Raw genomic sequence first — 60,948 nt, 5'->3', positions numbered from 1 at the left:
ATAAAACTGAAAAATCAAAAAATTAAAAAAATCAGACGGAAACGGGACAGCTATTTTTTCGCACTTTCGGGGTCATGAAACTTCGAAAAAACATGAAAGTAGCCAGTCGCCCGATGGACTCAATTACGAGGATTTCCTACTCGGGAAGCAAAAATTTCTCTCTGAGTTTGTCACCCAATCTTTCCTTTTGACAATAATTTTAAAATGTGCTTTAAATGTTCTCTAAAGGCCAATCATTGTTGAATGAGGTCGATTAGCATTTGTGCCCCCTTTTGGGTTTTTCTTGCGATAGCGCTAAGACAGAAATCTATTCAGTCTTTGTTAGTGCTTCCATCAATCAAGTGCAGCCTTTCTCTACCAGATGGCACCACCATACACCTTCCAATCATAATTAAACTTGAACCAAATCCCAAATTACTTCACTCCAACTAATTAATTAATCGCAATATTGTTTTTAACGTAATACCAACTTTCACTAAATATCCCCAAACCCCCTCGAAAAATCTCTTGACCGCAGCAAGTCCTCGGCTGCAATTTATCCGCGTAGGCAGAGTGCCTCGGCTAAAACAAAAGGCGGCACAACAGCCCATGCTACCACCCACCGAGCCCGGGACCGCTAACAAATGAATCTGGCCATGTTACCGCCACAATGGCACCTATGATCTCTACTTTCATAAGTTTAAAACGCATCATCATGACGTCGTCGTCGTTTCTACAAAGGTAATCACCACCTAATTATTAATAGTCGTCCGTAAAGACGTATTTTAATTAAGGCGCCACGCTGGGCCCATACTTTACCATGCCGGTATTGTTTATGGCGATGTCATCGATATCTGGATGAAAAAATCCCAATTCGCCGTGATTTATTCGGACGCGTCGGGCGCGCTGCGCTGATGACGCGAAACCGGTCGACGGTCCGGCGAGCAGCTCGCCGGAGGAGACTCGCTAATTGCGTTCCTGCGAAATAGGCGCTCCGAGAAGGATGATCGAGAAAATTGAAAAAATTACGATTACTCAGTATATCTATGCTTAACTTCGACTGTTTATATTTATACTTCAACCGCTATCAATTCTTCAATCTTAAAATATTTGCATGATTTTACTTCAAAGTTAAATTATAAAATATTGTTATACAATGTTGATTTTTTTTAATCTGGTTGCTAAGGGTGAAAACTCAACACGGATTCATAAATCACATATACGGGAATATGTTATTTTATAAAATTTTGGGAAGACTTTAAACAAACAAATTTTGATTAACGATTTATCATGTTTCCTATAACCTTAAAACGTTTGCAATTTTTCAGTACATTCGCTTTTCCAATTTTAAAGTTAAATTGTAAAATACAATTTTGAATTTTTTCAAATTACTTCAGAAACAAGACCCACAAGGAGTCCCCAAGATTCCTTCAAAAACTACTTTAAAAACAAGACCCATATGGAGTCCCCGAGATTATTTTAAACTACTTCAAAAACAAAACACAAGTATTCCCCGAGATTCTAATAAATCACTTCAAAAACAATACACTGAAGAATTCCCGAGATTCTTTCAAATTAGTTCAGAGACAAAATTAGGGATTCTTCCAAACTTCTTCAAAAACAAAGGGCAAAGTGTCATTGACATTCTTTAAAACTACTTCAAAAACAAGCTGCAAAAGTCGCCGAGACCCTTTCCGAAACGAAACACAAGGGCCCATAAAAAGTCTTCAAAATCCATGCAAACTACTTCAAAAACAAAATTCAAGGGAGCCTCGAGATTCTTTTAACCTACTTCAAATATAAAACTCCACTGGCCTCCGTGACTCTTTCAAGTTACTTCAGAAACAAAATCCACTGGGAATTTCCGAGATTCTTTTTAACCACATCAAGAACAAAAGTCAATGGGTCCCCGAGATTGTTTCAAATTACTTCAAAAACAAACCTCGCAAGGGAGCCCCGAAATTCTTTTAAACAACTTCAGATATAAAACTCAAGGGACCTCCGTGACTCTTTTAAATTACTTCAAAAACAAGACCCACAAGGATCCCCAAGAACCTTTCAAACTACTTCAAAAACAAAACTCACGGGAGCTTCGAGATTCTTTTAAACCATTTCAAATATAAAACTCAAGGGGCCTCCGTGACTCTTTCAAGTTACTTCAAAAAGACGATCCACAAGGAGTCCCTTAAATGATTTCAAACTACTTCAAAAACAATACAATTCCTTCGAATTATTTTAAAGACAAGACCTACAGGGAGTCGCCGAGATTCGTTCAAACTACTTCAAAAACAGAACAGAAGGGATTTCCGAGATTATTTTAAACCACTTCAAAACAATATACAGAAAAATCCCTGAGATTCTTTCCAATTAGTTCAAGACAAGACAAGGGATTCTTTCAAACTTCTTGAGAAACAAAACACAAAGAGTCCTCGACATTCTTTCAAACTACTTCAAAAATCAGACGCAAAATGTCGCTGAGATTCTTTCAGACTTTCAGAAAGAGCCCCCCGGATTCTTTCAAACTTTCTCAAAAAACAAAAAACACAAATAATTGTCGAGATTCTTTTAAACGACTTCAAAAATAAAACTCAGGAGGCCTCTGAGGTTCTTTCAAATTATTTAAAAAATAAGATCCATAGGGGGTTCCGGGATTCTTTAAAACTACTTCAAAAACCAGACGTAAAATGTCGCCGAAATTCTTTAAAACTACTCCAAAACAAAATACAAGACACCCTCGAGATTCTTTCAAATTACTTCAAAAACAAAAATCAAAGAGTTCTTGACATTCATAAAAACTACTTAAAAAATCAGACGAAAAATGTCGCTGGGATTCTTTAAAACTACTCCAAAACAAAATACAAGAAACCCCCGGGTTTTTTTCAACCTACTTCAAACACAAAGCACAAGTGATATTAGAGATTCTAATAAATTATTTAAAAAAAGTACGGGAAGATCTCCGAGATTCTTTCCAATTAGCTGAAAGAGAAGACAGGGGATTCTTCCAAACTTTTTCAAAAACAAAAGAAAAAGGGTCGTTTACATTCTTTAAAACTAAGTACTTCAAAAACCAAACGCAAAATGTTGCCGAGATTCTTAAAAACTACTGCAAAACAAAACACAAGAGACTCCCGAGATTCTTTCAAACTTCTCCAAAAACAAAAATCAAAGAGCCCTTGATATTCTTTAAAACTACTTCAAAAATCAGACGAAAAATATCGCTGAGATTCTTTAAAACTACTCCAAAACAAAACACAAGAAACCCTCGGAATTCTTTCAAACTACTTCAAACACAAAACACAAGTGATCTCAGAGATTTAAATAAATTACTTAAAAAAAGTTCGAGATTCTTTCCAATTAGCTCAAAGAGAAGACAGGGGATTCTTTCAAACTTTTTCAAAAACAAAAGACAAAGGGTCCTTGACATTCTTTAAAACTAATTACTTCAAAAACTAAACGCAAAATGTAGCCGGGATTCTTAAAAACTACTGCAAAACAAAACACAAGAGACTTCCGAGATTATTTCAAACTTCTCTAAATACAAAAATCAAAGACTCCTTGACATTCTTTAAAAGTACTTCAAAAATCAAACGAAAAATGTCGCTGAGATTCTTTAAAACTACTCCAAAACAAAACACAAGAGACTCCCGAGATTCTTTCAAATTACTTCAAAAACAAAACCCACAGGAGGTCGATGAGATCCTTTCAAACAACTTCAAAAACAAAACACAAGAGATCCTCGAGATTCTTTTAAACCACTTCAAAAATAGAGCTCAGGGGAACACCGAGATTCTTTCAAATTACTTGAAAAACAGGATTCTTTCAAACTACTTCAAAAATAAAACACATATAATCCCCAAGATTCTAATAAACCACTTCAAAAAAATACCCGAAAGATCCAGAGATTCTTTCAAATTAGTTCAAAGAGATGACAATGGATTTTTTCAAACTACTTCAAAAACAAAACACAAGAGATCCTGGAGGTTCTTTTAAACCACTTAAAAAATAAAATTTAGGATCTCCGAGATTCTTTCAAATTACTTCAAAAACCAGACACAAAATGTAGCCGAGATTCTTTAAAACTACTCCAAAACAAACCAGAAAAGACCGCGAGATTATTTCAAATTGGTTTAAAAACTAGACCTACAGGACGTCTTCGGGATTTTTTCAAACTACTTCAAAAATTAAACACAAGATATTCTCGAGATTCTTTGAAATCACTTCAAAAATAAAGGTCAGGGGAATTCCGAGATTGTTTCAAATTACTTGAAAAACAAGATTCTTTCAAACTACTTCAAAAACAAAACACATATAATCCCCAAGGTTCTAATAAATCACTTCAAAAAAATACCCGAGAGGTCCCCGAGATTCTTTCAAATTAGTTCAAAGAGATGACAATGGATTTTTTCAAACTACTTCAAAAACAAAACACAAGAGATCCTCGGGGTTCTTTTAAACGACTTCAAAATTAAAACTTAGGGGACCTCCGAGATTCTTTCAAGTTACTTCAAAAATCAGACGCAAAATGTCGCCGAGATTCTTTAAAACTACTCCAAAACAAATCAGAAAAGACCCCGACATTATTTCAAATTGCTTCAAAAACTAGACCTACAGGAGGTTTTTGAGATATTTTCAAACTACTTCAAAAACAAAACACAAGATATCCTCGAGATTCTTTTAAACCACTTCAAAAATAAAGCTCGCGGGAACTCCGAGATTCTTTCAAATTACTTGAAAAACAAGATTTTTTCAAAATACTTCAAAAACAAAAAACAAATAATCCCCAAGATTCTAATAAATCACTTCAAAAAAATACCCGAAAGATCCCGAGATTCTTTCAAATCAGTTCAAAGAGATGACAATGAATTTTTTCAAACTACTTCAAAAACAAAACACAAGAGATCCTTGAGGTTCTTTTAAACCACTTCAAAAATAAAACTCAGGGGACCTCCGAGATTCTTTCAATTTACTTCGAAAACCAGACGCAAAATGTTGCCGAGATTCTTTAAAACTACTCCAAAACAAATCAGAAAAAACCCCGAGATTCTTCCAAATTGCTTCAAAAACTAGACCTACAGGAGGTGTTCGAGATTCTTTTCAACCTACTTCAAAAACAAAACACAAGATATCCTCGAGATTCTTTAAAACCACTTCAAAAATAAAGCTCCGGGGAACTCCGAGATTCTTTCAAACTACTTGAAAAACAAAATTCTTTCAAACTACTTCAAAAACAAAACACATATAATCCCCAAGATTCTAATAAATCACTTCAAAAAAATACCCGAAAGATCCCCGAGATTCTTTCAAATTGGTTCAAAGAGATGACAAGGAATTTTTTCAAACTACTTCAAAAACAAAACACAAGAGATCGTCGGGGTTCTTTTAAATCACTTCAAAAATAAAACTCGGGGGACCTCCGAGATTCTTTCAAATTACTTCAAAAACCAGACGCAAAATGTAGCCGAGATTCTTTAAAACTACTCCAAAACAAATCAGAAAAGACCCCGAGATTCTTCCAAATTGCTTCAAAAACTAGACCTAGAGGAGGTCTTCGAGATATTTTCAAATTACTTCAAAAACAAAACACAAGATATCCTCGAGATTCTTTTAAACCACTTCAAAAATAAAGCTCAGGGGAACCCCGAGATTGTTTCAAATTACTCGAAAAATAAGATTCTTTCAAACTACTTCAAAAACAAAACACATATAATCCTCAAGGATCTAATAAATCACTTCAAAAAATACCCGAAAGATCCCCGAGATTCTTTCAAATTAGTTCAAAGAGATGACAAGGGATTTTTTCAAACTACTTCAAAAACAAAACACAAGAGATCCTCGAGGTTCTTTTAAACCACTTCAAAATTAAAACTTAGGGGACCTCCGAGATTCTTTCAAGTTACTTCAAAAACCAGACGCAAAATGTCGCCGAGATTATTTAAAACTACTCCAAAACAAAACAAAAAAAACCCGAGATTCTTTCAAATTGCTTCAAAAACTAGACCTACAGGAGGTCTTCGAGATCTTTTCAAACCACTTCAAAAACAAAACACAAGAAATACTCGAGATTCTTTTAAACCACTTCAAAAATAGAGCTCGGGGGGACTCCGAGATTCTTTCAAATTACTTTAAAAACAAGGTTCTTTCAAACTACTTCAAAAACAAGACACAATTGATCCCCGAGATTCTAATATATTACTTAAAAAAAAATACACAGAAGGATCTTCGGGATTTTTTCAAATTAGTTCAAAGAGAAGATAAGGGATTCTTTAAAACTACTTCAAAAACCAGACGCAAAATGTCTCCGAGATTTTTTAAAACTACTTCAAAACAAAACAGAAAACACCCGAGATTCTTTCATTTCAAAATATAATTAAAGAAAATCTGTAACGATTTTTCTTTGACATCCAAATCTTATGATTTTTATTCGTAGTATACTGCACGTGTCGAAACTGACATACGTGTGCTTAGAAATACAGGCAAAACGTTGCGTTTTATTAATGCATTCATATTTTTGAAGAAATTGTTCATTCGTTTCAAGGGGTTATTATTATTTTTGGCTTATACATTTCTGGCCAATATTTTTTTTTATATTTTAAAAATAAATGTGAAGAATTATTGTTAATCTTCTTGGTAGGTGGGTACTTATTACGCTGTTTCCATAATTAAACAGTGCACCATTTAATATCTAGACTGTTCGTACCGCACCCATAACCGGTTCTGTTGAAAAAAAAGACATTTTATTCTTACATTTTTATTTTTAATATTCAAATAGTGTCACAAAAAAATACAGGTTTCATTTACCATAGTTTACGTCGCTTGTGTTTCCGACGCCACGTCGATTCGCCCATCCACCTCGCGATTTTTGATCGGCGAATGCCAATCCGGTCATCGTTCCCTGATCGTTTTCGGGCAGCGTCGACTCGTTAGCGCTTTTAATCCGGCGCGTAATCGCTTTCCGCAGAAACCTCTGACAAGTGTTGAAACGTCGACGATAAATGATCGGCGGTCGACCAATGAGGTATGAAGCAGGTGATTTGCTTATTCACGGCTCTTTTTTTCTTTTCGGTTCGTTAATTGATTTTCGTCTGTGCCGACTCTTGTTCACATGCACGATGGTCGGACGATGGAATGTTAAACATCTGTATGGTGGCGCCAAGATTTTGAGATTCTACGGTGACTGGAAGGATGGGATCGAAGGCGGCTGGACGGACGGCGGAGGGATGGCCATTTAATTTAATCGAAGCATGTGTAATTACACGCTTTAATTGGCGCTGGAAAATTCCTGAGGTGGTGTTCCGGTCGTCGAAAAAAAAATTGTTACAGTTGTCATGGTTGTAGGGGTGTGCTGGGACCGCTGCTATTTTCGCTTTTCGTCAGTGACATTGTCGAGCATCAAAACTGCTTTCTTGCGTTTTTCTCGGATTTTTTTTCTAAACTCATCCAATTAAAATGATGTAATCGTGGCGATTGGCGGCTTCGGCCACAGTCGCAATTGTCGTCTATTAGAGGGTACCGATGGACCCACCGCGTCGCTCCGTGGACCCCGTTTCGGGGTCAAAGGTGGCCGCGTTGTTTCAAGACATCATCATTGATGAGGTTAATGCGTAATATGTATGCAAAGCGACTGCTTGATTGGGAGCGCAATTTATCCGCGTAATTGGCGCCCCCTTTTCGTCCAAGATGGCGAATATTAGGCGGCGAGACAATTGGAGCGATTAATAAACGCGGACGGAAGCGGCGGCGGCGGTGGGAAAATTCTTGGCAGGACCGGATTGAGAGAGTCTTGGGGATTTTAGTAACTATAGAGCGTTTGACAGAGGTGTTTTAAAATCAAACAAAATTAACTTGTTTTTGTTGTTTATACCTCAGGGATGCGTATTAGCACCTTGATGTTTTTCAGTTTTCGTTGGTGATTATTAAGTAATTTTCAACAAGTTATAGCAAAATATTTACAACTATTGCCAATCGAAAGATTCTTTCAACCACTTTTAAAAACTAAAACACTAATGACTTCCGAAATTCTTTTTTAATATTATTATTATTATTATTTCAATAAAACGCCAAGAGTTTCCGAGATTTTTCGTATTCTTTCCTAAATAAAACACCAGTAGTCCACCTAGATTTTTTCATATTTATTTTAAAATGAAACACCAAGGATTTAAAATTAAACACTAGAAGCTTGATATTCTTCCAATCATTTTTAAATAATAAAACACTAATGGTTATCTAGGTTCTTTCAGACTGTTTCGAAAATAAAACATCAGGAGTCGTTGAAATTCTTTCAAATTGTTTTAAGTATAAAACACCAAGGAATTCAGAGATTCTTTATTATCTGTTAAAAACAAATCACAAAGGGTTCTTGGGATTCTTTCAAACTCTTTGACAAATAAGATTCTAGTTGTCTCTGAGTTCTTTCAGATTCTTTCAAAAATAATAAAACACTCAAAGCCCTCAAGATTATTTCCAACACTTTGAGAAATAAAACAAAAAGGGCCTTTAGATTCTTTAAAATTCTTTTGAAAATAAAACACCAAGGGCCCTCGAAAAAATTCAACATTCTTTTAAAAATTAAACTCTTGGAGTTTTCAAGATTCTTTCAGATTATTTCAAAAATAAAGCACCAGGAGTTGCGGAAATTCGTTTAAAAATAAAACACCAAGGATCCACCGAGGTTCTTTCAGTCACTGGTAAATAATAAAACACTAATGACCCCCGAGATTCTTTCAAATTCTTTTAAAAATAAAACACCAGCAGCATAATAAAACACTATGAGCTTCTGAAATTCTTTCAGACACTTTTAAAAATAAAACACCAAAGGCTCTTTAGAAATTTCAAGATTGTTTTAAAAATTAAACAGTAGATACGGTCGAGATTTTTTCATATTCCTTTAAAAATAAAAAAAAGGATTTTTTCAAATTCTTTCAAAAATAAATCACCAGAAGTGGCTGACATTCTTTTCAATTCTTTTAAACATAAAACACTAAGGTTCCATAAAGGTTCTTTCAATCACTGTTAAATATAAAACAATAACGGCACCCGAGATTATTTCAAATTCATTTAGAAATAAAACAACAAGGATTCCTGAGATTCTTTCAAACTCTTTAAAAATTAAAACACCAGTAGTATAATAAAACACTAGGAGCTGTTGAAATTCTTTCAGATTCTTTTAAACATAAAACACCAAGAGCTCTCCAGAAATTTCAAGATTGTTTTAGAAATTAGATACTAGATGCCCTCGTGATTTTTTCATATACCCTTAAAAATAAAAACGAAGGATCTCCGAGATTCTTTCAATTACTATTAAATAATAAAACATTAATGTCCCCCGAGATTCTTTCAAATTCTTTTAAAAATAAAACACTAGAAGCTAATGAAATTTTTTCAGATTCTTTTAAAAATAAAACATCAGGAGTTGCTGAGATTCTTTCAAATTTTTTTAAAAATAAAAATCCAAGGACCCTCCAAAGTTCTTTCAGTCACTATTAAATAATAAAACACCAAGAGTTGCCGAGATTCTTTCAAATTCTTTGAAAAATAAAACACCAGTAGTATAATAAAACACTAGGAGTTTCCGAAATTCTTTCAGATTCTATTCAAAATAAAACACCAAGGGATCTCCAGAAATTTGAAGATTGTTTTAAAAATTAAACACTGCCCTAGAGATTCTTTCATATCCCCTTAAAAATAAAAAACAAAAAATCTCCGAAATTCTTTCCGATTCTTTCAAAAATAAAATACCAGAAGTCGCTGAAATTCTTTCAATTTTTTTTTTTAATAAAACACCAGGGATCCACCAAGGTTCTTTCAATCACTGTTAAATAATAATACACTAATGCCCTCCGAGATTCTTACAAATTCTTTTAAAAATAAAACACCAAGGATCCATAAAGGTTCTTTTCAGAAATAAAACACCAAAGGATCTCCAGAAATTTCAAAATCGTTTTAAAAACTAAACACTAGAATCCCTCGAGATTTTTCATAATCCCTCAAAAATAAAAAACAACGGATCTCAGAGATTCTTTCAGATTCTTTTAAAAATAAAACACCAAGGATCCACCAAGGTTCTTTCAATCACTGTTAAATAATAAAATTAATAAAACACTAACGGCCTCCGAGATCCTTTCAAATTGTTTTAAAAACAAACCATCAAAGATTTCCGAGATTCTTTCAAACTCTTTGAAAAATAAAACACCAGTAGCATAATAAAACACTAGGAGTTTCCGAAATTCTTTCAGATTCTATTAAAAATAAAACACCAAGGGCTCTCCAGAAATTTGAAGATTGTTTTAAAAATTAAACACTAGATGCACTAGAGTTTCTTTCATATCCCCTTAAAAATAAAAAACAAAAGATCTCCGAAATTCTTTTCGATTCTTTCGAAAATAAAATACCAGGAGTCGCTGAAATTCTTTCCATTTTTTTTTTAAATAAGACATGAGGGATCCACCAAGGTTCTTTCAATCACTGTTAAATAATAATACACTAATGCCCTCCCAGATTGTTACAAATTCTTTTAAAAATAAAACACCAAAGATCCATAAAGGTTCTTTTTAGAAATAAAACACCAAGGAATCTCCAGAAATTTCAAAATCGTTTTAAAAATTAGATACTAGAAGCCCTCGAGATTTTTCATAATCCCTCAAAAATAAAAAACAACGGATCTCCAAGATTCTTTCAGATTTTTTTAAAAATAAAACACCAAGGATCCACCAAGGTTCTTTCAATCACTGTTAAATAATAAAATTAATAAAACACTAACGGCCTCCGAGATCTTTTCAAATTGTTTTAAAAACAAACCATCAAAGGTCCCCGACATTCTTTCAAACTCTTTGAAAAATAAAACACCAGTAGCATAATAAAACACCAGGAGTTTCCGAAATTCTTTCAGATTCTATTAAAAAGAAAACACCAAGGGCTCTCCAGAAATTTGAAGATTGTTTTAAAAATTAAACACTAGATGCACTAGAGTTTGTTTCATATCCCCTTAAAAATAAAAAACAAAGGATCTCCGAAAGTCTTTCCCATTCTTTCAAAAATAAGATACCAGGAGTCGGTGAACTTCTTTCAATTTTTTTTTAAATAAAACATCAGGGATCCAACAAGGTTCTTTCAATCACTGTTAAATAATAATACACTAATGCCCTCCGAGATTCTTACAAATTCTTTTAAAAATAAAACACCAAGGATCCATAAAGGTTCTTTTCAGAAATAAAACACCAAGGGATCTCCAGAAATTTCAAAATCGTTTTAAAAATTAAACACTAGAAGCCCTCGAGATTTTTCATAACCCCTTAAAATTAAAAAAACAACGGATCTCCGAGATTCTTTCAGATTCTTTTAAAAATAAAACACCAAGGATCCACCAAGGTTCTTTCAATCACTGTTAAATAATAAAATTAATAAAACACTAACGGCCTCCGAGATCTTTTCAAATTGTTTTAAAAACAAACCATCAAAGGTCCCCGACATTCTTTCAAACTCTTTGAAAAATAAAACACCAGCAGCATAATAAAACAGCAGGAGTTTCCGAAATTCTTTCAGATTCTATTAAAAATAAAACACCAAGGGATCTCCAGAAATTTCAAAATCGTTTTAAAAATTAAACACTAGAAGCCCTCGAGATTTTTCATAATCCCTTAAAATTAAAAAAACAACGGATCTCCGAGATTCTTTCAGATTCTTTTAAAAATAAAACACCAAGGATCCACCAAGGTTCTTTCAATCACTGTTAAATAATAAAATTAATAAAACACTAACGGCCTCCGAGATCTTTTCAAATTGTTTTAAAAACAAACCATCAAAGGTCCCCGACATTCTTTCAAACTCTTTGAAAAATAAAACACCAGCAGCATAATAAAACACCAGGAGTTTCCGAAATTCTTTCAGATTCTATTAAAAATAAAACACCAAGGGCTCTCCAGAAATTTGAAGATTGTTTTAAAAATTAAACACTAGATGCACTAGAGTTTGTTTCATATCCCCTTAAAAATAAAAAACAAAGGATCTCCGAAAGTCTTTCCCATTCTTTCAAAAATAAGATACCAGGAGTCGGTGAACTCCTTTCAATTTTTTTTTAAATAAAACATCAGGGATCCAACAAGGTTCTTTCAATCACTGTTAAATAATAATACACTAATGCCCTTTGAGATTCTTACAAATTCTTTTAAAAATAAAACACCAAGGGATCTCCAGAAATTTCAAAATCGTTTTAAAAATTAAACACTAGAAGCTCTCGAGATTTTTCATAATCCCTCAAACGGATCTCCGAGATTCTTTCAAATTGTTTTAAAAACAAACTATCAAAGGTCCCCGAGATTCTTTCAAACTCTTTGAAAAATAAAACACTAGCAGCATAATAAAACACTAGGAGCTTCCGAAATTCTTTCAGATTCTTTTAAAATTAAAACTCCAAGGGTTCTTCAGAAATTTCAAGATTTTTAAAAAATTAAACACTAGATGTCCTAGAGATTCTTTCATATCCCCTTAAAAATAAAAAACAAAAGATCTCCGAAATTCTTTCCGATTCTTTCAAAAATAAAATACCAGGAGTCGCTGAAATTCTTTCAAATTTTTTTTTAAATAAAACATCAGGGATCCAACAAGGTTCTTTCAATCACTGTTAAATAATAATACACTAATGTCCTCCGAGATTCTTACAAATTCTTTTAAAAATAAAACACCAAGGACTCATAAAGGTTCTTTTTAGAAATAAAACACCAAGGGATCCCCAGAAATTTCAAAATCGTTTTAAAAATTAAATACTAGAAGCCCTCGAGATGTTTCATAATCCCTCAAAAATAAAAACAACGGATCTCCGAGATTCTATCAGATTTTTTAAAAAATAAAACTCCAAGGATCCACCAAGGTTTTTTCAATCACTGTTAAATAATAAAATTAATAAAACACCAACGGCCTCCGAGATTCTTTCAAATTGTTTTAAAAACATATCATCAAAGGTCCCCGAGATTCTCTCAAACTCTTTGAAAAATAAAACACTAGCAGCATAATAAAACACTAGGAGCGTCCGAAATTCTTCCAGATTCTATTAAAAATAAAACACCAAGGGCTCTTCAGAAATTTGAAGATTGTTTTAAAAATTAAACACTAGATGCACTAGAGTTTGTTTCATATCCCCTTAAAAATAAAAAACAAAGGATCTCCGAAAGTCTTTCCCATTCTTTCAAAAATAAGATACCAGGAGTCGGTGAACTTCTTTCAATTTTTTTTTAAATAAAACATCAGGGATCCAACAAGGTTCTTTCAATCACTGTTAAATAATAATACACTAATGCCCTCCGAGATTCTTACAAATTCTTTTAAAAATAAAACACCAAGGATCCATAAAGGTTCTTTTCAGAAATAAAACACCAAGGGATCTCCAGAAATTTCAAAATCGTTTTAAAAATTAAACACTAGAAGCCCTCGAGATTTTTCATAATCCTTTAAAAATGAAAAACAACGGATCTCCGAGATTCTTTCAGATTCTTTTAAAAATAAAACACCAAGGATCCACCAAGGTTCTTTCAATCACTGTTAAATAATAAAATTAATAAAACACTAACGGCCTCCGAGATCCTTTCAAATTGTTTTAAAGATAAAACACCAAAAGTTGCCAATATTCTTTCAAACTCTTTGAAAAATAGAACACCAGCAGCATAATAAAACACTAGGAGCTTCTGAAATTCTTTCAGATTCTTTTAAAAATAAAACACCAAGGGCTTTCAAGAAATTTCAAGATTGTTTTAAAAATGAAACACTAGAAATTCTTTTATACTGCCTTAAAAATAAAAAAACATCACGGACCCCCCGAAATTCTTTCAGATTTTTAAAAAAATAAAATATCGGGAACCCTCAAGAGTCCTCGAGATTTATTCAGTTTTTTTCAAGAACAAAATCACCACAAGTCTTCAAAGTGGTTTCAAATTCTTTTAAAAACAAAACATGGGGCTCGTTGGAGATCAGTTATTTTTTTTTTTTAAGTAGAACAAGATACAAAGGACCTCGGAAAATTTTGTAAAAAAAAATGTTGACGATAAATGATGGAAACCGATATACAGGGTGATTTTTAATATATGCGAAAAAGTTGACGAGTTGTTCAAAAATCCATAAATTTAAAGTTATAGGGTGCGATAAATTAAAACTTTATAAAAAACTCTATTTCAAACAGCCATGGATTTTTAGAGATTTGTCTTTGTTAAAATTTTTGAAAGCTTGCTCTAGTTGAAATGCAACGACCAAAGACAAGTTTATTTAATTTTAAATTGTTACTTCTGTAAAAAAATGAGTCTGCGAATTTTATTTTTTCTTAGTATAAGTTTATGTTTAAGTAGTACCAGTTTAGGTAGGTGGTACTAAGGTAATTAAAATGCGAATAAATCAGCAGGCACTGTATTTCCACAATTTCAAGAAAATGAAGTTAAAATTTTAAAATAACGTCCCAAAAGAGAAATATTTTCAGTTAATTAAGCCTCCACATCTAGATATAGACATAGCCTCCGAACTAATTTAAAAAACGACGACCACCACCAACAGCAATAAAATCCGCACAAAGTGGCTCGACTTCACCTAAAAACTGTCCCATTTTTTGCCACCGACCCACCACAAAAAATCGTGGCCCATTGTGCTGTGATAAAAAAAGCGATCGCTTAAATAAAGCACGAAATATTTGCGCGAATAGTGGTCGCAAGCAGACCTCCCAGTATGAAATATGGTCAGGATGTAACCTGTGATTATGACGGGGGGGTTCGGCCTCCTCGGATATCTGTGAGCACCTTGTTAGCGAAATCATCACTTAGCGTGACGTAGTACCAACCTTATTATACCAAATATCCCGAGGCGAGCTAACGCTGGATTACCAACGTTTCTTCCGTTGCTGGTCTCTTCGGTGCGCACTCGGAAATTATCAGATTGTTATGGTCTGATCGTGATGTGGCCGTAATGGCCTTTCAAATAATTTCACTAATGTCTGATTTTACTAGGGATTTGCTCACTCGGGCCATGTGAAAGGTACTGCTGCTCGGACGTTACGTAAAACGAGAGTTTCTAAGCGAAATCGAGGCGATTTTTGAACTTTGTTGCGGTTTTGGAAAATTCCGAACGAAATGATAATTTAATAATGTAACAGAATTGAATTTTTCATTTTTCAAAGAATATTGCAAGCTTTTGGGGGGGGGCCTTAGTGTTTTATCTGTAAAAGAATTTGGAAGAACCTGAAGGTCATTTTTGTTTCACTTTTCGAAGTTTTGGAAGTAATCGTAAATGCTCTTATAGTGTTTTTTTTTTAATGCAAGAATCTGAAAGAATCTCGGGGTTTATTAGTGTTTTATTATTTAAAAAAGTTTGAATTAATGTCGAAGGATCCTAGTGTTTAATTTTAAAAGAATATTGGACATTCTCGGGAGCCTTTGGTATTTTATTTTTAAAAGATTGATTATGAAAGAATTTCAGTAACCCGGGATGTTTTATTCTTGAAACGGTTTGACAGAATTTCGAGGGCCCTGGGTGTTTTAATGTTTAAAAAGATATTGAAGATTCTCGGCGACCTTTGGTGTTTTATTTTTAAAAGAATTTTAAAGAATTCCAAAAATTCCAAGTGTTTTATTTTTTAAAGAGACTGAGCGAATCTTGAGGGTGCTGGGTGTTTTATTTTTGAAAGAATTTGAAAGTACCTCGGGGGTCTTTGTTTTTAATTTTTAAGAAAATATGAAAGAATCTCGAAGGTCCCTAGTCTTTAATTTTTAAAAGAATCTTGAAGGTTCTCGTGGGCACTTAATGTTTTATTTTTCAAAGTGTTGAAAGAAATCTCGAGAGCTCTTTGCGTTTTTTTTTTTGAAAGAATCTGAAAGAACTCGGGGTTAACTGGTGTCTTAGTTTTCAAAGAATTGTAATGAATCCTTGGGGCCTTTCATATTTTCGTTTATAAGATAATTAAAAAATCTCGACAATTCTTGGTGTGTTACTTTTTTAAAAATTTGAAAGAATCTCAACAACTCCTCGTGTTTTATTTTTTAAAGAATCTGGAAAAATCTCGCGGTTCCCTTGTTTTCATTTTTAAGAGAGTATAAAAGAATCTCGAGGGTCTCTAGCATTTAATGTTTAAAAAGATATTGAAGATTCTCGGCGACCTTTGGCGTTTTATTTTTGAAAGAATTTTAAAGAATTCCAGAAACTCCAAGTGTTTTATTTTTGAAAGAGACTGGGCGAATCTTGAGGGTGCTTGGTGTTTTATTTTTGAAAGAATTTGAAAGAACCTCGGGGGTCTTTGTTTTTAATTTTTAAGAAAATATGAAAGAATCTCGAAGGTCCCTAGTCTTTAATTTTTAAAAGAATCTTGAAGGTTCTCGTGGGCACTTAATGTTTTATTTTTCAAAGTGTTGAAAGAAATCTCGAGAGCTCTTTGCGTTTTTTTTTTTGAAAGAATCTGAAAGAACTCGGGGTTAACTGGTGTCTTAGTTTTCAAAGAATTGTAATGAATCCTTGGGGCCTTTCATATTTTCGTTTATAAGATAATTAAAAAATCTCGACAATTCTTGGTGTGTTACTTTTTTAAAAATTTGAAAGAATCTCAACAACTCCTCGTGTTTTATTTTTTAAAGAATCTGGAAAAATCTCGCGGTTCCCTTGTTTTCATTTTTAAGAGAGTATAAAAGAATCTCGAGGGTCTCTAGCATTTAATGTTTAAAAAGATATTGAAGATTCTCGGCGACCTTTGGCGTTTTATTTTTGAAAGAATTTTAAAGAATTCCAGAAACTCCAAGTGTTTTATTTTTGAAAGAGACTGGGCGAATCTTGAGGGTGCTTGGTGTTTTATTTTTGAAAGAATTTGAAAGAACCTCGGGGGTCTTTGTTTTTAATTTTTAAGAAAATATGAAAGAATCTCGAAGGTCCCTAGTCTTTAATTTTTAAAAGAATCTTGAAGGTTCTCGTTGGCACTTAATGTTTTATTTTTCAAAGTGTTGGAAGAAATCTCGAGAGTTCTTTGCGTTTTTTTTTTGAAAGAATCTGAAACAACTCGGGGTTAACTGGTGTCTTAGTTTTCAAAGAATTGTAATGAATCCTTGGGGCCTTTCATATTTTCGTTTATAAGATAATTAAAAAATCTCGACAATTCTTGGTGTGTTACTTTTTTAAGAATTTGAAAGAATCTCAACAACTCCTCGTGTTTTATTTTTTAAAGAATCTGGAAAAATCTCGCGGTTCCCTTGTTTTCATTTTTAAGAGAGTATAAAAGAATCTCGAGGGTCTCTAGCATTTAATGTTTAAAAAGATATTGAATATTCTCAGCGACCTTTGGTGTTTTATTTTTGAAAGAATTTTAAAGAATTCCAGAAACTCCAAGTGTTTTATTTTTGAAAGAGACTGAGCGAATCTTGAGGGTGCTTGGTGTTTTATTTTTGAAAGAATTTGAAAGAACCTCGGGGGTCTTTGTTTTTAATTTTTAAGAAAATATGAAAGAATCTCGAAGGTCCCTAGTCTTTAATTTTTAAAAGAATATTGAAGGTTCGCGTGGGCCCTTAGTGTTTTATTTTTCAAAGTGTTGGAAGAAATCTCGAGGTTTCTTTGTGTTTTATTTTTGAAAGAATCTGAAAGAACTCGGGGTTAACTGGTGTCTTAGTTTTCAAAGAATTGTAATGAATCTTCGGGGCCTTTCATATTTTCGTTTATAAGATAATTAAAAATTCTCGAGAATTCTTGGTGTGTTATTTTTTTAAAAATTTGAAAGAATCTCAACAACTCCTCGTGTTTTATTTTTTAAAGAATCTGGAAGAATCTCGCGGTTCCTTGTTTTCATTTTTAAGAGAATATAAAAGAATCTCAAGGGTCTCTAGCATTTAATGTTTAAAAAGATATTGAAGATTCTCAGCGACTTTTGGTGTTTTATTTTTAAAAGAATTTTAAACAATCCCAGAAACTCCAAGTGTTTTATTTTTGAAAGAGACTGAGCGAATCTTGAGGGTGCTTGGTGTTTTATTTTTGAAAGAATTTGAAAGAACCTCGGGGGTCTTTGTTTTTAATTTTTAAGAAAATATGAAAGAATCTCGAAGGTCCCTAGTCTTTAATTTTTAAAAGAATCTTGAAGGTTCTCGTGGGCACTTAATGTTTTATTTTTCAAAGTGTTGGAAGAAATCTCGAGAGCTGTTTGCGTTTTTTTTTTTTTGAAAGAATCTGAAAGGACTCGGGGTTAACTGGTGTCTTAGTTTTCAAAGAATTGTAATGAATCTTCGGGGCCTTTCATATTTTCGTTTATAAGATAATTAAAAAATCTCGAGAATTCTTGGTGTGTTATTTTTTTAAGAATTTGAAAGAATCTCAACAACTCCTCGTGTTTTAATTTTTAAAGAATCTGGAAGAATCTCGGGGTTCCTTGTTTTCATTTTTAAGAGAGTATAAAAGAATCTCGAGGGTCTCTAGCATTTAATGTTTAAAAAGATATTGAATATTCTCAGCGACTTTTGGTGTTTTATTTTTGAAAGAATTTTAAAGAATTCCAGAAACTCCAAGTGTTTTATTTTTGAAAGAGATTAAGAGAATCTTGGGGGCCTTTGGTGTTTTATTTTTAAAAGAATTTGAAAAAATTTCGCGGACCTTCTGTGCTTTATTTTAAATAGAATTTGAAAACATCTCAGCGACTTCTGATGTGTTATTTTTGAAAAAAAATTGATAGAATCTAGGGGACCATTAGTTCTCTATTATTTAAAAGTGACTGAAAGAATCTTGAGGACTCTTAGTGTTTAATTTTTAAAAGATTTTGGAATAATCTCGGGGGTCATTAGTGTTTTATTATTTAAAAGTAATTAAAAGAATCTCGGGAAGCCTTTTGTACTCTATTTTTAAAAGAATACGAAAAAATCGAAAACCCTTGGTGTTTTATTTTTAAAACAATTTGACTCAGTGACTCCTGGTGTTTTGTTTATTTTTTTAATAATATTTAAGCACCTCGGAAGCTTCGAGTTTTTAATTTTTAGAAGAATATGAAAAATTCTTGGGGGGGCTTGGTGTTTTATTTTGAAAAGATTTCTAAATAATCTCGGGAGCCATCAGTGTTTTATTATTTAAAAGTAATTAAAAGAATCTCGGGAGACTCTTGTGCTCTATTAAAAAAAAAAACACACGAAAAAATCGAAAACCCTTGGTGTTTTATTTTTAAAACAATTTGACTCAGTGACTCCTGGTGTTTAGTTTATTTTTTTAATAATATCTAAGCACCTCGAAAGCCTCGAGTTTTTAATTTTTAGAAGAATATGAAAAATTCTTGGGGGGCTTGGTGTTTTATTTTGAAAAGATTTCTAAATAATCTTGGGGGCCATCAGTGTTTTATTATTTAAAAGTAATTAAAAGAATCTCGGGAACCTCTTGTGCTCTATTTAAAAAAAAATACAAAAGAAAATCGAAAACCCTTGGTGTTTTATTTTTAAAGCAATTTTACTCAGTGACTCCTGGTGTTTTGTTTATTTTTTTAATAATATTTAAGCACCTCGAAAGCCTCGAGTTTTTAATTTTTAGAAGAATATGAAAAATTCTTGGGGGGGGGCTTGGTGTTTTATTTTGAAAAGATTTCTAAATAATCTTGGGGACCATCAGTGTTTTATTATTTAAAAGTAATTAAAAGAATCTCGGGAGCCTTTTGTGCTCTATTAAAAAAGAAATACAAAAAAAAAATCGAAAACCCTTGGTGTTTTATTTTTAAAACAATTTGACTCAGTGACTCCTGGTGTTTTGTTTATTTTTTTAATAATATTTAAGCACCTCGAAAGCCTCGAGTTTTCAATTTTTAGAAGAATATGAAAAATTCTTGGGGGGGCTTGGTGTTTTATTTTTAAAAGAGTTTGAAATAATCCGAAGGCCATTAGTGTTTTATTATTTAAAAGTGATTAAAAGAATCTTGGGAACCTTTTGTGCTTTATTTTTAAAAGAATCCAAAAAAAATTGCGAAAACTCTTGGTGTTTTATTTTTAAAACAATTTGAAAGAATCTCAGCGATTGTTGATGTTACTTTTGAAAAAAATTGATAGAACCTGGGGGACTATTAGTGTTTTATTACATAAAGGTGACTGAAAGGATCTTAGGGGTCCTTTTTCTATTTTTGAAAGAACATGAAAGAATCTTGAGGTGTTTGATTTTTGAAAAACTAGTGGATTTTAAAACTTTTGTCATAAAATTGCAAAATTGTAAAATTTAAAAATAAAAAGCGAAAAAACGGAAAAGTATAAAATGTAAACTTTGAAAAATCTAAGAATTGGAAATCAAGAACTTGAAATATTGAAAACTCGGAGGATTAAAAATTGAGAAATTTAAAAAGTGCAAAATCGAAAAAAAGAAATACATATGTATTTTAAAATTGAAATATTGAAAATTAAAAAATCGGAAAAACGGGTAACTGAAAAATCCAAAAATTGGAAAATTGAAAAATTTTAAAATTTGGAAAACCGAGGAAGATTGAAAATTTGAGAAATTGAATAAACGAAAAATTATAAAATCGAAAGAAATATTGAAAAAATAAAGGAAATGAGAAAACGAAAAATGAAAATTAAAAATCTGGATGTCTAGGAATACTGAAGACGGATTCATAGACCACATGAAAATACTGACATCAGTATCATTCATCAATAACTGTTTGGATGTTAATCAGCGCCTATGAATCATATCAAAACGGAGATCTTAGGACTCGTTTGTTAATTCGAAATCCAATACTATTTTATTTTCTAAAATTTTATCCATAGTCATCACCGAGGACATTGCTCGCCACCCAGCTCACTCCTTATTTCGAGCCCGTTTTCGTATTAATAATCCCGTTGACTGACACGTTCCCAAGCCCTCGAACCCAGCCGAAAAAATTTGATTTATCATCGAAAATATCGGAACTAAGCAATTACCGTGTCTATGGCCCCGAGTTAGACCAATTCCCTTAAACACTATAATCATCTTCACCTCTCCGAGCCTAGAAAACAGCGCGTTAAAGAATTCATCGGCCACTTAAAACCCCATTAAAGTCCACTTTTCCGCGGAAAGCCGTATCGATTCGTCGCGGCTGCGACCACCACGATTTTCCCCCTCGCCGTAAATCGGCATTCGATGCGCATATTTTTCCGGGGATGGCCCACCTAGACCGTATTATGTATTTATTTTTTTGGGCAGAGGTAGGCAGCGGAGGAAGTTATGGTAATAGGACAGAAGGCGGACCAGCGGTTTAAAACAATACCAGACGGCGCCACGGTCGTCTCGGAAGATAAATGATGTTATATAGAGGGACCGTGCTACATATTTTCGGTAATTTATACATAGTTTTACATCGTGGGCATTTTGTCTTTATTTTTGGAATTCGTGTTCTACATCGGACCGGCCAAAGGGGCTAATTAATTGAGCGGTGCCGGCTGCCGGGGAGAGAGGCCCTGCTATAAATTTATCGCCGGCTGACAGGGGCGGCCGAGCTGACGAAATTTTCATTTTTTACCTATTTTCTTTGACACTTTGGGTAAAAGATTCGTCAGGGAGATAAAAGGCTGTCTTCAGGTATAGGGGCATATTTTGACGTTTTGATGGTTTTGACGTGGTTGTTCAAACTAGATAATTATAGTCGGCGGCGGTTGGAACGAATTCGGTCATTTTTGGAACAATTTGAATAAAGCAAATAATTAAAATTTATTGGTTGTAATTTGTAATAAATGTCGCGTTATGTGTTCACGGCACAAATCGAAAACATTAATTAATGGAAATGGAATGAAAAAAAAAATTGAGTCGAATCGAAAAATTGGAAAAACCAAAAATTTTTCATTTTCCGGATTTTTTAATTTACATTTTCTCGATTTTATGTCACAATTTTTCGTTTGTTCATTTTTATTATTTTTTCATTGTTTCTTCGTTTTTATAATTTTTCGATTATTCAATTTTTTAAATTTTCAATCTTTGGTTTCTCAATTCCTTAGTTTTTCAATTTTTAAATGTTTCAATTTTGCAGTTTTTCTATTTTATAATTCGTATTTCGTGTTTTCTATTTTGCGTTTTTTAAGTTTATTAATTTTTTGTCAGTATTTTTTTTTCGTTTTTTATTTTTCAATTTTACAGTTTTGCTATTTTCCCATTTTTTGGTTCAAAAAGTTGATAAATCGAAAAATGTGGAAAATCCAAAAATTGTAAAATCAAAAAATTATAAAATCGTCAAAACTGAAATCTCGAGAAAATGTTACATCAAGTGGAAAAATAAAATATGAAGAAATTGAAAAATTAAAAATAGAAAAATCGAATAAATGAAAAACTTTAAAAATCCAATAATTGAAAAATGGAAAAATTCTATAATCGTAAAATTAAAAAGTGAAGAATTTTAAAAATTATGGTTATTATTATTTATTAGCTACACATTTAAAAGAAAAACTAGAGACATTTATTCTTCTGTCTTTAGAGTTTGTCAAAATGTGCTGCCATTTTATACCTGATTTTTATGATTTTTAAAACGTTTTAAAATCTTTAAATTCTTTGAGTTTCTAGAACTTTTCGAGCCCCTGTAACCTTTGAAATATTTGGAATGTTTGGAGCGACATAAACCTTTGGAATTTTTCGAAATTCTGAAATCTTTAGAATCTCTAAAACTTTTAAAATTTAAAGGAAGCGTTTTTAGGATATTTAAGATTTTTTGGATTTTTCATTTCTTCATAATCGGTAGAGTGTTTGAATCTTTAAAATCTGTAACATCTTAAGCGATTATGCGATTTTTGTAATTTTTAGAATTTTTTGATTAACTAGAATCCTTCTAAACCTTTAGAGTCTTTGGAATCTTTGGGGTCCTTGTGATCTTTGGGTTTTGAGGTGTGTGGACTCTTTCGAGATTTTCGAATTTTTGGAATCTTTCGCGTCTTTAGAATCTTTTGACCTTTAAAACCTTTGGAAACTTAGGGACCTTTGGAATCTTTGAAATTTTCAGAAACTTCGGAACTTTTGGTATCTTTGGCATCCTTGGAATCCTTGGAATCTTTGAAATCTTTGCCACGTTTGGAACGTTTGGAATGTTTGGAACCTTTGAATTCTTTGGAATCTTTGGAATATTTGGAGTCTTCGAAATCTTTAGAACTTTCGAAACTTTCCGAATTTTTGGCATCCTTGACATTTGAAATTTTTTGAATCTTTGAAACCTTCGGAATCTTCAGGAACTTTGGAACTTTTGGAATCTTTGGAATCCTTAGAATCTTTGAAATTTTTGGAACCTTTGCCACGTTTGAAACGTTCAGGACGTTTGGAACCTTTGAATTCTTTGGAATCTTTGAAATTTTTGGAATCTTTGAAACTTTCGGAATCTTCAGGACCTTCGGAATTTTTGGCATCCTTGAATTCTTTGGAATCTTTGTAATATTTGGAATATTTGAAATCTTGGAAATCTTCAGAACTTTCGAACCTTTCGCAGTTTTTGACATCCTGAGAATTTTTGGCATTCTTGGAATATTTGGCATATTTAGAACATTTAGAATCTTTAGAATCCTTGGAAACTTTGGAACCTTTAAAACGTTTGGAAACTTTGGGACCTTTGGAATCTTTGGAATTTTCAGAACCTTCGGAACTTTTGGTATCTTTGCCATCCTTGGACTCTTTGAAATCTTTGCCACATTTGGAACGTTTGGAATGTTTGGAACCTTGGAATTCCTTTGAATCTTTGAAACCTTCGGAATCTTCAGAAACTTTGGAACTTTTGGAATCTTTGGAATCGTTGGAATCTTTGAAATCTTTGGAACCTTTGCCACGTTTGAAACGTTTAGGATATTTGGACCTTTGAATTCTTTGGAATCTTTGGAATCCTTGAAACTTTCGGAATTTTCAGAACTTTCGGAATTTTTGGCATCCTTGAATTCTTTGGAATCTTTGCAATATTTGGAATCTTTGCCACGTTTGGAACGAAACCTTTGCAGTTTTTGACATCCTTTGAATTTTTGGCATTCTTGGAATATTTGGAATATTTAGAACATTTAGAATCTTTAGATTCCTTTGAATCATTGAAAGTTTTGGACGTTTGGAACCTATGAATTCTTTGGAATATTTGAAATATTAGGAATTTTCGAAATCTTCAGAATCTTCGGAATTGTTGGCATCTTTGGAATCTTTGGAATTTTTAGAATCTTTGGAATATTTGGAATCTTTGGAATCCCTGAACTCCTTGGAATCTTTGGAATTTTTGGGATCGTTGAAATTTTCAGAAACTTCGGAATCTTCTGAATCTTCAGAACCTCGAAATCTTCGAAAATTTTACCATCCTTAGGATCATTGAAATCTTTGGAACCTTTGGAACGTTTCAAATCTTTGAATTCTTTGTAATTTTTTGAATATTTGGAATCTTTGCAATCTTTGGGGTCCTTGTGATCTTTGGGTTTTGAGGTGTGTTGACTTTTTGAATTATTTGGACTCTTTCGAGATTTTCGAATTTTTGGAGTCTTTCGCGTCTTGAGAATCTTTTGAATCTTTTGAACCTTTGGAACTTCTAGAACATTTGGAAACTTTGGAACCTTTAAAACCTTTGGAAATTTTGGGATCTTTCGAATCTTTGGAATTTTCTGAACCTTCGAAACATTTGGTATCTTTGGCATCCTTGGACAATTTGAAATCTTTGCCACGTTGGGAACGTTTGGAATGTTTGGAACCTTTGAATTATTTGGAATCTTTGGAATATTTGGAGTCTTCGAAATCTTCAGAACTTCAGAAACTTTCGGAATTTTTGGCATCCTTGGCATATTTGAAATTTTTTAAATCTTTGAAACCTTCGGAATCTTCAGAAACTTTGGAACCTTTGGAATCTTTGGAATCCTTGGGATCTTTGAAATCTTTGGAATCTTTGCCACGTTTGAAACGTTTAGGACGTTTGGACCTTTGAATTCTTTGGAATCTTTGGAACTTTTGGAATCTTTGAAACTTTCGGAATCTTCAGAGCCTTCGGAATTTTTGGCATCCTTGAAATCTTTGGAATCTTTGCAATATTTGGAATATTTGAAATCTTCGAAATTTTCAGAACCTTCGAACCCTTCGCAATTTTTGACATCCTTAGGATTTTTGGAATTCTTAGAATATTTGCAATATTTAGAACATTTAGAATCTTTAGAATCCTTGGTGACTTTGGAGCTTTTAAAACCTTTGGAAACTTTGGGACCTTTGGAATCTTTGGAATTTTCAGAACCTTCGGAACTTTCGGAATTTTTGGCATCCTTGCCATCTTTGAAATTTTTGGAACCTTTGCCACGTTTGAAACGTTTAGGACGTTTGGAACCTTTGAATTCTTTGGAATTTTTGTAATCTTTGAAACTTTCGGAATCTGCAGAACCTTCAAACCCTTCGGAGTTTTTGACATCCTTTGAATTTTTGGCATTCGTGGAATATTTGGAATATTTAGAACATTTAGAATCTTTAGAATCCTTGGAATCGTTGGAAGCTTTGGAACCTAAGAATTCTTTGGAATATTTGAAATATTTGGAATTTTCGAAATCTTCAGAATCTTCGGAATTGTTGGCATCCTTGGAATCTTAGGAATTTTTAGAATCTTTGGAATATTCGGAATCTTTGGAATCTTTGAAATCTTTGGAATCTTTGGGATCGTGAAAATCTCCGGAACCTTCGGAATCCTTAGAACCTTCGATACCTTCGGATTTTTTTGGCATTTTTGGATCCTTCTAATTCTTCTGAAAATTCTGAATATTCTGAATCTTCAGAACCTTCGAAATCTTCGAAATTTTTACCATCCTTAGAATCTTTGAAATCTTTGGAACGTTTGGAACTTTTGAATTCTTTGTAATCGTTGAAATATTTGGTATAATTGGAATATTTCGAATCTTCGAACTCTTCAGAACCTTTGAAACCTTCGGAATTTTTGGCATCCTTGGAATGTTTGGAAACCTTGAAGTCTTCGGAATCTTTGGAATCCATGGAATCTTTGAAATCTTTGGAATTTTCGGAATCTTTAGAACCTTCTAAACCTTCGGAGTTTTTGGCATCCTTGGATCCTTCTAATTCTTCTGAAACTTCTGAATCTTCAGAATCTTCGAAATCTACGCAATTTCCGGAATCTTCGGAATTTTTGGCATCCTTGGAATCTTTGAAATCTTTGAAATCTTTGACATCTTAAAATCTTTGAAATCTTTGTGATTGTTGAAATCTTCGGAATCTTCGTAATCTTCAGATTCTTCAGAATCTTCAGGATCTCCAGAATCTTCAGAATCTTTAGAACCTTCGAAACCTTAAGAATTTTTGGCATCCTTGGATCCTTCTAATTCTTCTGAAAATTCTGAATCTTCTGAACCTTCGAGATCTTCGAAATTTTTACCATCTTTAGAATCTTTGAAATCTTTGGAACCTTTGGAACGTTTGGAACTTTTGAATTCTTTGTAATCTTTGAAATATGTGGAATATTTGGAATATTTCGAATCTTCGAACTCTTCAGAACCTTCGAAACCTTTGGAATTTTTGGCATCCTTGATATCTTTGGAAACCTTGAAATCTTCGAAACCTTCGGAATTTTTGGCATCCTTGGAATCTTTGGAAACCTTGAAATCTTAGGAATCTTTGGAATCCATGGAATCTTTGAAATCTTTGGAATCTTCGAAATCTTCAAAACCTTCGAGACCTTCGGAATTTTTGGCGTCCTTGGATCCTTCTAATTCTTCTGAAACTTCTGAATCTTCGGAATCTTCGAAATCTACGCAATTTCCGGAATCCTCGGAATTTTTGGCATCATTGGAATCTTTGAAATCTTTGAAATCTTTGACATCTTAAAATCTTTGAAATCTTTGTAATTGTTGAAATCTTCGGAATCTTCGGAATCTTCAGAATCTTCAAAATTTTTAGCATCTTCAGAATCTTCAGAATCTCCAGAATCTTCAGAATCTTCAAAATCTTTAGAACCTTCGAAACCTTCGGAATTTTTGGCATTTTTGGATCCTTCTAATTCTTCTGAAAATTCTGAATCTTCCGAATCTTCAGAACCTTCGAAATCTTCGAAGTTTTTACCATCTTTAGAATCTTTGAAATCTTTGGAACCTTTGGAACGTTTGGAAGTTTTGAATTCATTGTAATCTTTGAAATATTTGGTATATTTGGAAACTTCGAAACCTTCGGAATTTTTGGTATTCTTGGATCCTTCTAATTCTTCAGAATCTTCAGAATCTTCAGCATCTTCAGAATCTTCTGAATCCTTCGAACCTTCTGAACCTTCTGAAAGTTGAAAAATCGAAAAATTGAAAAGTCGAAAACTTAAAAATAGAAAAACAACAAAATCGGAAAAACATGAAAAAGTCGAAAAATTGACAATCGAAGCACTGAAAAAACGAAAGATTGAACAACTAAAGATCGGGAAACTTAAAAATCGAAAAATCAACGAATTTAAAAATTGGAAAGAAGAAAAAACGAATCGAACCAAGAAATTGGAAAACCGAAAAATTGTAAAATTGAAAATTATAGCATCTTCAAAATTGCAAAAAATGCAAATCAAAAATTGACAAATGAAAAATTGAAAAATTTCACATTGAAAAAAAGGAAAATTTCTTAAAACAAAACTTTGAAAAAACGAAACGAAAAATTTCAAACAGATAAATTAAGAAATGAAAAATTGGAAAAGCGAAAAATCGCAAATATCATTCAAAAAATCGCAAAATATTAAAACTGAAACATCCAAACGCTGGAAAATCGAAAAACTGGAAACTCGCAAAATTGAAAAATCGAGAAACTGAATTAATCTAAAATTGAAAACACGAAAAATTAAAAAATCTAAATTTAAAAATGAAAATTCATGGAGTCGCGTATCGTAAAATCGAAGAAACAAAAAATGAAGTTGGAAAATCGCAATTCGAACAATTGAAAAAAATAAAAATTGAGGAATCAAACAAAACAAAAAAAAAAGAAACATTGAAAAGTCGTACAAAAACTGAAGAAATGAAAAATTGAAAAATCGAAAAACTCGGAAAAATCTAAAATTGAATGATTTAAAAATTGAAATTCCGGATTAATTCAAAAATTAAATGAAAGAGATCCCCGACTCTTTAAAAAATAGACCAGAAGGGTTCTCAAGATTATTTAAAATGCTTTGGAAAATAAAACACCGGGAATCCCCAAGTTGTTCTTTCACGTTATTAAAAAATTCGCACTCGAGAATATTTAAATGGCACAGATTATTTCAAATTGCTCCAAGAATAAGAAACACCAAGGGAAATTGTTCCAAATTCTTAAAAAAAAAAACACCAAGAGTCTTAAATTCTTTCAGGTTCTTTTAAAAATAAAGCACCAAAAACTCTTCAGATTTTTTTAAACTTTTTAAAAAATAAAACAGAAGGAGTATTGGACATCCTTCCAAACTGTTTGAAAAATTAAACATAATGAGTACCAGAGATTTTTTGACAATTTTTAAAAAATAAAGTAGGATGTGTTTTTGAGATTCTTTCAAATTCGTTAGAAAATAATTATATTTTTATCCCTACTTAAAGACTGATGACGTCATAGGAAAATTTTATCAAGGAAAACACGCTGAAACCACACATAATATTTTTTTTGCTACAGTTTAACTAACTTTTTTACGATTTTTGCGTTTTTGTTTTCATTCTAAATCTTAATTTTTTGCAAAAAAAATTGTCTAAAAATTTTCGAACATTTCGTTTTGGAAATTTCGCCATTCAGCTCTTCTCCATAAACCTATGCCCACAAACCCGACTTAATAGATCCTCCAAACCCACCCAGCCCGGGCCCTCGAGCAGAAAAATGCTCGCGAGTCGTCACCATCACGCATGATAATTCCATGCAGATAACATCGGTTCCGCCTCCTCGCAAAAGCAACGTAATTATTATTAAACGTTTAATGTGGTGAAAATCGCGTCAGTACGAATGCACATAACAAACGGCCGCATTACAATTAATTAAAGTTGACAATAATTAAGCGTAAGCGGACAAGTTTCGTAGTCGTTACACGCCCACCTTCAGCCGTTTTCCATCTCACATAACATAATATCATTTGTCATCGTACTTGTTTATGCAAATCCGCTCGTATTTATTGCGGACACTATCACGTCTCATATTTTCAGAGGTTTTTTTATTTGGGATTTTTTCATGAATGAAAGCGTTTTTGTGGGCGCGCGCGCTATGCGCGACGACATAAGGACGCATTTTCCGCGCAAGCCAGATAGGAGATCTTCACGTTGCGAGATTATCTGGAAAACGTGGAAAGTTCAAATGTTATAAAAACTAATACTCGTGGGAGATTCAGGGGGCAAGGCTGCGTGTGAACGCGGCGATTTCCGCACTTTGGTGCTGAGCAACGACGATTAGTGACGTATGGCGAGGTTTTAGTTCCTGAAGCAAGGAAGTATTGTAATCGAGGAATTTATTAGTGAATATTGTTTCAGTTTTATTAAATAAGATACTCCTTCAGATATGGTTTATGAATCCGTTTAGTTTTTATTCTAGATTATTACAATTTTTAGATTTTTCAAAGTTTTAATTTTTTATTTTCCAATTTTGCAATGTTTTGATGTCACAATTTTTCGTTTTTTCATTTTCTTTAATTCATCAATTTTTTCCATTTTTTACTTTTTCGGTTAACAATTTTTCGTTTTAAGTTTGTTTAAAAAAAAATTAAATTTCTCTTCTTCCAAATTTTCTCAATTTTTCATTTCTTCAATTTTTCCATTTGCAATTTTTTTCATTTTTTCAGTTTTTCAATTTTTAATTTTTCGATATTTCAGTTTTTCATTTTCTTAATTTTTCAGGTTCTTGATTTTTATTACCGTTTTTTTAAATTTTCACTCTATTTTTATATCAATTTTTCGTTTATTCAGTTGTTCAAATTTTCAACGTTTAATTAATCAATTTTAAAATTTTTCAGTTTTGTAGTTTTTGTATTTCTCTATTATCAATTTGAATTCCTTTAATTTTCGATACATACTTCGATTTTGCATTATTTCGTTATTTTGATTTTTTCTTGAGTTTTTCACGTTTTTGATTTTTCAAGGCTTCCATTTTATACTTTTTCGTTTGTTCATTTTAGTTTTTTTATTTTTCAGTTTAGCAGTTTTTAGATTTCTTTAACTTTTAATATTTCGATTTTGCGATATTTCGTTTTTTCGATTTTTCTCTTCAGTTTTTCAAGTTTTTGAATTCCAATCAGATTTTTCAAAATTTCCATTTTATCTTTTTTCGTTTGGCCATTTCTGAATTTTCCAATTTTACAAGTTTTGAATATATTAGAATTTTTCATTTTTTCAGTTTCTCAATTTTTAATTTTTCAATTTTTCAATTTTTCGTTTCCTTGATTTTTCAGGTTTTTGATTTTTATATTTAATTTTCACTTTCTCTATTTACATATCAATTTTTCGTTTATTCACTTGTTCAAATTTTCAACGTTTAATTTTTCAATTTTGCAGGTTTTGAATTTCTCAATTATCTGATTTTTCAATTCCTTTAATTTTCGATACATACTTCGATTTTGCAATATTTCGTTATCTTGATTTTTTCTTGAGTTTTTCACGTTTTTGATTTTTCAAGGTTTCCATTTTATACTTTTTCGTTTGTTCATTTTTGATTTTTCAATTTTGCAATTTTTACAATTTTTCGTTTCCTTAATTTTCAGGCTTTTGATTTTTATTTCTCATTTTCCCGATTTTTTTAATTTTCACTTTCTGTTTTCATATCAATTTTTCGTTTATTCACTTTAGTTTTTTTATTTTTCAGTTTAGCAGTTTTTAGATTTCTTTAACTTTTAATATTTCGATTTTGGGATATTTCGTTTTTTCGATTTTTCTCTTCAGTTTTTCAAGTTTTTGAATTCCAATTAGATTTTTCAAAATTTCCATTTTATCTTTTTTCGTTTGTCCATTTCTGATTTTACAATTTTTCAATATATTAGAATTTTTAATTTTTTTCAGTTTCTCAATTTTTAATTTTTTAATTTTTCTATTCTTCGTTTCCTTGATTTTTCAGGTTTTTGATTTTTATATTTAATTTTCACTTTCTCTATTTACATATCAATTTTTCGTTTATTCAATTGTTCAAATTTTCAACGTTTAATTTTTCAATTTTGCAGTTTTTGAATTTCTCAATTATCTGATTTTTCAATTCCTTTAATTTTCGGTACATACTTCGATTTTGCAATATTTCGTTATTTTGATTTTTTCTTGAGTTTTTCACGTTTTTGATTTTTCAAGGTTTCCATTTTATATTTTTTCGTTTGTTCATTTTTGATTTTTCAATTTTGCAATTTTTACAATTTTTCGTTTCCTTAATTTTCAGGTTTTTGATTTTTATTTCTCATTTTCCCGATTTTTTTAATTTTCACTTTCTCTGTTTTCATATCAATTTTTCGTTTATTCACTTTAGTTTTTTATTTTTCAGTTTAGCAGTTTTTAGATTTCTTTAACTTTTAATATTTCGATTTTGCGATATTTCGTTTTTTCGATTTTTCTCTTCAGTTTTCCAAGTTTTTGAATTCCAATTAGATTTTTCAAAATTTCCATTTTATCTTTTTTCGTTTGGCCATTTCTGAATTTTACAATTTTACAATTTTTCAATTTATTAGAATTTTTCATTTTTTTCAGTTTCTCAATTTTTAATTTTTCAATTTTTCTATTTTTCGTTTCCTTGATTTTTCAGGTTTTTGATTTTTATATTTAATTTTCACTTTCTCTATTTACATAACAATTTTTCGTTTATTCAATTGTTCAAATTTTCAACGTTTAATTTTTCAATTTTGCAGTTTTTGAATTTTTCAATTACCTATCCGATTTTTCAATTCCTTTAATTTTCGGTACACACTTCGATGTTGCAATATTTCGTTATTTTGATTTTTTCTAGAGTTTTTCAGGTTTTTGATTTTTCAAGGTTTCCATTTTATACTTTTTCGTTTGTTCATTTTTGATTTTTCAATTTTGCAATTTTTACAATTTTTCCTTTCTTTAATTTTTAGGTTTTTGATTTTTATTTCTCATTTTCCCGATTTTTTTAATTTTCACTTTCTCTGTTTTCATATCAATTTTTCGTTTATTCACTTTAGTTTTTTTATTTTTCAGTTTAGCAGTTTTTAGATTACTTTAACTTTTAATATTTCGATTTTGGGATATTTCGTTTTTTCGATTTTTCTCTTCAGTTTTTCAAGTTTTTGAATTCCAATTAGATTTTTCAAAATTTCTATTTTATCTTTTTTCGTTTGGCCATTTCTTAATTTTACAATTTTACAATTTTTCAATATATTAGAATTTTTCATTTTTTTCAGTTTCTTAATTTTTAATTTTTCAATTTTTCAATTTTTCGTTTCTTTGATTTTTCAGGTTTTTGATTTTTATATTTAATTTTCACTTTCTCTATTTACATATCAATTTTTCGTTTATTCAATTGTTCAAATTTTCAACGTTTAATTTTTCAATTTTGCGGGTTTTGAATTTCTCAATTGTCTGATTTTTCAATTCCTTTAATTTTCGGTACATACTTCGATTTTGCAATATTTCGTTATTTTGATTTTTTGTTGGTTTTTCAGGTTTTTGATTTTCCAAGGTCTCCATTTTATACTTTTTCGTTTGTTCATTTTTGATTTTTCAATTTTGCAATTTTTACAATTTTTCGTTTCCTTAATTTTCAGGTTTTTGATTTTTATTTCTCATTTTCCCGATTTTTTTAATTTTCACTTTCTCTGTTTTCATATCAATTTTTCGTTTATTCACTTTAGTCTTTTATTTTTCAGTTTAGCAGTTTTTAGATTTCTTTAACTTTTAATATTTCGATTTTGCGATATTTCGTTTTTTCGATTTTTCTCTTCAGTTTTCCAAGTTTTTGAATTCCAATTAGATTTTTCAAAATTTCCATTTTATCTTTTTTCGTTTGGCCATTTCTGAATTTTACAATTTTACAATTTTTCAATTTATTAGAATTTTTCATTTTTTTCAGTTTCTCAATTTTTAATTTTTCAATTTTTCTATTTTTCGTTTCCTTGATTTTTCAGGTTTTTGATTTTTATATTTAATTTTCACTTTCTGTATTTACATATCAATTTTTCGTTTATTCAATTGTTCAAATTTTCAACGTTTAATTTTTCAATTTTGCAGTTTTTGAATTTCTCAATTACCTAGCCGATTTTTCAATTCCTTTAATTTTCGATACATACTTCGATTTTGCAATATTTCGTTATTTTGATTTTTTCTTGAGTTTTTCACGTTTTTGATTTTTCAAGGTTTCCATTTTATACTTTTTCGTTTGTTCATTTATGATTTTTCAATTTTGCAATTTTTACAATTTTTCGTTTCCTTAATTTTCAGGTTTTTGATTTTTATTTCTCATTTTCCCGATTTTTTTAATTTTCACTTTCTCTGTTTTCATATCAATTTTTCGTTTATTCACTTTAGTTTTTTTATTTTTCAGTTTAGCAGTTTTTAGATTTCTTTAACTTTTAATATTTCGATTTTGGGATATTTCGTTTTTTCGATTTTTCTCTTCAGTTTTTCAAGTTTTTGAATTCCAATCAGATTTTTCAAAATTTCCATTTTATCTTTTTTCGTTTGTCCATTTCTGATTTTACAATTTTTCAATATATTAGAATTTTTAATTTTTTTCAATTTCTCAATTTTTAATTTTTTAATTTTTCTATTCTTCGTTTCCTTGATTTTTCAGGTTTTTGATTTTTATATTTAATTTTCACTTTCTCTGTTTACATATCAATTTTTCGTTTATTCAATTGTTCAAATTTTCAACGTTTAATTTTTCAATTTTGCAGTTTTTGAATTTCTCAATTACCTATCCGATTTTTCGCTTCCTTTAATTTTCGATACATACTTCGATTTTGCAATATTTCGTTATTTTGATTTTTTCTTGAGTTTTTCACGTTTTTGATTTTTCAAGGTTTCCATTTTATATTTTTTCAATTTTGCAATTTTTACAATTTTTCGTTTCCCTAATTTTCAGGTTTTTGATTTTTATTTCTCATTCTCCCGATTTTTTTAATTTTCACTTTCTCTGTTTTCATATCAATTTTTCGTTTATTCACTTTAGTTTTTTTTTTCAGTTTAGCAGTTTTTAGATTTCTTTAACTTTTAATATTTCGATTTTGGGATATTTCGTTTTTTCGATTTTTCTCTTCAGTTTTTCAAGTTTTTGAATTGCAATTAGAATTTTCAAAATTTCCATTTTATGTTTTTTCGTTTGGCCATTTCTGAATTTTACAATTTTACAATTTTTCAATATATTAGAATTTTTAATTTTTTTCAGTTTCTCAATTTTTAATTTTTCAATTTTTCAATTTTTCGTTTCCTTGATTTTTGAGGTTTTTGATTTTTATATTTAATTTTCACTTTCTCTATTTACATATCAATTTTTCGTTTATTCAATTGTTCAAATTTTCAACGTTTAATTTTTCAATTTTGCAGTTTTTGAATTTCTCAATTACCTATCTGATTTTTCAATTCCTTTAATTTTCGGTACATACTTCGATGTTGCAATATTTCGTTATTTTGATTTTTTCTTGAGTTTTTCAGGTTTTTGATTTTTCAAGGTTTCCATTTTATACTTTTTCGTTTGTTCATTTTTGATTTTTCAATTTTGCAATTTTTACAATTTTTCGTTTCTTTAATTTTTAGGTTTTTGATTTTTATTTCACATTTTCCCGATTTTTTTAATTTTCACTTTCTCTGTTTTCATATCAATTTTTCGTTTATTCACTTTAGTTTTTTTATTTTTCAGTTTAGCAGTTTTTAGATTTCTTTAACTTTTAATATTTCGATTTTGGGATATTTCGTTTTTTCGATTTTTCTCTTCAGTTTTTCAAGTTTTTGAATTCCAATTAGATTTTTCAAAATTTCCATTTTATCTTTTTTCGTTTGGCCATTTCTGAATTTTCCAATTTTACAAGTTTTGAATATATTAGAATTTTTCATTTTTTCAGTTTCTCAATTTTTAATTTTTCAATTTTTCGTTTCCTTGATTTTTCAGGTTTTTGATTTTTATATTTAATTTTCACTTTCTCTATTTACATATCAATTTTTCGTTTATTCACTTGTTCAAATTTTCAACGTTTAATTTTTCAATTTTGCAGGTTTTGAATTTCTCAATTATCTGATTTTTCAATTCCTTTAATTTTCGATACATACTTCGATTTTGCAATATTTCGTTATCTTGATTTTTTCTTGAGTTTTTCAGGTTTTCGATTTTTCAAGGTTTCCATTTTATACTTTTTTGTTTGTTCATTTTTGATTTTTCAATTTTGCAATTTTTACAATTTTTCGTTTCCTTAATTTTCAGGCTTTTGATTTTTATTTCTCATTTTCCCGATTTTTTTAATTTCCACTTTCTCTGTTTTCATATCAATTTTTCGTTTATCCACTTTAGGTTTTTTATTTTTCAGTTTAGTAGTTTTTAGATTTCTTTAACTTTTAATATTTCGATTTTGCGATATTTCGTTTTTTTGATTTTTCTCTTCAGTTTTTCAAGTTTTTGTTTCCATTTTTTAGATTTTCCAAAATTCCCATTTCATCTTTTTTCGTTTATCCATTTCTGATTTTTCAATTTTACAATTTTACAATTTTTCAATATTACAGTTTAAATTTTTTTTCAGTTTCGCAATTTTTAATTTTTCGATTTTTCAATTTTTCGTTTCGTTAGTTCTTTAAGTTTTTAATTTTTATTTCTTACCTTCTGGATTTTTTTAATTTTCACTGTCTCAATTTTCATATCAATTTTTCGTTTATTCACTTTTTCAAATTTTCAATCTCTGATTTTTCAATTTTAAAATTTTTGAATTTTTCAAAATTTTGATTTATGGTTGTCAGAGTTGTACTAAGGTCATTTGAGTAATACCGAATATTTGTTTAATTTATTTTTTTTTATAAGATTATTTAGTTATTTTGCTTATTTTTTGGATTTCTCGATTATCGGATTTTCCGATTTTTTTAATTTTCATATATTTTTTTCAGTTTCTCAATTTTTAACTTTCCGGTTTTTCAATTTTTCGTTCCTTGATTTTTCAGGGTTTTGATTTTTATTTCTCATTTTCCTGATTTTTTAATTTTCACTTTCTCTATTTTTATATCAATTTTCGTTTATTCACTTGTTCAAATTTTCAGTCTTTGATTTTTCGATTTCTTTAATTTTCAATATTTCGATTTTGCAATATTTGGTTTTTTTATTTTTTTTCTTCAGTTTTTCAAGTTTTTGATTCCCAATTTTTAGATTTGTCAAAGTTTTCATTTTATACTTTTTCGTGTGTCCATTTTGGATTTTTTATTTTTGGAATTCTTTGATATTACATTTTCATTTTTTTTCAGCTTGTCAATTTTTAATTTTTCGAGTTTTTGATTTTTATTCCTCATTTTCCTGATTTTTTTGATTTTTTCATAATTTTTTAGTTTTTCAATTTTTAATTTTTCGATTTTTCAAGTTTTCGTTTCCTTAATTTTTCAAGTTTTTGATTTTTATTTCTCATTTTCCCGATTTTTTTAATTTCCACTTTCTTTATTTTCTTATCAATTTTTCGTTTATTCCTTCAAACTTTAAATTTTCAATTTTTTGATTTCCAATTTTTAGATTTTTCAGTTTCCATTTTATACTTTTTCGTTTGTTCATTTCGATTTTTCAATTTTGCAATTTTTCGATATCACAATTTTTCGTTTTTTCATTTTCTTTAATTTTTTTAATTTTTCAATTTCTTTTTGATTTTTATTTTTTATTTTTCCGATTTTTTTAATTTCCACTTTCTCTATTTTAATATCAATTTTCCGTTAATTCAATGGTCAATTATCCGATTTTACATTCTTCCGTTTTTTCGATTTTGCACTTTTTCAATTTTAAAGTTTTTGAATTTTTAATCTCTCGATTTTTCAATTTTTGTTTCCCCAATTTTTCAACTTTTTGATTTCCAGTTTTTAGATTTTTCAAAGTTTTCATTTTATACTTTTTCCTTTTTTTAATTTTTGATTTTCATTTTTACAACTTTGCCCCTTTTCCATTTTTTTGAGTCGAAAAGTTGAAAAATCCAAAATTTGAAAATTGAAAAACTAAAAAATCGGAAAAAATTGAAAAATCTAAAACCTAAAAAAACGTAAAATATCAAAATCGAAAAAAGGCCAATCGAATTGAAAAATTAGATAACCCAAAAACCGTAAAATCGAAAAATGATAGAAAACTGTAACTCTAAAGACTGAAAATTTGAAAAATTAAATAACGTGAAATTGAAAAATTAAAATGGAAACATTAAAAATCGAAGAACTGGAAAACTGGAAAATCGAATAAATGAAAATTGAAGAAACGAAAAATTTGAAAAATCTCCGGATTTTTCAATTTTTCGTTTCTTCAATTTTGAATCCTGCAAAATCTAAAATTGAAAAATCTACGAATTAAAATTCTTACCTAAAAAACTGAAAAATTGAAAACCAAAAAATTTAAAGATCCAAAAACTGAAGAATTTCGCGCTAAAAAAAGGAAAATTCTGAAATCAAAACATTGAAAAACCGAAAAATTGTAAAAAGTAAAGGAAATAAAAACCAAAAAAATAACAAATTCAAAATTTGTAAGCCGAAAAACTGAAAAAACTGAAATTAAAAAAGCAAAACATTTAAAAATTAGAACATTGAAAAATCGAAAAATTTTAAAAATAAGGAAATGAAAAATTGAAAAATTGCAAAATTGGAACTTTAAAATTCGAAAAATTGCAAATCGAAATCTGAAGAAACAAAAAATGAAAACCAAAAATTTCAAATTGAGAAACTCAAAATTTTAAAACTGAAAAACTTCACAGTAAACATTTAAGGACCGAGAATTTGAAAAAATAAAGAAAATAAAAAACCGAAACGAAAAATTGTCTAAAATTGAAAGAACTACAAATTTTAAAAGTCCAAAAACTGAAAAATTTTGCACTGAAAAAAATCTGAATTCAGAACATTGAAAAAACGAAGAATTGAAAAGAATAGAGAAAACAAAAATCGAAAAGAAATAAAAACATTCCAAAATCTAAAAATTTAAACATGTAAAATTGAAGAAACAAAAAAGTGAAAAATTGCAAATTCGCAAATCGAAAAACTGCAAATACTGAAAAAAGAAATAAAAAAAACCAAAAATAAAGAAAATAACAAAGCGAAACGACAACTAAAAAATAAAAATTGAAACCTCGGTAGATTTTAAATCGAATAATTGAAGAAATTAAAATGAAAAATTTAAAAATCGGTATATGGAATAATCAAAAAATTGTAAAAATAAAGTAAATAAAAAGCCGAAAGGAAAAACTAAAAAATTGAAAATTGAAAACTAGAGATATTTTAAATCGAAAAATTGTAAATTCTATAATTTGAAGAAACAAGAAAAATGAAAGATTGAAAAATCGCAAATCGAAAAATTGAAGAGACGAAAAATTCAGAAAATTAAAAATGAAAACAAAAAATTTTAAATCAAATAATTGAAAAAATAAAGAAAATCGAAACGAAAAATTGTAAACTGAAAAACTGAAAATTCCAGAAAAATTGCAAAATTAAAAAATTGAAGAAACAAGAAAAATGAAAAAATTGAAAAATCGCAAATCGAAAAAATGAAGAAACGAAAAATTGAAAAAAATTAAAATTGAAAAAGAAATTATAGAACCGAATCATTAAAAAATCGAGCAATTGAAAAAGTAAAACAAATCAAAACGAAAAATTGCGAATCCAAAAATTGAAGAAACGAAATATTGAAAAATCCAAAAACCGAAAAATTTCGCACTGAAAAATGAAAAACTTTGAAATCAGAACATTGAACAATCGAAAAATTAAAAAAAATACAGAAAATAAAAACCCAAAAGAAATAAAAAAAAATGCAAAATCTAAAAATTTAAACATCGAAATGTTAGAAATCGAAAAAGTGAAATATTTAAAAATGAAAATTCGAAGAGTTGCATGTCATAAAATTGAAGAAACAAAAAAAGGAAAAATTGAAAAATTGCAAATCCAAAATTGAAGAAAGCATAAGTTGTAAAAATTGAAACTGAAAACAGTTGAAACATTGAAAAATCGAAAAATTGTAAAAATAACGTAAGTAAAAAAGCGAAACGAAAGATTGAAAAATTAAAAATTGAAGGCTCGATAAATTTTAAATGGACAATTGGAAAAAACAAAAAATTAAAAAAAATTTAGATTAAGAAAACAAAAAATTTAAAAATCGGAATACAGAAGAATGTAATAATTGTAAAAGTAAAGGCAATAAAAAGCCGAAAGCAAAAACTGAAAAATTAAAAATCGCAAATCGAAATATTGAAGAAACGAAAAATTGAAAAAATTAAAAGTAAAAAAAAAGATAAAATCTCAACATTGAAAAATCGAATAATTGAAAAAATAAAAAAATAAATCACCCAAACGAAAAATTGCAAAACTCGAGAAATTTTAAATCAAAAAATTGTGACATCTAAAAATTGAAGAAATAAGAAAAACGAAAAATCAAAAAATTAAAACTGAAAAACAAAAAATTATAAAATCGAATCATTGAAAAATGGATTACTTGAAAAAATATAAGAAACGAAAAATTACAAATCGAAAACTAGAAAAACTGGACAGTGAAAATTCAAATTGAAAAATTGCAAAATCTAAAAACTGAAAAACCGAAAAATTGAAACTTGAATTTCAGGGGCAAAGAAAGTTCTGTCCAAATAACCTTCGCCCAACTTATTCCCCTCGCATGTGCTACCGGTGACGAGTAAGACCAGGACGCGATCCCCAGGCACCCCTGATCTTCGCCGTATTATTATTTACAAGACCCACTTGATGATAGGCACTTGCGGTTAGCCACCGTTATTATTATTATAACGACTGCTAACATATGGCTACCGTTAAAAAAACAGTCTTTTTAAAAATTACGTTTTCTGTTATTTTTGCGCAAAACGCACGAAGTGTTAAATTATGCTCGATGGGCCAGCACAAAGAGCTGCGGTTTTCTCCTTGCTTTGTAATTATACTTCGCCCTGAGATGTTTGTATTGTTGGAGAATCACACCATAAGGTGTTGCGGTGGTGATGGGGAATAATCGGTCAATTGGTCGAAATTGGCACGGAATGCTGGCCGTTTTGCGGCAGGAAGTAGTAATTATGGTCGCTTGCCAACAGCTCGGAAATTGATATCCGAGTTTAATATATTTAATTCTTCAAAGAAAAAATCAAGTGTGTGTCTGTTCGTCCGTCTGTCCGTCTGTCGATTAGGAAAAGGCGATTAAAAAATTCAGCAGCAATTTTTGAAGTATTTGGATTGAAAAAGAGCTGTTTTAAATATCTTAAAATCCCGTAAAAAGATCAAAATTTATATCGAAGAAGTGAGATTTTTGAAAAGTTGCTCAAAAATCCTCAAAAAATTCTGAAAAATACATTTCGATGACTTAGAGTTAAGCCTTTAATGGTCCCGGAGTAAGATTTTTCAAAAATTAGATTCGAAAATGACTCTTTTTTAGTTTTTCGAAGGTTCGAAAAACGGTCAAAAAATTCATACAGGGGAGTATTGGAAAATTAATTTTTTTAAAGTCGTCTAATCATCTTCAAACAAAAAACCGTCAAAAAAGATAAAGATTTTTGAAATATTCGGTTTGGAAATGTTTTTTAAATATCTCGAAGTTCCAAACAAACGGACGAAAAATTCACTGAAAAAATTACAAAAAAACCTGAAACAATCCGAAAGCAACCGGAATAATCCGAAAAAATTCGAAAGTATCTGAAAGAAAAAATAAAAAATAATCCAAAACTATCAGAAGGGAAGAATCATACAAAAAAATGGAGGAATATGAAAGAATCTGAAAAAATCCGGAAGAATCTGGGAGAACATGAGAAATGTGGAAGAATCTAGAAGAATCTAGAAAAACCTGGAAGGATCTGCAAGAATCTGGAAGAGTCTGCAGGGATCTGAAGCCATCTAGAAAAATTTGAAAGGATTTGGAAGGATTTTGAAACTATCTGAAAGTTGAAAAATTCTGAGAGAATCTGACAGAATCGGGAAAAACCTGAAGGAATCTAAAAAAATTTGGGACAATTCGAGAAAATTTGTGGGAATCTGAGAGATTCGGAAAGCATTTGAAGGAATCTGAGAGAATTCGGAAGAATCTATGGGAATCTAAGGGAAACTAGGGTTCGGAAATTCTGAGAGATTTAGAAAGAATCTGAAGAAATCTGAAAAAGTCTGAAGGAAACTAAGACAACCTGAGGAAACCTGTGAGAATTTGATAGAATCTTAGAGAATCTTAGAGAGTTTAAAAGAATCTAGAAAAATCTCGGAGAATCTGGAAGAATTTGGAAAAGTCTACAGAGACCTGAAAGGATATGAAAGGATCTGAAACATTTTGAATAAACTGAAAATTTTAAAGAATCTTGAGGATTTCTGATGGTGTCTTCGAAAGAATCTAAAAAAATTATAAAGAATCTGAAACAATCCGAAAGCATCGGAAATCACCTGGGATAATCCGAAAAAATTTCAAAGTATCTGTACGAAAGAATTAAAAATAATTGAAAAGAATCCGGAAAGAAGAATCGTAAAGAAAGTGAAAGAATCTAAAAAAATGTGAAAAATCTAGCGGGATCTCAGGGAATCTAAGAGAATCTGAGAAACTCTGTAAGAACCTGGGAGCATATGAGAGAATCTGAGAGAACCTGGAACAATCTGGGAGAATATGAGAAATCTGGGAGAATCTAAAAGAATCTAGAAAAAAACTAGAAGAATCTAGAAGGACCTAGACTAACCTAGAAGAATCTAGAAGAATCTAGAAAATTTTGGAAGAATCTGGAAGACTTTGCAGGGGTCTGAAGCCATCGAGAAAATTTTGAAAGGATTGGGAAGGATTTTGAAATGATCTGAAAGTTGAAAAATTCTGAGAGAATCGGGAAAAACCTGAAGAAATCTGAAAGAATCTGAGAGATTCGGAAAGAATTTGAAGGAATCTGAGTGAATCCGAAAAAATTTGAGGGAATCTAAGAGAAACTAAGGGGTTCGGATATTCTGAGAGATTTGGAAAGAATCTGAAGAAATCTGAAAAAAATCTGAAGGAAACTAATACAATCTGAGGAAACCTGTGAGAATTTGAGAGAATTTGAGAGAATTTTAGAGAATCTTAGAGAATCTAAAAGAATCTAGAAAGATCTCGAAGAATCTGAAACAATCTGAATAGAACTGAAAATTTGAAAGAATCTTGAAGATTTCTGATGGTGTCTTCGAAAGAATCTAAAAAAAAATTATAAAGAATCTGAAACAATCCGAAAGCATCGAAAATCACATGGGATAATCAGAAAAAATTTTAAAGTATCTGAAAGAAAGAATTAAAACTAATTGAAAAGAACCCGGAAAAAGAATCGTAAAGAAAGTGAAAGAATCGAAAAGGATTTGAAAAATCAAGCGGGATCTCAGGGAATCTAAGTGAATCTGAGAAACTCTTTGAGAACCTGGGAGCATATGAGAGAATCTGAGAGAAGCTGGAAGAATCTGGGAGAATATAAGAAATCTGGGAGAATCTAAAAGAATCTAGAAAAAACTAGAGGAATCTAGAAGGACCTAGACTAACCTAGAAGAATCTAAAAAATTTTGGAAGAATCTGGAAGACTTTGCAGGGATCTGAAGCAATCGAGAAAATTTTGAAAGGATTTGGAAGGATTTTGAAACGATCTGAAAGTTGAAAAATTCTGAGAGAATCTGAGAGAATCGGGAAAAACCTGAAGGAATCGGAAAGAATCTGAGAGATTCGGAAAGAATTTAAAGGAATCTGAGAGAATCCGAAAGAATCTGAGGGAATCTAAGAGAAACTAGGGGATTCGGAGATTCTGAGAGATTTGGAAAGAATCTGCAGAAATCTGAAGCAATCTAAGGAAACCTGTGAGAATTTGAGAGAATCTTAGATAGTCTAAAAGAATCTAGTAAACCTCGAAGAATCTGAAAGAATTTGGAAAAGTCTACAGAGACATGAAAGGATCTATAAGGATCTGAAACAATCTGAATAGAACTGAAAATTTGAAGAATCTTGACTATTTCTGATGATGTCTTCGAAAGAAAGTAAAAAATTATAAAGAATCTGAAACAATTCGACAGTATCAAAAATCACCCCAAATAATCCGAAAAAGTTCAAACTATCTGAAAGAAAGAATAAAAAATAATCCAAAACAATCCGAAAAGAAGAATCATACAAAAAATTGAAGAATCTGAAAGAATCTAAAAAAATCTGGGGGATCTGGGGAAAACTGAGGGAATCTGATGGAATCTAGAAGAATGTGGGAGAATATGAGAAATCAAGGAGAATCTAAAAGAATCTAGAAGAAACTAGAAGAATCTAGAAGGACCCAGACTAATCTAGAAGAATCTAGAAAAATCTAGAATAATCTAGAAGAATCTAAAAAAATCTGGAAGCATCTGGAAGAATCTGGAAGAATCTGGAAGAGTGTGCAGGGATCTGAAGCCATCTAGAAAAATTTGAAAGGATTTGGAACGATTTTGAAACTATCTGAAAGTTGAAACATTCTGAGAGAATCTGACAGAATCGGGAAAAACCTGAAGGAATCTGAAAAAATCTGAGCGAATCCGAGAAAATTTGTGAGAATCTGAGAGATTCGGAACGCATTTAAAGGAATCTGAGAGAATCTGAAAGAATTTGTGGGAATCTAGGGGAAACTAGAGTTCGGAAATTCTGAGAGATTTGCAAAGAATCTGAGGAAATCTGAAAAAATCTGAAGGAAACTAAGACAATCTGAGGAAACCTGTGAGAATTTAATAGAATCTTAGAGAATCTTACAGAGTTTAAAAGAATCTAGAAAAATTTCGGAGAATCGGTAAGAATTTGGAAAAGTCAAAAGAAACCTGAAAGGATCTGTAAGGATCTGAAACATTTTGAATAAACTGAAAATTTGAAAGAATCTTGAGGATTTCTGATGGTGTTGGGAAGAATCTAAAAAATTATAAAGAATCTGAAACAATCCGAAAGCATCGAAAATCATCCGGAATGGTCCGAAAAAATTCGAAAGTATTTGAAAGAAAGAACTAAAAATAAATGAAGATCCGGAAGGAAGATTCGTAAAGAAAGTGAAAAAATCTGAAAGGATTTGAAAAAATCTAACAGGATCTCGGAGAATCTAAGAGAATTTGAGAAAATCTGTGAGAACCTGGAAGCATATGAGAGAATCTGAGAGAACCTGGAAGAATCTGGAAAAATATGAGAAATCTGGGAGAATCTAAAAGAATCTAGAAGAAACTCGAAGGTTCTAAAGGGACCTATACTATTCTAGAAGAATCTAGAAAATTTTGGAAGAATCTGGAGGAGTTTGCAGGGATCTGAATCCATCCAGAAAAATTTGAAAGGATTTCTGGAAGGAATCTGAGCGAATCCGAAAGAATCTGAGTGCCTCTAAGATAAACTAGTAGGTTCGGAAATTTTGAGAGATTTGGAAACAATCTGAAGAAATCTGAAAGAAATCTGAAGAAATCTAAGAGAATCTGAGGAAACCTGTGAGAATTTGAGAGAATCTTAGAGAGTCTAAAAGAATCTAGAAAAATCTTGGAGAATCTGGAAGAATTTGGAAAAGTCTACAGAGACCTGAAGGGATCTGTAAGGATCTGAAACAATCTGAATAGAACTGAAAATTTGAAAGAATATTAAGGATTTCTGATGGTGTGTTTTTTTATATCTTGAAGTTCCAAACAAACGAAGGAAAAATTCACTGAAAAGAAAATAAAAAAAAACCTGAAAAAAATCGAAAGCATCCCGAATAGTCCAAAAAATTCGAAAATATCTGAAAAAAGAATCAAAAATAATCCAGAACAATCCGAAAGGAAGAATCTGAAAGAATCTGAAAAAATCTGAAAAAATCTGAAGGGATCTGTGGGAAAATGAATGAATCTGAGGGAACTAGGAAGAATCTGGGAGAACATGAGAAAGCTGGGAGAATCTAAAAGAATCTAGAAGAACCTAGACTAATTTAGAAGAATCTAGAAGAATTTGGAAAAATCTGGAAGACTCTGGAAGAGTCTGGAAGAATCTGGAAAAGTCTGCAGGGGTCTGAAGCTAACTAGAAAAATTTAAAATAATTTGAAAGGATTTTGAAACGATCTGAAAGTTGAAAATTCTGAAAGAATCTGAGAGAATTGGGAAAAATTTGAAGGAATTTGAAAGAATCTGAGAGAATCCGAGAAAGTCTGCGAGAATGTGAGAGATTTGGAAGGAATTTGAAGGAATCTGAGCGAATCCGAGAGAATCTGGGGGAATCTAAGAGAAACTAGGTGGTTCGGAAATTTTGAGAGATTTGGACAGAATCTGAAGAAATCTGAAAAAAATCTGACGGAAACTAAGAGAATCTTAGGAAACCTGTGAGAATTTGAGAGAATTTTAGGGAATCTTAGAGAATCTAACAGAATCTAGAAAGATCCCGAAGAATCTGAAACAATCTGAAATCACCCGGAATAATCCGAAAAAATTCGAAAGTATCTGGAAAAAAGAATAAAAAATAATCTAAAAAATCCGAAAGGAAGAATCTGAAAGAATCTGAAAAAATCTGAAGGGATCTGTTGGAAAATGAGGGAATCTGAGGGAACAAGGAAGAATCTGGGAGAATATGAGAAATCTGGGAGAATCTAAAAGAATCTAGAAGAACCTAGACTAATTTAGAAGAATCTAGAAGAATCTGGAAAAATCTGGAAGAATCTGGAAGAGTCTGGAAGAATCTGGAAAAGTCTGCAGGGGTCTGAAGCCAACTAGAAAAATTTAAAATAATTTGAAAGGATTTTGAAACGATCTGAAAGTTGAAAATTCTGAAAGAATCTGAGAGAATTGGGAAAAATTTGAAGGAATCTGAAAGAATCTGAGAGAATCCGAGAAAGTCTGTGAGAATGTGAGAGATTTGGAAAGAATTTGAAATAATCTGAGCGAATCCGAAAGAATCTGAGGGAATCTAAGAGAAACTAGGGGGTTTGGAAATTTTGAGAGATTTGGACAGAATCTGAAGAAATCTGAAAAAAATCTGAAGGCAACTAAGAGAATCTTAGGAAACCTGCGAGAAATTGAGAGAATTTTAGAGAATCTTAGAGAATCTAACAGAATCTAGAAAGATCCCGAAGAATCTGAAACAATCTGAAATCACCCGGAATAATCCGAAAAAATTCGAAAGTATCTGAAAAATAGAATTAAAAATAAGTGAAAAGAATCCGAAAAAATCTGAAAAAATCTGGCGGGATTTTGGGGAAATTAACCTGGGAAAATTTAAACGAATATTAAAGAATATGGCAGAAATTGAGATAAAAGAATGTAGAAGGACGTAGAAGGATGCAGAAGAATGTAGAAGGATTTGGGAAGATTTAGAAGAATCTAGAGGAATCTAAAAAAATCTGGAAGAATCTGGAACAGTCTGCAGAGTTTAAAGTTTTTAAATAAAAATTCGATTCAAAAATGATTTTATTATATATCACGAATTCTCGAAAAACAGTCGAAAAATCCACTGAAAAATTCTCAGATATGCACTTTGACGAAGTGATAGGGAAAATATAAAGTGTTAGTGGCTCTGAAATAAGATTTTCGAAAAATCCTGCTTAAAAATGATTTTAAATTCTCAAAAAGTGGCCAAAAAATTCATATGGGGGTCTAAAAAATTGCTCGAAAGTCCTCAAAAATTCAGAAAAATATATAGATTCGACAAATTAGGTTTTAAATAAAATTTTTAAATATCTCAAAATTTCTAAAAACGGTTAAAAAAATCATACGGGGTGAATCGAAAAATTAAGAAAATTAAGTCACCTAAAAATCCAAAAAAAGTGAAATATAGACCTCAATGAGGCGATTCGAAAAACAACGATTGAAAATGAGTTATTTAAATACCTTGAAATCTCAACAACGGTAAAAAAAAATCATCCGGGAAGTATCAAAAAATAAGATTAAAAAAAAATAATACTTCAATTAAAAAAAATTAAGAAATAAAGAGGATTTTTTTTTTAGCCTAAACTGTTTAATAATAATTAGCTCGGTCGAACCTCCGCATTGGCGTCTTTCGCGTCCAGAATATCAAACAGAGCCCCGTTGTATAAAAATCCTTTATTTAAATTTAGTTGCGTGCAGTAAAAGCTCAACAGGAGCAAATATAATAAGCGAAGGTAATCGCGTTGGAGATCTATATGGCGAGGACCGCTTATAAAAGGTCCGTTATAAATCTCGGGCCATCTCGCGGTCTATCTCTGAACTGGATCACATCTTGGCGCCATTTTGGACCACCGACGGCGGACAAGAATAAAGTCTTATATCATTTCGGAGTGCGGCACATAGAGCGATCCGTGCGGGCATAAATCATGCCAACTTTTTCGGCGGTGTTATTAAGTAATAAATTATTACTAAGTTGGTATCGGTTAATCAGAAACGGTGCGGATGCGTAGGGATCATAGGAGGCGAACGAGCTTCTGGTGTATTGACATGTGATCGCTTGATTTTGATCGGCGGCTTTTTGAGTGGGCTTCTACGTTTCCGTTTGACGGACGGACGTCCGGAAAACGATGTACAAATTTTGACATTAATAAGTTAAAAATTTCGAAATAAATCTCCGCGAAAAATTGATACTAAGTATAGGGAACGTTGGGACAAAAACTGCATCGAGGACGAAAAAGAACCAAAAAAAAGATGGGAAAATGACGGAAAAGACAGAAAAAACGCTACAAAAAAAGCGAGAAAAACCAATAAAAAAATGTGTTAGAAAAGGAAGTAAAAAAAAAGCCACAAAAAAGACACCAAAAAAAAAGTGAGACAAACAGAAGCGATAAAAAATGCTACAAAAAACACGACCAAAAATCAAGAAAAAGGCAACAAATAGAGGAAAAGAGACACCAAACAAAGCAATCCAGAAAATAGTCAAAATAGTGCCAAAGAGGTATAATTAAGGAGGAAGCGACATGAAAAGATAAAAACGGAGTAAAAATGGCCAAAAAGGGACCAAAAAGGATCAAAACACAGACCTAAAGGTGTTAAAAATGTAATAAAGAGAGCAAAATGGGATAAAAAAACTTACCAAATAAATAGGCGACAAAAAATCCAACTAAGACAATAAAAAAAGAAAAAAGGCAATCAAACAACGCGACCAAAAAGACACAAAAATAAGGGCCACTGGGGGACAATAAAGGAGAAAGAAACGAGAACGGACAAAGAAAAAACAAAAAGTATCTAAAAATGTCCAGAAAAGAGGCCAAAACTGGGCGAAAACAAGGACAAAAAAGGCAATAAAACATTGTTACCAAGTAGGGGCCAAAAAAGAGGCCAAGCATGAAAAAGGACAAAAATACAGAAAATACAAAAAATATAAAAAACCCAAGAAAAAAAAATGAAAAATGTCAATAAAAGAACCAAAAAGGGACGAATAGAGACCCCAGAGGGACAATAAGGAAAAAAATAACGAGAACGAACAAGAAAAAACAAAAAGGGTCTAAAAACGGACAAAAAAGGCTCAAAACCGGCGAGAAAAGAGGACCAAAATTGAGCCAAAAATGGCAAAAAAAGAAACAAAATAGGGCAAAAAGAGGAAGAGAAGCCAACAAAAAAAAGGAAAAAAGGCGATAAAACATTGACACCAAGGAGCCAAAAGGACAATAAAGGCGGAAGCGAAAAACCGGACCAAGGACGAAAAAGGACAAAAAATACAGAAAATACAGAAAATACAAATAAATACAAGAAAACACAACAACAAAAAAACGAAAAATGTCACTAAAAGAAACAAAAAGAGACTAAATAGAGATCACAGAGGTACAATAAAGGAGAAAAAACAAAAAGGGTCCAAAAACGGCGAAAAAGGGGCCAAAACGGGGCGAGAACAGAAACAAAAAGGGCAAAAGGAACCGACGACAGCAAAAAACCAAAAAAGGCAATAAAACAGTGACACCAAGGAGGAGCCAAAAAAAAAGGGGCAACAAAGGAGGAAGCGACAAAAGCCGGACTAAGGACGAAAAAGGACAAAAAAATCCAAAAATACAAAAAAAATGCAAGAAACATAACAAAAAAAAAATTACGAAAAATGTCAATAGAAGAACCAAAAAGAGACAAAATAGAGACCACAGAGGTACAATAAAGGAGAAAAAACGAGAACCCAAGGAGCCAAAAGGACAATAAAGGCGGAAACGAAAAACCGGACCAAGGACGAAAAAGGACAAAAAATACAGAAAATACAAATAAATACAAGAAACACAACAAAAAAAAAAAACGAAAAATGTCACTAAAAGAAATAAAAAGAAACTAAATAGAGACCACAGAGAGACAATAAAAGAGAAAACAGCGAGAACGGACAGGAAAGAACAAAAAAGGTCCAAAAACGGTCAAAAAGGGACCAAAACGGGGAGAAAACAGGAACAAAAATGATCAAAAAAAAAACAAAACAGGGACGAAAAGGGCAAGAGGAACTGAGGGAAAAAAACGAAAGAAGGCAATAAAACATTAACAGCAAGTAAGGCCCAAAAAAACGATAAAAAGGATACAATAATGCAGAGCAGACAAAAATACAAAAAACAATAAAAAAGACGAAAAATGTCAATAAAAGGACCAAAAGGAGACAAAATAAAAACCACAGAGGTACAATAAAGAAGTAAAGAACGAGAACGGACAAAAAAGAACAAAAAGCATCCAAAACGAGGAGAAAACAAGGACAAAAAATGGACCAAAAATAGCCAAAGAAAAAACAGGACAAAAAGGGCAAGAGAAACTCAGAAAAACCTACAAAGGGCTATAAAACATTGACACCAAGTAGGGTACAAAAAAGGAACAATAAAGGAGGAAGCGACAAACACCGGACAAAGGACCGAAAAATAAAAAAAATACAGAAGAGACAAAAAACACAACAACAAAAAAATAACGAAAATGTCAATAAAAGAACCAAAAAGAGACAAAATAGAGACCACAGAGGTGCAATAAAGGAGAAAACAACGAGAAGAGACAAAAAAAACAAAAAGGGTCCAAAAACTGCCAAAAAGGGGTCAAAATGGGGCGAGAACAGGAACAAAAAGGCAAGAGGAACAGAGAGAAAAAAACGAAAAAGGGCAATAAAACATTGACACTGAGTAGGGATCACAAAAGGGACAATAAAGGAGGAAACGACAAAAACCGAACCAAGGACGAAAAAGCACAAAAACTACAGAAAATACAAAAAAAACAAAAACACAACAAAAAAAGGCGAAAAATGTCAATAAAACAACCAAAAAAACAAAATAAAGACCACAGAGAGACAAGAAAGAAGAAACGAACGAAAAGGGACAAAAAAGAACAAAAGGGGTGCAAAAACAGCCAAAAAGACGCTAAAACTAGGCGAAAACAGGGGAAAGAAAGGTTAAAAAGGGACAAAAAAATGACCAAAATAGGGATAAAAAAAGCAAGAGAAACACGGCAGAAAAAAAACAAAAAAGGCAATATAACGATGACACCAAGTAAGGGCCAAGAAAGGGACAATAAAAAAGGAAAAAAGAACAGAAAAAACAAGAAACAACAAAAAAAAAACGAAAAAAAGCAGTAAAAGAACTCCAACAAAAAGAGATAAAATAGGGGCCAAAGAACGATAACAAATGAGAAACGAAGGACAAAGAGGCCCCAAAAATAACCAAAAAGGACCAAAACGAAGACAAAAAGTAGCAAAAAAGGCGCCAAAGAAAAGCAAAGAAAGGAACAACAAGGGCAAGAGAAAAGCGACAGAAAAAAAGAAAAAAAGGCAGTAAAATAACGACACCAAGTAGGGGCCAAAAAAGGGACAATAAAGGAGGAAACGACAAAAACCGAACCAATGGGGAAAAAGCAAAAAAAAGACAAAAAAGACAAAAAGTATCGAAAAATTCAACAAAGACAACAAAAGACAAAATAAGGACCATAGAAGAATAAAAATTGGGTAAAAAGGCGATAAAAATATGCAATAAAAGAGTGGTCGATAAAACGAAAAAAGGTAATAAACACAATATAGGAATCAAAAAAGAACCATAATAATGAGGAAGTGTCAAAAAACCGATCAAGGAAAAAATAGGACAAAAAAGACAGAAAATAAAGAAAGTGGCCAAAAAAGGTGAGAAAAATACGATAAAAATGAAATGACAAGAGAAGACAAAAGCGGGGTAAAATGACCAAAAGGGACCAAAATTAGTCAAAAAGGGTCCGAAAAAGGGCCAAAATAAGTTTAAAAAGGACCAAAAAAGGCGACAGTAGAAACAAAAAAGGAAGAAAAAGGACAAGAAAAACACGAGAGAGAAAATCGAAAAAATGACACCAGGTAGTGACAAAATAGGGGCCAAAAAAGGATAATGAGCAAGGAAGGGACAAAAATCGGACCAAAAAAGTACCAAACAAAGAGGAGACAAGTAATAGGGTAAATGTGTACAAGAGTGCGCATATGTATAAGAGTACGCACTGATGATTTCTGCTTATTAGTGCCATCTGGGTAAGATGAAGTTATACCATTCAGAATTTAATGTTAAACCTGAGATAAAGGTGCAAAAGTGACCTGAATATAGTTTATAGTTTGGTCGTACTGACGATTTTATGTTCACACGTTGTGTGGATGTAATTTTTACCGCTCATAGTTTTAGTTTTTTGTAAGGTACGTACCAGTTCTTTTATTTTACAGTAATAATTTTCATTAGTTGTAACTTTTAAGGTGTCGTTATACACTAACAGTTTTACACTTTCTGTCCATCAAAAGCTTTTAACTTTGAAAACATTAGGTTATGTACAAATGTACAAGAGTGCGCAGCGAGGTATTGTATAAGCGTGCGCATTGCTTGCAATATGTAGTCTAATAGTCTTGGAGATACATATCATACGGTAATGAATTATTTAACTCTACTACTTTGTACTGCTTCTCGAGTTGTGGGGTGGTGGTTATGGCGATTTTTTTTTTATTTTTACTTCCTGAGCGTGTTGTAATCGAGTCCGCCGACCGACTTTCTATTTTTACGTTTTCTCGTCTTTTCAAGACCCCTAGAGTACGAAGAAATAGGTCTCCCGTTTTATGTGTAGTCTGTAGTCACTTATTCCCATTTATTTTCACCTTAGAAACAAATATTTTTTCATAAAATGTAATGCGTACTCATAAGCGTTCAAATGCGCACTCTTGTGCAATGAACTGTCTAACAGTGCGCATTTACACATCTTGACAAAAATTGAAATTACTCTTAAAATATAGTGGTGTTGGGGCGTACAGTTAAATATATCTGATCTCTAAACATGTATATAACGAACCCATATCATAAAATTTGTCTATCCAAAAAAATTAAAAAGTTGTTGACAGTTTTACACTAAGTGCGTACTCTTGTACACATTTACCCTAAAAAAAAACAAAAAGCAATAAAACCACACCAATAAAAATTGACAAAATAGATAGTACAAGGGGCGATAAAGGAGAAGGGAATGAGAAGGGACAAAAAAGACGACAAAAAAAGGTAAAAAATTGCCAAAAAGGGCCAAAACGGAACGAGAACAGGAAAAAATGGAGTAAAAAGGTCATAAAAATATATAACAAAAAGAGCAACAATAACGTCATTAATAAAACGCGATTTTGGCAAATGATATATCCTTTAAGAAAAGAGAGGGTGGGTGGGCGGGGCTAGTACCTGTTAAGATAAGACTGATTTCGGCTAATGAAATCCTTCTAGGAACCAAACAGGGACCATAAAAAGGAAGTGTAATAAACGGACCAGTGTGATAATAGGACAAAAAAGACAGAAAAGACAAGCAAGTGACCAAAAAGAAGGCGAGAGAAATACGTTAAGAGAAGGCAGTAAAACAACGCCACCAAGAATAAATAAAATAGGAACCAAAGAGGGACAATAAGGGAAGGCGTGACAAGTAAAAGACAGAGGGAAGTAAAAATGGCCAAAAACGGTTCAAAAAAGAACTAAAAAGGCAGAAAAGGCAGTAAAAAAGCGATAAAAAAGCAAAAAAGGAACAAAAAGAGCAAGAAAAACGCGACAGAAAAAAAACGAAAAAACAACGACACCAAATAGAGACAAAAGGGGTTCCAAAAAAGTGAGAATGAAGGAGGAAGTGACGAAAACCGGACCAAGGACGAAAAAGAACAAAAAAAGGACAGAAATGACAAAAATGACCAAAAAATACAACAAAAAACACGAAAAAAGGCGATGAAACAACGCGATAAAAAACAGACAAAATGGGGACCGCAGACGAAAGAAAGCGTTAAAAAAATAAAAATATACGATAAAAAGAGCAAGAAAACGCGACTTGGCAACAAGTAACCAAGAAATTGGTCCTAGGGTTATTTAAATAATAACAATAAAATAGATATCCTGGTTCATTAATTTTTTGGGTCAACCTGTGTAACTATTAATTCAAAAAAATATTAACGCATTCATAAACCACAAGTATAAATTCATAACATTTTCCATACCTATTGTAGGTAGTATAAATGGATACATTTTGATTAACGATTTACCATGACTAGAATAATCAAAATTAAATGCCAATATTGTTATACTAGACGGGTTCATAAACTACAAGTACAGAAGTATGTGATTTTATAAAATTTAAATAATATTCACTATTGTAAAATTTGCGGATAACGTCATCCCATTGTTGGTGAATTCATGGAAATTAATCATTCTACTAAACACTTCTAAGCCGGTTTTAAATCGGAAAAATTGTATCCACAATTACATAGCACAAAAAATTAGGTTAGACTAGATTTAGTCGCTATTGATATTCTCCGACTGATTATTCTTGTTTTTGATTTTATTTTTTGTTTTTAGTATATTCCTTGCCGCCTACTGTCTCATCGCGTTTCCGTCTGTCTGTCGTCTGTCGTCCGCGCGTCGTCCGTTGGTAATACTTTTTTGATGCGCATTTTTCGGCTTAATGTCACCGTGCCTCATCAAACGACCACACTAATAACCCAACCCACAAAACCGAACGAACAATCGAGTAAATAACATCGGCTAAATAATAAAGCAGGCCCGTTATGAAGTGGATAATGTGTGCTCTAAACGTGCACATTATATCCTCATACAAAAATCATTAGCACATATTTTATATGTTAAATTCACATAATGATACGGTACATATCCCAAAACAAACTCATTCTAACCTATCATTATTTACGTCATTCCCCGGCTGTATACTCTCCATCAACGTATCCCTCCCCGGCGGCCCACGCACTCGACCTCCTCGCTTCGCCCGCCTCATACCTCGCTCCCGACTATACCTCCAGCGAAAGCCCGAAACGGAGCCGGAGCATCCGGTCCGGGCAGGTGCCCGATTTCCAAATTTAATGTAGGTTTTGATGATCATAGTAATTATTGGAGGTGCCTACCTACCACACTAACCTATAACTAAATTTATTTGTCCGAGGCAGAGACGTGCCCTTATTAAGGGGTAAATTACGTTACGTTCGTAGGTGGCGATGCCAGCTTGCCAATTTGGCGGTGATGGGTCGGTCGCTGGAAGCAGGCGCCCACGAAAACGCTATTAGCTTTAATTCGGTCTAAATGTCCTCGTTAGGGAATCCGAGGCTGCGTTATTATTTATTATTATGTTGTTTGTTGTTGAGCTTGTTTGCTTGGGATGGGTTGGTCGGCATGGGGCGATGGGGCCGGGTTTGCGGACGCGACGAAATTAAAAAACGCGATTTTTTATTACTAGAGAGCGGATTTATAAGCACAAAAAAATTAAGAATAAGCGCTTAAATAAGCACAACATTTTCAATAAGAAAGTTTCATTTTAAGCAAAAAAGCATTAAAAACATAATCATATTACAAATCAAAGAACACTTCTTAGAACTTTGGATAAAATATTATTACAATAATCCTATACACATCACGTATTTCAGTTTTCTTTAAAACAATTTATGATTGTAATATGTTCCAAGTTGTCCAGTGTAAAATTTTTTCGCCGATCATTTAAAATGTGTTTAAAATTGGAGAATGTGCGTTCAACATCCACACTCGTTGTTGGCGCAAATTTGAATTTTGCAACTAATGTTGAATCTAACTCAAAATTTTCCACCTTCTGGCCTTGTAAAACACGAGCAACGTCGGAAAGAACACCGAAACCTGCATTTTTATTTAACACTTCGTCAAGTTTTTGAGATACTCTAGTACCAATATCACCCCTTATTGCGTTTGCTTGTTGTTTAAATTTTTTCACTAAGTTTACGGCATCTACCGACAACGTGTTGGGTTTTTCTAACTTTTCTATTACCTCACATACGAATTGATAATTGCTTCTTAGAAAAGCTAGATCTTGTCGCAAATCTTTGTTTTCCAAAATATTTATGCAATCTTTAATCGATTGAGAAGAATCTTCGCTAAACTTCGTAACTACTTCCTCAAATTCTTTGATATATTTGTCATAATAAAATGTGGCCTGTAACCATGTTCCCCACCTCGTTATAATCGGCTCTGGGGGCAATGGTATCTTTGGAAATTTTTTCTTAAAATGTTGCACTCTTAGTGGGGCTTTAACAAAAATCTTTTTACCATTTGCCACTAATTTATTAACAGTAGGAAACTGCAAACGTATTCCTTCAGCCACTCTGTTTAAATCGTGGGCAATGCAACTAGAGTGAATTAAATTGGGGTACAATATTTTTAGATTATTCCCTGCTTTCAACATATAACGAGCTGCATCCGAGATCATCAATAACATTTTATTTGGCAAAAATAGTGACGTAAGACTGTCATTTACAAATCTGGTAATCGTATTGCCATTTGTTTTATCTAACATTTTCAAACTTAGGGTAAATGTGTACAAGAGTACGCACTTAGTGTAAAACTATCAACAACTTTTTAATTTTTTTGGATAGACAAATTTTATGATATGGGTTCGTTATATACATGTTTAGAGATCAGATATATTTAATTGTACGCCCCAAGACCACTATATTTTAAGAGTAATTTCAATTTTTGTCAAGATGTGTAAATGCGCACTCTTAAACAGTTCATTGCACAAGAGTGCGCATTTGAACGCTTATGAGTGCGCATTACATTTTATGAAAAAATATTTGTTTCTAAGGTGAAAATAAATGGGAATAAGTGACTACAGACTATACGTAAAACGGGAGACCTATTTCTTCGTACTCTAGGGGTTTTGAAAAGTCTAGATAACGTAAAAATAGAGAGTCGGTCGACGGACTCGATTACAACACGCTCAGGAAGTAAAAATTAAAAAAAATCACCATAACCACCACCACACAACTTGAGAAGCAGTACAAAGTAGTAGAGTTAAATAATTCATTATCGTATGATATGTATCTCCAAGACTATTAGACTACGTATTGCAAGCAATGCGCACTCTTATACAATACCTCGCTGCGCACTCTTGTACATTTGTACATAACCTAATGTTTTCAAAGTTAAAAGCTTTTGATGGATAGAAAGTATAAAACTGTTAGTGTATAACGATACCTTAAAAGTTACAACTAATGAAAATTATTACTGTAAAATAAAAGAACTGGTACGTACCTTACAAAAAACTAAAACTATGAGCGGTAAAAATTACATCCACACAACGTGTGAACATAAAATCGTCAGTACGACCAAACTATAAACTATATTCAGGTCACTTTTGCACCTTTATCTCAGGTTTAGCATTAAATTCTGAATGGTATAACTTCATCTTACCCAGATGGCACTAATAAGCAGAAATCATCAGTGCGTACTCTTATACATATTCGCACTCTTGTACACATTTACCCTACTACATACCCTCGACTAGGGAAATTTTCATTAAAGATTCCAAGAATTAAACTTGCCACGTATCTTCCACAACTATCGGTTGTTTCATCGACAGCGAACCATAAATAATTATCTCCAATGCGATGTTTAATTTCGTTGTAAACTTGCTGAAACACTGGACCTACATAATTTTTTCGGAGAGTACTTTCAACCGGAATATGTCGATTGCAGTGTTTTTCAAGGAATTCTTGAAGAGGGCCTGTCTTCAATTTTTTTAAAGGTATATTGGACTGGATCATCATTTTACATAAATCGAAATTAAACTGAAACTGCTCATCTTTTGTGGAAGTAGATGCAACAGATTCATGTATGGTCTGCTGTTTAATTTTAGAAACTTCAAACATTTTCTTCCTTTCTACATGAAGAGTCGTTCTGACATGTTGCGTCACGTTATATTTTTTATCACTTTGAATCTAAAACAACGTACATATACAGGATTAACAAAGGAAAATAGATAAAAAAAAAAATAGTGGGCTTACGGTTTTCACACAAGCTCTGCAGAATATTTTGTTGTTTTCTAATTTTAATTCTGGAAAATCCCTTATCCACTCATCCGGCGTCGATTTTACTTTCGGCATTCTTTTAAAATATTAGTAATATTACCAAAAAGAACTCAACATGTAACAAGGGAGAACCAAGTATAACACTGTACTACGACAGATGCGATAGAGTGATGGTTGTGAAATAAACGGTTCATTTACTTAAAAGTTTCCATTAGAAAAATTTTAAGGTAGGTAGTTGGGTACAATAATCCTTTTTTCTAGAAAATCTTCAACGGTTTTGCCGCAAAATGCCGAAAAATAACATCTGGTTAAAAGCTTTAATTCATTATCAACGGAAGTAAGGATTTAAAGTCATAACATCTATGGAGTATTTTTCCAATCCTATAATAAAATTTTATTACCCAAACGACCGGAACCTATTCACAGAAAGGGTCTTGAGTAAGTGTACTTGAATGGTCAAGTCCAGGTAAAATGCATACGATACGATACGGCTAACTAACAAGTATTTGTCATCCAGACAAGGCCGGCATTCGAACAAAATATGCATTAAAACTCATATTCTTTGAAAAAAGCATTAAATAAGCATATAAGTTTTAATATGCATAAAATTGAAAAAAAAACAAATAAGCATAAAAAAAATGTGTCAAATGCCTCCAAATTGTATCCTAGTTACAGATATAAAAAAGTTTTGAAGTGCTTACATTTTTCACAAAAAGCATTAAACCTAGAAATCCGCTCTCTATTTATTACTGTTTCCATCAAGTTACAATTGATTTTTTTGATTTCGGCAAAATTTATTAATAAATTAAAAAATTGGTCTAAAGAGTTTAGACAGTACTTCCCTCACTGTCGGAAACTTGACGACTGCACGCCTATTGTGTTTTTTTTCTCATTACATTTTTGTAGTGGGAATTTAAAAAAAAATTCGATGACGTCATCAACATTTTTGCAAGGAAACGTATATCAGTTGGGATAGATGTAGTGTAATACTAAGAATAAAATTATTATATTCTCAAATTTTCGGGAAAATGAATTGGGTCGTTTTGAATATTGATTTGTAATAATCAATAAAATAACGAAACAATTTACTCACGTATACGTATCAGAGGCAACTGAAAATCGTGTATGTATAAACATTCTTAATTTAAGATGACAGGCGTAACAGCATACGTGAGAGTCAAACAGAGAAACTGTAAACAAAACGACCATCGGTTTTATTGCTTCGACTTTCGCTTATTATATAAAACATTGGGTTTTATTTTAATTCTTGACGGTGAAATTCACAATTGGTTGATTATAAACATGTCTATTTCACATTCGGGGAACCAAGTGAGCGCATAAAACAAATGCAGGCCTGTAATGTTAAAGTCGATGTAAATAAGCGTGCTACCCTTATGTTTCAACCGAGTTTTTCCTTTAACAAATTTTGTGTCTACCAAATTGGGTTGGTTGGGGTGTAATACTAATAATAAGTGTTGCCTTTAATTTAATCAATAAAATAAATTGACTTCATTAATTTTTTTGAACCACCTCTTAAGAAAATCTAAAAAATATGAATGGAATGATAAATCACAAGTACAAACTCATCATATTTTTTGCATTTTAGATAGGATTTATTCAGCAAAATTTAAGGGTGACGTCATTAATTTTTTTAGGAGGGATGAACAAATACATTTTGAACAAAAGTTTACCATGCTTATAATAACTTTAAAATATTCCCAAGATTTCAAAGCATTCGGTTTTGTAATTCCTGATTAAATCGATAAAATAAATTCACGCCTTCATTAATTTTTTGAGTCACCCTGCATATGCAAATCCAAAAATATGAATGGAATGATAAATCACAAGTACAGACTCATCATATTTTGTACATTTTAGATACGATTTATTCGGCAAACTTTTGAGCTGACGTCATCAGTTTTTTGTAGAAGATAACCAAATATATTTTGACTAAAAATTTATTATGCTCTTTATAACCTTAAAACATCTGCAAGATTTCAAAGCATTCGGTTTTGTAGTTCCTGATTAAATCAATAAAATAAATTTACGCATTCATTAATTTTTTTGAGTCACCCTGTATATGCAAATCGAAAAAATTTGAATGGAATGATAAATCACAAGAAGAGACTCACCATATTTTGTACATTTTAGATAGGATTTATTCAGCAAAATTTTGTGGTGACGTGATAAATTTTTTAGGGGGGACGACCAAATACGTTTTGTTCAAAAATTTACCATGCTTATGATAATTTTAAAATATCTTCAAGATTTCGAAGCATTCGGTTTTGTAGTTCCTGAGTAAATCAGTAAAATAAATTTACGCTTTCATTTATTTTCTTGAATCACCCTGTATATGCAAATCCAAAAAATATGAATGGAGTGATAGATCACAAGTACAGACTGATCATATTTTGTACATTTTAGATATGATTTATTCGGCAAATTTTCGAGCTGACGTCATCAAGTTTTTGGAGGGGATAAGCAAATATATTTTGACTAAACATTTATTATGCTCTTTATAACCTTAAAACATCTGCAAGATGTCAGAGCATTCCGTTTTGTAGTTCCTGATTAAATCAATAAAATATATTTACGCATTCATTATTTTTTCTTTAGTCACTCTGTATATGCAAATCCAAAAAATATGAATGGAGTGATAAATGACAAGTACAGGCTCATCATATTTTGTACATTTTAGATATGATTTATTCGGCAAACTTTCGAGCTGACGTCATCAAGTTTTTGGAGGGGATAAGCAAATATATTTTGACTAAACATTTATTATGCTCTTTATGACCTTAAAACATCTGCAAGATTTCAGAGCATTCGGTTTTGTAGTTCCTGATTAAATCAATAAAATATATTTACGCATTCATTAATTTTTTTGAGTCACCCTGTATATGCAAATCCAAAAAATATGAATGGAGTGATAGATCACAAGTACAGACTCATCATATTTTGTACATTTTAGATATGATTTATTCCACAAACTTTTGAGCTGACGTCATCAAGTTTTTGGAGGGGATAAGCAAATATTTTTTGACTAAAGATTTATGATGCTCTTTATAGCCTTAAAACATCTGCAACATTTCAAAGCATTCTGGTTAGCAGATTAAAAATTAAATTTCAAAATGTTGTTTTATAATTTTGATTTTTTCTCCAAAAATCTGGACGTTTCGGGTGAAAAGTCGATTCAGAGTTGTAAACTACATGTGTAGGACTATGTTATTTTATACAATTGAAAACCCATTTACTATGTACAATTTTGAAGTGACGTCATCGCATTAGTGGTGGGGATGATTAGACAAATTTTGGTTAGCGTTTTACCATCTACATGATATTCTTAATATAAGTACAAAATTTTACAACAATCGGTCGAGTACTTTCGGAGATTATCTGTCTAATAAAAATCCGGGACAACAGACGGACAGACGGACAGACGGACAGACGGACAGACGGACAGACGGACAGACGGACAGACAGACGGAAATGGGAGACCTATTTCTTCGTCTTCTAGGGGTCATGAAAGATCGAGAAAACGTAAAAGTAGAGAGTCGGCCGACGGACTCGATTACAATACTTCCTTTGCTTACGCTCGGGAAGTAAAAACGATATTAATGTTAGTTAATTAAATAAATAATATTCCACGCACATTTTAAGTCGTTCAGTGTCTCTCGTGTGGCTCTATTTCATCTTTTTTTCATTGATGTAATCGGACCTACCTTAATGGAGATATTTATGGAGCACACCCTACACTCGGTATTTTTGGTCATTCCGGACACGTTTGTAGCACACACACATTTTTATGGCCTGTGCAGTTGCATTACGTTAAATTAAACGAGGAG

The 60,948-nt window shown here is 31.5% G+C and overlaps 1 protein-coding gene across 1 annotated transcript; it reads right to left on the bottom strand.

The window, feature by feature from the left end:
- Positions 1-311: 311 nt before the first annotated feature.
- Positions 312-28,707, bottom strand: LOC135136816 (putative uncharacterized protein DDB_G0281733). The gene is made up of 13 exons (XM_064066236.1): positions 28,635-28,707; positions 26,842-27,150; positions 26,555-26,707; positions 26,264-26,491; positions 25,680-26,060; positions 23,100-23,693; positions 14,789-14,867; positions 14,635-14,737; positions 6,788-6,943; positions 794-945; positions 622-712; positions 467-561; positions 312-396 (listed from the first exon to the last, which is right to left on the bottom strand). The coding sequence occupies exons 1-13, from the start codon at positions 28,705-28,707 to the stop codon at positions 312-314; spliced, it is 2,499 nt and encodes an 832-aa protein (XP_063922306.1).
- Between the last annotated feature and the right edge of the window lie 32,241 nt (positions 28,708-60,948).

The sequence above is a fragment of the Zophobas morio genome, unplaced genomic scaffold (genome assembly GCF_036711695.1).
Source record: "Zophobas morio isolate AGI-343-1 ecotype UQ-CSIRO unplaced genomic scaffold, CSIRO_AGI_Zmor_V1 ptg000027l, whole genome shotgun sequence".
Classification (NCBI taxonomy): domain Eukaryota; kingdom Metazoa; phylum Arthropoda; class Insecta; order Coleoptera; family Tenebrionidae; genus Zophobas; species Zophobas morio.
Note: the sequence above shows the minus strand (reverse complement) of the source record. Positions and strands in the feature narration are given on the sequence as shown.

Bases quoted from the DNA above. Each gene is read 5' to 3' on its own strand.
- LOC135136816 (XM_064066236.1), bottom strand. From the start codon at position 28,707: ATGGTGACGACTCGCGAGCATTTTTCTGCTCGAGGGCCCGGGCTGGGT. The intron at 26,061-26,263 runs GTAAAAATTTCG...AAAGATTTTAAG, and splicing joins TTTCAAAGATTCTAAAGATG to ATGTCAAAGATTTCAAAGAT. The intron at 6,944-14,634 runs GTGCTTTATTTA...AACACTTGTCAG, and splicing joins ACTATTCGCGCAAATATTTC to AGGTTTCTGCGGAAAGCGAT.